Below are 72,089 nucleotides of genomic sequence, written 5' to 3'. Positions count from 1 at the left end.
GTAATATTAGCTACATTTGGAAGATCTAAAGCATCATATTTATCCTTGACCATCTATCTATAGTTATCCAACTCAATTCAAGTCTCTACAAATACTTCAAGCTTGGTGTCCAACTCTAACAATGCTTCTTCTGTCCTAAAGGCTTGTCGGATGTCTAATCATCAGCAACCTCCACAAAAATCTTCCTAAAATTCTCCTCCACTATCTCTATAGATAACAAGCTTTCTCTTTCTTCATCTTCAAAAATATCCGAGCATGCATCACCGTAGTGTCTTTCTACTTCCAAAACTCAATCTTGAGCTTGGTCCTTGAGCTGATGGATCTCCTCATATAATGTCTCCATTACTTTATTGCTATCTGCAATTTTCTCTATCCAATCATCAATCAAATCCAATTCTTCTCCAGTATATACATCAATCAAAACCTGATATCTTTGGCCCTTTATGGCTTGTAGAGTTTGCAAATCCTTACTCTAGGCACGTACCTCATCCATGATACTAAAGTCCTGCTTCAAAATTACTATGATCTTATTCACATTCTCCTACATAGCATGTAGTAGCTTCAAATTCCATGTGATGATGGTGACACCTCTCTCCTCAAAAATTCCTTGCCATTCCTAACAAGCTCTCAAAAATGGATCAAGTTGCAAACCTCCCCCTTCTCTAAGTATAGTGTTCAAAGTATGCTCTAGGTGTTTAGGATCAAGAGGACCAACAACTTTAGCTAGATACCCCTTTAGGATCTCAACTTGCCTTCAAAGTGCATGAAGTTAAATCTCCTCTTGTTCCATGTAGTTGAGGACCTCTTTGACTCCCATGGTCATCATTTATCAGGTTGAATCTCATGTAGGGATTCCCAACATAACATCCGTTAACACATAATCTTCAAGGCTAAGGCCTTCTACATCAGTGCCTTTAGGAGGGAGAGCAACTTGTGAAAATAAATCTTAATTCTATATAGTAGTGACAAATGCCAATGGTCTTGCCTCATGTAATGGAGACTCAGGTTTATTTAGGATCTCTATAATATCACAAATTTCCTCCTTTAAATCATGGAATTAAGGCTTAGTACTCCTCGTCATCTCCTTTGGGATCCATCTAGGGATGCATCCTATTGAGGATCAAGTTGTTGATGAAGGAGTATGCTCTACTACCTCCTTCCCTTTATCACTCTTGCTTGGAGTTGTCTCCTATTGTGAAGCCCCTTCTATAGCAACAATCTCCATACACCCCATTGCCTAAACCTCAGTGTCTTGGGAAAATGGCTGAGAATATTCTACCATTTTTCCTTCTAACACTTCACCAGTCAACCTTTGTTCCAATCTCTCCTCTGATATTAGTTCCTTTGGAACATGCTCTTCCTCTAAAATCTAAGTTGGGGGAGTGACTAAGCCCTATTCTACCATTGTAGCTCATGGTGATGGTGGATTAAGATCAAGACCCTATGTATTTGGTGGCATCTGTGTCTAGTCTTCCTATTGAGGTTCACCTGTAGGGGTGTCCCTGATCTTATCCCCAATCAACTCTATACCTATGGGCATGAAATCAAAATTTGACATTGAGAAAAAATCATCACTCCCTTTACTCTACTCATCCACCCATTATTGTACTTCATCTTCCAAATAAGAGAGCTCTAGTGGTTCTGCTTGAATGGATGGTGGGGTACCTGTGGCACTCTTTCTCCTTTGTAACTCGATGGCTCTTGCTAGCCAATTTATTCCCTATAGGAGCACTTGTTCCTCCTCCTCCTCTAATTCTTCTTCCTCTTCCTCTTCATCTCCCTCAAGAATGCTTTCAAGAATAGATGGATTAGGCACTAATCTTCTACTGATCCTTTTCCTTTTCTTCATCCGAATCTTAATTCTTTTCTTCTATTTCTTGGAGGTAGAAGGAGAAGCTAGCTCATCTTGCACAATAGGAATGAAGACTTGTGGAATCTCTCCCTCTTATGGTTGGCTAGACACAAAGGGAGGCAATTGTGGTTCATCCTAGACTTGGGTAGCTCCCATATCCTTGGACACTTGTGGGTGCTATTCTAGTTGCTAGGGAGACACCTATTCTATCTAAATCCTCTAAGGAGATGTCCTCTTTATTTATTTTCTTTCCCTTCCTTTCAGAAGGGTAATAATATCCAACTGGGTGATCAAGCTGGTACACTATTTCTGGCCTAATAGGAGACTGGAGTGCAAAGGTAGGAATTGTGAATTTCCTTCCTTTACCCCTTTCTAGGTGAACATGTGCATGGAAGATCACTGTGTCAAGAATTGGATCAAGTGGAAAATTCTTCTTGATCCAATCCTTTTTCATTCTAATAATATGCCTCCCTTGATCATTAAAGTCATCCCTTTCTTCCCTATCAACCTCTACATTTAGAATAGATCTTTCACCAATTTTGTCCACATTGAATAGGGGGTCCAGTAACTCCTTCGAATCCTGTTGCTTTATCTCCTTCGAGATGTTCAATTGGAGGGCCTTCTCTACAAGATACAAAGTCATCCTACAATAGTCCCTAATACTAACATCATACTCATTTGTGGCATTCATACAATGATCTTCAATAGCATCCTCATGATGGAAGTCCTTTCCTGCCAGACTCTCCACTTCCCAACATTGTCAAAGTATGGTTGAGGAGAATTGTATTCTTCAAGAGGATAGCTTTCCCACTCCCATTCAAAGGACAGAATATCCCATTTCCTTTTCACCTGATACAGTCCTATGATCAATGGCTATGCCCAACAGGGTCTCTATTGCCTCTTTATCTTCTCATGAGCTAACTCAATTTGCCAGGAAATCTCCAACAGTACCAACTTGTTACTAAGATATCTTGGGAGCTTCTTAGGATTGGTGGATGCATCAGCTACCCACAAATATGTGAACATTTTGAACTAAATAAAGTAGGCTCTGAGAGCTGTGACTTGTGCTTTGGCTTCATTAGATAACCTCTTTCCATAATCACCCTCAATGAATCAAATGATCGAAAAGATGAATGCATCATTCAAAATTTTGTATTCTTTGCTCTACTCTGAGAGCTTCTTCTTCATCAACTGAGGATAAACTATGTATGGCTAGGCATTGGGGTCATGTATACTACCTTTCTTGTACAAACTAGGATAGTTGGTTGCCCTCGTTGCAAGAAAGTACACCATGTAAGAGGTCATGAAAAACTTCTTCTTGTCCTTCACTATCCTCAACTATTCACACAAGTTTTCACTTAGTGTGATGGTCAAATCTAGTGGTATTTTTGCCTATCTAATGGTCATGATGAAGTTAACCATGAAAGTATTGAGGTGGCCTACTGCAGGTAAGCCCATGACTCTACTCTGGAGAATGATAGAGTACCTGATATCTTCCTTCATGCATCCTTGGGTCATATCCACTTTGCCTATTATCTTTCCCCTCGAAGGCTTCTCAATGAGATAAGAAGATTGTATGATATCAATGGCCTCTTGTTGATGCTCCTTGTACCATCTCTTAGCTGCTTCATAAGAAAGTTGGATGAACTGGTCTACTCTTGGTAGGTGGAAAACCCTCTTAATATTGTCAGGTCTCAGATCCAATACCACTTCCCCTATGACACTCTTGAACACCCTCTCATTGGGCACAAAGTGTTGTGACAGGGCATGATTAGTTCAACTGATTGCACCGACACAAAATGGGACACTACATTCACCAGTCTAGAATGGATCAATGGGGATACCAAGGCTGACCTTTCTAATGGCTTGTTGCAAATTCTCAAGAATTCATCTAGGTCTGTGTGTCCGAGGTCGGTATCTCTGATCTTAGTGTAGTCATCATGGAATCTTTATTTTGAAGGTATGCCTTAGAACTTGAAGACTACAGGTTTGGATGTTACTCTTGACATGGAGGCCATTTGGTTATAGTTACCTACACATTGTGAGAAAAGCATTATTAGTGTAGAGAGAATGTAAAAGCTTTTTTTTTAAAAAAAAATTGAGTAAAAAAAAGTCCCCTTTAGGGATTTATTTGCTTTTATTTTATTTTTATTTTTAAAAATTCTCTTTTTATTTTTAAATTTTTTTCTCTTTTTAAAACTTTTTTTAAAAATAAAATAAAAAATTTTATATTTCTTTATTATTATTATTTTTAAATATAGATTTAAAAAAATGAGTAAGTGGCATGTGGCTCGAAAGGGGCAGCACACGACTGAGGTGCATGACGTTAAGGCACACAGCCAAGGCATGCAGCATCGAGGCGCGTAGCACTAAGGCATGCAGCACCAATGCACGTAGCTGAGGTGCACGACATGAAGGCATGAGGTCGAGGTGCGCAACACCAAGGTACGTAGTGCCAAGGGCATGGTCCGCAGCCCGTGATGTGGGTTTGAAGGGCACCAAGCATAGAGGGGGTTTGTCTACCTTGTGTGGGCACAACAAAAATTATGTCAAAAAAACAAAAAAGGGAAAATGAATAAAATGTGGGGAAGGGAGGAGGGTTTTATAACGCCTCCCCCATGCATCGAGCAAAATGTGCAACGTGCCTCAATGTGTGCATCGATCCACGGTGCGCACTTCACTCGAACATGCAAATATGTGCTTGTAATTTTTTTTTAATTTTGTTTTAATATTTTCCCAATTTTTTGATTTTTTTGTATTTTTCAATTTTTCTATGTTTTTTGTGTTTTTTCAACTTTTCAAATTTTCAAATTTTTTTGCTTTTTGATTTTCTAATTTTTTTAAAAAAATTTCAAAAGACTAATGATTTAATCTTAATGAAATATCTTCTCTTGACTCTCGAACTGTGAGTCTAGGAGTTGAAAAAAATAGGGGGCCCCCATTCCTAGCGAGGAATGGGGTGTGTGTTGTGGACACCACAACAACTATGAATGAAGAAATTGAACATATAGATAGAAATAAGACTTGGACTCTTGTTCCTAGACCCAAGAATAAAAATGTAATTGGCACAAAGTGGGTTTTATGAAATAAGCTAAATGAAGATGGAGAAATTTTGAGAAACAAAGCAATATTAGTTTGTAAAGGTTATTCTCAAGAAGAAGATATTGATTATGGTGAAACTTTTTCTCTTGTTGCAAGATTAGCATATGCAGCACATGGAGGGTTTAAAGTTTATCAAATGGATGTGAAATCTACATTCTTGAATAGAATCCTTGAAGAGAAAGTCTACATAGAACAACCTGATCTTTTTAAGATCCTAAGAAAAGGGACATGGTCTATAAATTACACAAAGCATTGTATGGTCTCAAGCAAACTCTTAGAGCTTGGTATGAAAGACTTCAAATTACTTGATAAAGATTGATTTTCAAAAAATAAATGATAACAACAGTCTGTATATCAAAGAAGGACCAAACAAGAAGATTGTATTGGCAAAAAATCTTTGTGGATGATACTTTATTTATGGGAAATGATGACTTATGCAAGAAATTTTTAAAAGAGATGAGTAAAAAATTTGAGATGTCCATGTTTGGAGAGATAAAATTCTTTGTTAGATTGCAGATCCAATAGAAGAAAGATGGTATGTACATCACTCAATCCAAATATATCAAGGAGATATTAAAGAAGTTTGAAATGGAAGATTCAAGACCAATTGGAAACCTATGTCTACTAGATAAAATATTTCCAAAAATGATGATTCCAAAGAGGTAGATCAAACCACATATTGATCAATGATTGGAAAATTGCAATATGTAGCACACTAGGCTAGATATTGCATTAGCAGTTGATATGGTGGGAAGATTCTTTGAAAATACTAAATAAAATCACATGATGGCAATAAAGAGAATCATGAGGTATCTAAAAGGTACTAAAGAATATGGATTATGGTACAAAAAGGAAGGCAATTTTGATTTGAAAGAATTCACAGATGTTGATTGGGTAGGAAGTGTTGATGATAGAAAGAGCACTAGTGGTGGAGCATTCTTTCTTGGTAAAAGACTAGTGTCTTGGACAAGCAAGAAGGATAATTGTATTTCTCAGTCCATAACAGAGGCAAAATATGTGGCAACAACAGTTAATTGTTCAAATGTTGTTTGGTTCAAGCAACTGTTGGCAGGTATGAAGATAGAAATCAAGGATCCAGTGGTTATATTATGTTATAACACTAGTGCAATTAATATATCAAAGAATCCTATGATGCACACCAAAACCAACCACATTGCTATAAAGCATCATTTTCTAAGAGAACTGGTACATGATAAAGAGGTGAGATTGGGCTATGTGAATATTAAAGAATAAATTGAAGACATATTCACTAATCCATTACCTAAGGATGCATTTTTGTATCTAAGAGATAAGTTATGGGTCATTCCCCTATCTGAAGCTCACTAAAATGATGTTTAGTGATCCATCAACCAAAGCATGTTGAAGATCAGTCAGTTGATGCAACGTTGAAAATAACACATTGCATATGAATCAGTACATAAGGTACATTGATATGTACTGAATATTCTCCTTGGCATAAGATGCCAAAGAGGGAGAAGTTTTCTATCATATCTCACAGAAATTTTATCAAGAGGAAGATGATATATTTTTAGAGATGTCAAAGAAGGAGAACTTGGTTGATGTCAACGAAAGAAAGCTTACTATTAGAAGAAGATGTTGCAGATATAATTTTTCTAATAGAGGGAGAAACTAAAGGTAGAGAGAGTTGATACTAATAGAGAGAGTTCTGATGGATGAGAATCATAATGAAACAAAGGATATCTTTCTTACTTTGTTCTTCCTATAAAAGTTTCATTGTATTATGACATATTGTGTTGCAATCAATACCAAAGAAGGAGATTTTTTAAAATAATTAATTAATTTTGTATTGTCTTTGATGTTACACAAAATATCATATCATTTCTAGTCAGGGTGTGTTGAGCTCACTCGGGCATTGAAGATAGTTTCCTATGCCTGCCAAGCATTCCAAAGTTTGCCAAGTTTAGAAGACAATGTCTACCGAGTTCACTCAGGCAACAAAGAGAAGTTTATAGAAGTTGAGTGTTAACCAATCTCACTCAGTTAATGAAAAAAATGTTGGATGGAACCAATATTAACTAATCTCACTCGATTACCAAAGGAACTTTGTGAATATATAGTGTTAATTGAACTTACTTGGTTAACATAGGAAAATTGTTGTTGAGTTAGTGTCTACCGAGTAGGGTCAGCTAAAGAAGGATTTAATTAATTCGGCATATTGAGTTCAATTATTTTGTTGTTGGTTCTAGCTGAATGAGAAAATGAATATTAAGTATTCTAAGTAGTATTCAAGCTTACTTAACATTGTGTAAGATATAAATATAAGGTCAAGTTGAGGATTGAATGTGGTCGAACATAACAGAAGATTTGAAGATGTTTAGAGGAAGTGAATTGAAGGATAAGCATAATATCCTTATTGAGTTGCAAAGGAGGGATCAAGTATACAAGCTAGAATTGAGATCTATAATCAGCAATTCAATTGCATTAGAAATCAAGCCATCTCATTGTTACTTTCTAACCATTGTAGTAGTGGTGTAAAATCTCTTAACTGATTTGGCTTAACATATATTTGTAAATTGTTTAACAAGGTGACATTTCAAGATTAAATTGTCTAAAGACCTCTAACAAGGCCACTCCTAATAGGGTGATCAAATCCTCTAACAAGGTCACACCTAACAGTGTGTTTTGTAACCTTTTATAGGGTTAGCTCCTAATAGGGATCACTTTAGAAGAGTGAAAATTAGTAACTAGTTACAATTGGTGGTTTTTCTGAAATTTGGTTTCCACGTTAAAATCTTGGTGTCAATTGTGTTCAAGCTATTTCCTTTATGTGTTTGCAACTAAGTTAAAGTAAAATTAATCATAGATAATATCTTAAGTTTTTCATGTTAAGAATTTATCGAGCTATTTTAGTATCTTTTGAGTTACAACATTTGCTAGTCTAAACTGAGTACATGTGTGTTTGCCGAGTTACAACAGAACTTTGTTTAATTATAGTTTGATTTGTATTGGCATCTAAGGGATTTGGGATTCATTTTTGAAGTAACTAATTCACCCCTCCCCTCTTAGTTACTCCTCTTATATTTCTAACACTAAAAATGTGTATTGTAACCTTTAACAAGGTTGGATCCTCACAAAGCTCACTTTAGAAGAATGAAATATTGGTAGCATATTACTAGTGGGTTTTCCCAAATTGTGTATTTACGTTACATCCTAGTGTTACACTTGTGTGGATGTTATTTGAGTTGATTTTTTTATAATGTTTTAAATTTTGACATTTAATTACTATTGGGACAATGGACTACAAGTTTATGTTACTCATATATTGTTATAGAGACTAAGTGGATGAAAAAATAGCTCTAAGTTGTTTAAAGTGTTTAAAAGTTTAATTTGTATATCTGTACCAAAGGATAACTGATTCATCCCCCCCCCCCCCCTCTCTTTTATTCTAAATAATTCTAACAAATTCCTTCACAATTAATACTCACTACTAGTTCCAAGAATAATGACTCCTACCAGGGTCTTTTCTCAGATCTAGTTGTGGTTATTACTATGTTAGATGTTGTTTCTCTTGAAAGTCCCCCTACTTTCCCTAATATTATAGGCTAATATGGGTGGGGGGCTTGCAGCATTCTTGAAGTAGACTTGTCTAACTCTTTGTTGTTACATGCTATGTTCTATATGCTATATTGTTTATACATGTGCCCTCGTATAGTCTGCTTCGATTCTTGCAACATGTAGCATTGATTATTTTGTGTCTCTATGTTGCTAGCATAAAAATATTTTTCGTATCTCTTATATTATTTTCCTCCATTACATTTTATTTCATACATTATATAATATTACATAATATCATATGATCACACTAACCCCAAAGTTAGTAGATCCCTTTTTTATGTGTTTGATCTCCCTTGAAGTGTTCTCTCTTGGGAACATTTTGTATGGAATTTTTTCCTAGAGGATTAATATATGATTTTTTTAAAGAAATTAATCTCACTAATGTATCTTTAATTTCTTCAATGTGAGGGAATACACTCCACTCACTTTGCGCATGCATGCACACATGTGCACACACACACACACACACACACACACACACACACACACATTCTAATAGTTTGATTTACGCTATTAAATTGATATGAAAGAACCTAGGGTCTAGGTTAAGTTCCTAGCACATTTTGGCTTGTATATGGTTCTATCTAACCATCATTGAATAAAGGTTAAATATAAATCTTCAAGGGTGTGATTAGAGATAGGTAGATAGGGTGATGAATGAGGAGCCTTAGGTTTATTAGTATTGCCTATAGTGTCTTACATCATATTGAGAAATAATGTTAGAAATAAGTTTTGAACCACATAGGACTCATATGTAAGGTTTTTGGATCCATACAAGGTTAGAGGGAAAATTTTCAAAAGTTGCATTTTGACAACTTTGACAACTTTTGCCCAAACTGAATGAAATTACAAATTTCAGTTATTGGGTCTATATAGGAGGTTTCCACACATTCATAAATGCTATATAACACCATTAAACACCTAGGAGAAGGTTTTTTGTTTAAATTGTACAAACTGGGGTGAAAGCAATAATACAATTTGGAAGCATTTCCAATTACAATTCATTTGCATACCCTAACATCCAATGTTAATGGATTGATTGGGATTTCTTTGTTTCATGTGTAGTTAGAGGTTTTAATTTAGATATTTCTCATTTTGGTATCCTAAATTTTTTATTGATTAGGTGTTTCAAATTCATTTTACCATTGTATAGTTCACTATCCTATTTTAAGTTGTTGCAATAGAAATGACTCTTTCTTGAGTTTTAGCAGTCAAATCACCATGGCCCTCTAGAATAAAGAAGAGAAATATATAAATAATGTAAATATCCATTTTTAGGTGTTGAGGAGTTGGTTTTCTATGTTTTCAAGCATGCCCTAGGTGAGACTGGTGTACTTGGCTAGGAGTTACATGTTGTTGCAAAGCTAGCAATTGGGTGATTGGGATTGATTTGTGCCAATCCAATAAGTGAAGGTGGAGAACAAGGTGTGAAGATACCTTCAAACCAATTTTTGTGACCAAAAAATCCCATTTGATAAGGTCTTAAAGTCAGTATTGACTGTGTTTTATTTAAATCCCTAGAACCCTTAAAAATAGGGTATTATGCTAAGGTCATGTAAAGATAGGATGGGGGGCTACAACCTACATAATATTGAAGGTCTTTGAAAAGGGTACCAAGAACAGTAATAATTTTGAAGGGTTATTCCCAAGTTTTAATATTTATCACTTGTAAACCTTGATAGGAGACCTAATTGGGGGCTCTTAGGGCTACTAGGCATAAGGAGAGATATTTGGAGTTTGGTGAAGTGGGTTTGTGAGTCAAGACCCAAGATTTATATGGGAACTTATATCAACCTTGAGGAGTAAATTTGGATGTATTTTGGAAGCTACATTTGGATTGGTGCCTTAACTTGCATGCGATCAAGAAATGCCTTATTAGGAGCCTAGTTGAGTTAGGGGAGGAAAGAAGTGGAATACCAATTGGTGTAATAGATCTTGTAGAAGTGAAAAAGTGCGAGAGATCCTCTTAGGAATAGGGTTTGATAGTAACCCTATAGACTTAGGAGAAGCCTTAGAAATTCTAGGTAATTAATATCTAAACTAGGAACTTTGGATCTAATTACATCATGAACTATTGGCACTTCATGGAAACTTGATCTTTCTTTTTCTTTTTGGATCTCACTTTGTACTATAGATAGTTTGGGAGGCCTAATCCTTTAATTTTAATCCCTATTTGGATTACTGAAAGCCTAGGAGGCTTGATGTTGTTTGATCCTTCTTTTGACTACTAACAGTCTGGGAAGCCTGAACTTGTTTTTTAATACCTTAAGGACATATACATTCTTATGCACGGGTTACTTTTTAATTCTTATTTTGGGACATGGAATTCTCTTGAGAATGAATTTTTTCAATGGATTGACTAGCATACCAAACATACTTTCTAGACCATTCAATTCCTTTTTAGATGGTTGATAAAATAGCACACACACTTTCTATACCATTCAATTTCATATTTTATTTCATAAATCCTTTCTTTTTCATGTAGTTCATAATAAGGAACACAAACCTTATTGGGTGAGTTGACTAAAAAATTTCTCTTGTCAACAACATCACTCTTGTTTTGATTCTGGATATGATAAGGATTCAAGTGTCTTGGGGTCTTGATGATTTCTTTGTCTCCTTAGTCATGATGAGATCAAATTTTTATTTCGATCCACTTTACCATGAATTTTAGAAGACACATATCCTGCTAAAGTGGGGGATAAATGTACCATCTTAACATAGAAGCACTCATCATTTAACACCTTTTAGATGTTGTGCTTTAGTGACCTTATGGACCATAGATGGATTCATTCTCCATTATCTCTTTCTCCTACTCTATCCCACATCTTCCATTTCCATTAATATAACATTTGAGATATTAGGGTTATCTCCTTATGGGACAACCCTAGAATAGTCCAACCCAGGTTGACCAATCCCTTAGGAATTTTGAACCTTGGAATAGTTTTGTTTCAAGGTCATATATTAGAAAATCAGGTGACCGCATTGAATTACTTTTTTTTCATGCACCAAATCTAGTATAAATAAAATTCCAGGCACCTACTTTCAAATCCATCATCACTGGACATCAAGAGACATCAACCAATTGCAAGGCACAATTTCAAGCATTCAAGAAATCAAGAAACCATCATTCAAAGGTTAAAGGATCCTTTGTTACTATTTCCTCTTCAAGTTCTCACATTTTTTTGGTCATCAAGGGAGAATAGCTACATTGAGCCATTCATCATATTCTTCACTAATGTACATTTATATCTATGGCTTGATGATCTGGTTTTGGTATATCCATTGAATTTATAGATATTTCCTACATATTTCATTGCAAATTCAACATTGACAAAACGTAAGCATTGAAAATCCTTATTAACAAGGGTTTTTACAAGGAAGGTGAATAATTTCATTTGTCTTTCTTTTCTTACATGTTTTAAATTCCAATTTCAAGTTTAATTTCCTAATCTAGGGCTTGACCAAGGCAAGCCCTCATCAAACTTGTTGAGCTTTCATTTTGCATGATGTTCAACGAAAGGGATCCTTTCAAATCCCTCTCTTGAAATGTTGATCAAGGACAAACTCCAAGGCTCTAAGTGGGTTTTGCAAGCTAATGGGATTTCTCAATTGAAGATAAATGTGTTTGTTCATGAGGAGGAATTTACTAGTTTGAACCAATCTTGGACAATCTATTATTTTTTGAAAAGTAACCACAAAAGAGATATATCTTTGTATTTTCTATTTTATGATGAATGTAATTTATCGATGCAAATATATGAATTGCTATTTTAAAAAATATTTGAAAATAAAATAACAAATATAGATTAGAAATAAATTCAATCAAATAATTGAAAGGAAAATTCTTAACGAACATTAATCAAGGTAACAACACATCTAAAAATTAAATTATCAAAAGGATCAGGTAGGAAACCAATGAAATAAGGAGCAATGCTTCCTCAACTCCACTGATGCAATCATTGATGGGAACTCAATATAAACTGAAAGATGTTTCATGTTTAGTCAAATCTCAAGGCCACAAAAAGTGTACTTATGTGAGACAAGACTCTATGGAAGAACAAAGATTATCCTTTCTCCAATTCATCACAACAAAAAAAATTGTTAACACAAGGAAAAAACAAAAACTAAAAGATCACACAATCATAACAACAAAATAAAATCACTGGATCCATTATAATTCATAAATATGCATTCAAAAAAATGACACACTCCAAAAAGAATAAATACACTTAGAATGAAAGTACCAATAGCATATATTATTGCATCAAAATATTTGGCCTAGAATATATATTACATTCATGAATTTATAAGAAATCATATCTTCCCTTAGTGTTAGGAGTGAGAGCTCTTAACATACAAACTCATTTAAAATCTAATAAGACAAATCTAATTATATACAATTTTACTCTCTAAATGGTGCTAAGTAGGTCTCCACCCCTGTTTATATCCATTAATGGGTGCATTAGCCTTTACAGGACATAAAAAGAATGAAAGAATAAGAATATAACAAGAAGGAAGCTATAAGATGACCTAGAAGTCTTTGGGAGCTCTAAAAATGGGATCTTAGCCTTCTTTAGGCATTTCTTGGAGTTGAATTGCTATCATAATGTGTTTTTGGTGATTGGAATGCTCTAAATTAGGAACTGGCAGTTAACTGTTGGCACACTAATTCTTCTTCAAAAATATTAGCTCACTTCTATGAAAAGTGTTAGTTTGTGGTGACTAATCAAGAAAGTAATGTACATACTTCATAAATTCTTTGGGGTTTGAGGCATCACTCCAAACAAAAATTTTGGGTCATGGCCGATGTTGTGGCTAACATATGGTCGACATATGGCCAACATATTGTAAACCTAAAATGGCACAAAGTTACTTGTATAAAAGTGCTTAGGGTTAGGTAATTTCATTGAGTTGTGATGCAAAAAATACTTCTTGTGGTGGTATTGAGCTATAAGGAATTACAGATTGTAATCATTGGATCATCATAATATCAAACTTTCTATTTGGTGGATGTAGCCCACGTATTGCATGAACCACTTTAAATCTTGGTGTCTTGTGTTCTTTCCTATGTGATCTATTATTTTTTGTTATTGATTATAATTGCACACAATTATTATTTCTATCTATGGTTTAATCCTAAAAAGTGGTATCAGAGCGAGGTTGTCTTTCAATTATCCTTTGTAGGAAATTCTCATGATTGAATGGGAGTCTCACCGTCAAGTGGAAGTGAAGGAAAACAAGGGTAAGCTGAGGGTTGATAGGTTTAATGGGTAGAACTTTTAGTTATGGAAGATGCAAATGGAAGACTATCTTATTAGAAGGATTTATGGAAGCCATTGGAAGGCAAAACCAAGAATCAGGGATCTATGTCAAATGATGTTTGGGATCTTTTATATAGAAAGGCACTTTGAAGCATTTGATTATGCCTAGTACCATCGATGGCATTTAATATTACAAAAGCAAAGACAATATAAGAGTTGATGAAAACCCTAGAGACACTGTATGAAAAGCCCTCTGCTTCAAACAAAGTATTTCTCATGAAGCATTTATTTAATATGAAAATGGCAAAAGGTGGATTTGTTGCAAATCATTTAAATGAGTTTAATACTATTACTAGTTAGTTATCTTTTGTGGGTATCAATTTTGATGAAAAAATTAGGGCTCTTCTAATTTTGCATTCTTTGCATGAAAGCTGGAATGGCTTGGTAATGGTTGTAAGTAATTCTATTCCCAGATCTAGTGCCATAAAATATGATGATGTGATCGGTGTTATTTTGAGTGAGGAAACTCCAAGGAAATTCGTAGGTGGATCTACATCTAAAATTTCTTTGGATGCACAAAGTTGAGGTAAAATGACTGAGAGGGGAAGTAATTCTGGAAATCGTAGGAAATCAAGAGGAAAGTCAAAGGGGAGGAGGTCTCAAACAAGAGGATCAAACAATTGTTGGTACTATGGGAAACCAAGGCATAAAAAGAAATATTGTTGGAATCAAAATAAAAATGGAGATAAACCAAATGGAGACAAGGAGGAAAATTTGGTAAGTAACAAATCCAAAGAGGATGCTTTGCTTCTATCTTTAGAAAGTGTTGATGATTCATGAGTTTTTGATGCAGGAGCATCCAGAGGTATAAGGGCAATCCTGTGTCACCCAAAAAAATGTACTTAGACTTAGTTTTTGTTTCATGTGTTTTCATTTCTGGATACCCATTTGGGTCAAATAAAGGTTCCAACTCTCAAAGTTCCACTATCAGTGTTCTAGGATAGAGTATTTGAACACCTTGGGATACATGTAAATGCCAAAAAAATAGGACTATGTAATTGAGCCATAATTTTGTTGAATTAGAGGGTGTAAATTGGCTACATGATTTTTATTGTAATTTAGAGCATTCTAGAAAAAGAATCAGGTCAAAAGGCCCCACGGTTTGAAAGTTATCGCAGTTTTTCAATTTTTGAAGACATCCTAAGAATGCTTCAAAGTTAGGTTAGGAGAATTAAATGACCTCAAATAGGGAAAAAAATGGGGGACAAGTGAAGCTTTTCCATAGGGCTATAGAGCATTTTGAGAGCTTTTCAAAAATGTAAACGGTTCATCAATTGGAGCTACGGTTCAAAAGTTATGCCTCCCAGAAGTTCGGTTACCATTTATGGATTCTTCTAATTTTGTGCCGACTTCTAATGTGACTTCTAGAGCCTTCTATTTGGTCAGTGGATGCCAACTAGAACTTTCTAGAATGTATTCCTAATCTTTAACCCTCCGAGGTCTATTTAAGAATATTTTTGGCATTGTAAAAGGCAGTTCGGAGTGGAGTTTTATGCTATTGTAAGCCCATAGGGTTTGTTTTAAAGTCTATTTTATTTGTACTAAGTGTACTAGCATACTTTTACAGTTAATAAAATTTTCCCTTTCCTGTTGTGTCCATTCTATACTTAGGTTGTGTCCCCATCAAGTGGTATCAGAGTGGGTTTTCCTGAGTGTGTAGACAGAGCGCCAACTGTGAGGCGGTTTGCACCAGGACTATGTGGTTGTGGGTTCGAGTTAAGAAGATGCCTCCATAAATAGAGCATGGTGGAAGGGTCAGAGCTATTAATCTTGAGGAGGTTAGAGCCCTCCAAAGGTAGGTACAAGCATTGAAGGAGGAGCTCCGTAGAGAAAAAAATGTTGTCGCAGGTGACGAAAATGAGGACGATAATGAAGAAGAAGAATTGGGGAAGTTCTGAATTAGGTAGAAGAAAGACATTTTAGGGCCATTACAAAGTTTGGGAAAAGACCTACAATTGATGTGGGTGTATTTTAAGGAAATTTGAAACCAGATGAGTTGATCGACTAGATCAATAAACTAGAAGAGTACTTTGAGTATGAGGATATGAGGGATCTAGATGGGGTTAAGTTTGCAAAGGCCAAACTGAAAGGCCATGCCAAAATCTAGTGGCAAGAGGTTCAATTGGAAAGAAATAGAAGAGGAAAGGAGAAGATCACAAGGTGGGATCGTATGGTGGACAAATTGAAGAAGCAATTCATTCCTGTTGATTATGAGCTTGATTTCTTTAAGAAGATGCATGGGTTAAAGCAAGCAGGAAAATTAGTCCAAGAATATAAATAGGAGTTTTATCGACTTCTGATTAGAGTAGGGCATGCAAAAGCAAATTAAGGAGAAGGTTGCTTGTTATATCAGTGGGTTGTGACCTAGCATCCAAGAGTAATTAAGTCTGGTAAGAATGACCAGCATTGAAGAGGCATACCAATTTTCCCTATGAGTTGAAGAGAAGCTAAATAAGAGGTTTGAAGGGAGACAAAGAGGGCGCAGTCAAGGAGGAAGGGGTAGTGGTAGGTCATCTTGAGGCTGAAATGAAACCCAAAAGAAGAATGAAGATGTGGGTACTAGCAGGAACTAGAGGAATGAGGGTTTCAACTGCTCCCATGATCAAGACTTTGGAAATTAGAGAGGAAGAGGTAGAGGACATGGACAAGGAAGAGGAGGCTTCCGTGGTACCTATTTCCATTGTAATGAAGAAGGTCATCGTGCCTTTGAATGCTCTCAACAACAAGGAAGGATAGATAGGAGGGCTGAGGGTCAAGCTAGGGTTGCTCATGTGGATGAGGATGCACAATCATCACATTTAGAGGATGCAAAAAGAGGAGAGACTTTAGTAAAAGAAAGGGTCCTACTAAGTGGTGAGATTGAACTAGGACAAAGGAGGATTTTATTTCGTACTAGGTGCAAGTGTGAGGATAAATGTTGTGATGTGATCATTGATGGTGGTAGCACTGATAACTTGGTATCAGAGGAGATGGTCTCTAAGATGAAGCTCAAGAGGGAGAAACACCCCCAACCCTATCAGATTTCTTGGGTGAAAGATGATCATAAGGTCCTAGTAAGTGAACAATGTTTAGTAAAATTCAAAATTGGGAGTTACCATGATGAAGTTCTCTGTGATGTTATTCCAATGGATGTTTTCCATCTATTGTTGGGTAGACCATGGCAGTTTGATAGGCATGCAGTACATGATGGTCATGCAAACACATACTCTCTAACAAAGGATGGAGTTCACCACAAACTGAAGTCCATGAAAAAGGAAGGTGAAAAGATATGTAGCAGTGCTAGGATTTGTCTTGTTGATGGAAGGAAGTTTTTAGATGGCATGAAACATTAGCGTATGTGCTATGCTTTGATTCCTAGGAAAGATAAAGAAGGTAGTAGTGAAATACCACTTGAAGTTTTAGATTTAATAGGTGAGTTTGGAGATATCATCTCTGATAATGTTCCAGAAGGATTGCCACCGGTAAGGCAAATCAGTCATCAAATAGATTTAATTTCAGGAGCTAGTTTTCCTAACAAGGCTATTCATAGGATGACTCCTACTGAAACTGAGGAGCTAAATAGACAAGTTCAGGAGCTATTAAGGAAGGGCTTGATTCAGGAGAGCCTAAGTCCATGTGCAGTACCTATAGTACTGGCACCAAATAAGGATGGAGAGTGGAGGATGTGTACAGACTCTAGAGCTATAAATGGGATAACCATCAAGTATCGGTTTCCTTTGCCAAGAATGGATGATCTTATGGACTGCTTGAGTGGAGCTCAGTACTTCACAAAGATAGATCTTAAGAGTGGCTATCATCAGATATAGATATGAGAAGGAGATGAGTGGAAAATATCCTTCAAGACCAAGGAGGGTCTTTATGAGTGGTTAGTCATGCCCTTTGGATTGACAAACGCCCCAAGCACCTTCATGCAACTTATGAATGAGGTACTTAAGAAGTTCTTGGAAAAATTTGTTATTGTCTATTTGGATGATATTTTAATTTTCAGCAAGACTTTGGAAGAACATTTATTGCATATTCGTAGTGTCCTTGAAAGGTTAAGGGAAGAGAAACTGTTAATTAATCTGAAGAAGTGTATCTTTCCAAAAAGGGAGTTAGTCTACTTGGGGTTTGTTATATCACCTGAAGGTCTTAAAATGGATCCAGAGAAGGTAAAGGCCATCTTGGAATGGCCTACTCCAAGGTCTGCTACTAAGGTAAGATCATTTCATGGTTTGGTTAGTTTTTACAGGAAGTTCATTAAGAATTTCAGTGGCATACGTGCACCCCTGACTGAGACAATAAGAGGGGATAGAAAAGAGTTCAAATGGACTACGGCAATTACGAGAAGTTTTGAATTGCTGAAGAAGAAGGTGACAGAACAACCTATGTTGGCACTTCCAAATTTTAGAAAGGTGTTCTAGGTGGATTGTGATGCTAGTGGCAGTGCTATTGGGGCTGTATTAAGTCAAGAAGGTAAGCCTATTGCATATTTTAGTGAAAAATTGAATGATGCGAAAAGAAGTATTCTATTTATGATCAAGAGTTCTATGCAATAGTTCAGGCCTTAAAGAAATGGAGGCATTATTTATTGCCAAAGGAATTTGTTTTATATATTGATCACTAGGCATTACAATACCTAAATAGCCAAGGTAAATTGAATCAAAGGCATATGAAGTGGGTAGAGTTCTTGCAGAGCTATACATTTGTGTTGAAGCATAGAAGTGGAAAATCTAACAGGGTTGCAAATGCACTAAGTAGGAGACAGTTGTTAGTTACAGTAATGTAGGTTGAAGTAGTTGGGTTTTATGAACTCAAGAATCTATACCCTGAGGATCTTGATTTTGCTAAAGCATGGAAAGCTTGTAAAGAACCTGTTGATGTAGACAGAACCAAGTGGCTAGACTATTTGATTTAGGATGGTATGTTGTTCAAGGGCAGCCAATTGTGCATTCCAAGGAGTTCCATGAGGGAAAATCTGATTAATGACAAACACAGTGGAGGGATGGCAGGACATTTTGGTCAAGATAAGACCATTTCCATTCTCAAAGAACATTATTTTTGGCCTCAAATGTCACAGGATGTGAAGAAGTTTGTATAGAGCTATTAGATTTGTCAAGTGGCCAAGGGATTTAGTCACAATATTGGACTGTATCACCCATTGCCTATTCTATCAAAGCCATGGGAGGACATAAGTTTGGATTTTGTTCTTGGATTGCCGAGGACACAAAGGGGTAATGACTCAATATTTGTGGTGGTTGATAGGTTCTCCAAAATGGCACATTTCATTCCATGCCACAAAAATCATGATGTTGTCTATATTGCAGACTTTTTTTTCAGAGAGGTGGTAAGACTACAAGGTCTCCCAAGGAGTATGGCTTCTGACAAAGATACTAAATTTGTGGGGTGTTTTTGGAGAACATTATGGAAAAAGTTGAGAACGGACTTGAAATTTAGTTCCACACATCACCCGTAGACTAACGGCCAAACAGAAGTGGTAAATAGAAGTTTGGGCAATTTGTTGAGATGTTTAGTTGGGGATAAGCCCAAGGGGTGAGATTTGATTCTACCACAAGTAGAGTTTGCTTACAATAACTCTATAAATAGGAGTACTGGTAGATCACCATTCCAAATTGTATATGGAAGTAACCCAAGGACTGCACTAGAATTGAGGAAGATAGAACAAGGGGAGAGGACAAGTGTTGAATCTGAAGAATTTGCTAAACATATCAAGCGTCTACATGAGGAGGTCTAGGCACATATTACCAAGATGAATCAAGAGTATAAAGCTAGGGCTGATCAAAGGAGAAGACATAAGGAGTTCCAAGTAGGTGATCTAGTCATGGTCCACTTAAGAAAAGAAATATTTTCAGCCGGTACTTACAACAAGCTGAAAATGAAAAAATTTGGCCTCTGCAAAATTTTGAAGAAACATGACTCCGAAAATGCATATGAGGTGGAGTTGCCAGATAGAATTCACATTTCTCCTATTTTCAACATTGCATACTTAATAGAGTATCATGATGATGGTGCAGATGAGGAGCTGATGTTAGAGCCATGTCCAATTCCTACTTCTAAGAAGGAAGAGATAGAAGACATCCTAGATCATCGTGTGGGTAGGAGTACCAGAAAGAGGTAGTATGAAGAGTATTTGGTCAAGTGTAAAGGATGGGTGATAAAGGGCTCAACTTGGATTTCAACAGCTGAGGTTTTCCATTTGGGATTTCCTCTACCATTCATAAAGTGACAGGGTCACTTTTCAATCTACCCTGGGTGTCTGATGCAGGAGAATCCAGAGGTATAAGGGAAATTCTATGTCACCCAAAAAAATGTACTTAGACTTAGTTTATGTTTAATGTTTTTTCATTTCTATATACCCATTTGGGTCAAATAAAGGTTCCAACTCTCACAGTTCCACTATCAATGTTCTAGGATAGAGTATTTGAACACCTTGGGATACGTGTAAATGCTAAAAAAATAGGAGTATGTAATTGAGCCATAATTTTGGTGAATTAGAGGGTTTAAATTGGTTAAATGAATGTCATTTTAATTTAGAGCATTCCAAAAAAAGAATCAGGTCAAAAGGCCCCACGATTTGAAAGTTATTGCAGTTTTTCAGTTTTTGGAGACATCCTAAGAATGCTTCAAAATCAGGTTAGGGGCATTAAATGACCTCAAATAGGGCTGAAAAATGGGGGATGAGTAATTTTGTCCATAGGGCTATAGAGAACTTCGAGAGCTTTTCAAAAATGTGAATGGTTCGTCAATCGGAGCTATGGTTCAAAAGTTATGCCTCCCGAAAGTTCGATTATCATTTTTGGATTCTTCTAATTTTGTGCCAACTTCTAATGCGACTTCTAGAGCCTTCTATTTGGTCGATGGATGCCAACTAGAACTTTCTAGAATGTATTCCTAATCCTTAACCCTCCAGGGTCTATTTAAGAACATTTCTAGCATTGTAAAAGGCAGTTCGGAGTGGAGTTTGAGAGAACATACTGGGAGAAGAAATTATCTCCAGTTTTATGCTATTGTAAGCCCATAGGGTCTATTTTGAAGTCTATTTTCTCTGTACTAAGTGTACTAGCATACTTTTATAGTTAATAAAATTTTCCCTTTCCTGTTGTGTCCATTCTCTGCTTGGGTCATATCCCCATCAGTTTTAGATTCTAGTGCTTCATTTCATGCTACACCTCATAGAGGTTATTTCATTGATTATGTCCAAGGGGATTTTGGGCTTGTTTATTTGGGGGATAATGAAACTTGTCAAATTGTTGGAAAGGAAAAATTAACATTAAGTTGTAGAATGGGAATCATTAGCTACTACATGAGGTTAGACATGTTCCAAAGCTAAGTAGGAATTTAATTTTAGCAGGGCAACTTGGTGATGAGGGTTGTGTAGTTACTTGTAATGATAAAAATTGGAAGGTTACAAAAAGTTCATTTGTAGTAACAAAAGGTGTGAAAGTAGGCACCTTATATCTTTGTACAAGTCATATTGTTCCTTCTACTTTAACTGTTTCAGAGAAAAATGAATGTTCAAGAATAGTTCTGCAGTTAAGCAGGGAGAACAAATAGTTGTTGTAAATTCTAATACAACATTGTGGCACAATAAATGTGGGCACATGAGTGAGAAAGGTATTAAAGTACATCATTCAAAGAAAGTTCTACCAGGTCTAAAATGTCAGGGAGGGGAGGGGAGGAAGGAAGGGAAGAGAATGGTTAACATGGATTTTTGTGAAAGTTGTGTGTATGAAAAATAAAAGAGAGTGAGTTTTGTGAAGACTTGAAAGGAAAACAAAAAGAAGAAATTAGGGCTTGTGCATACCGATGTATGGGGACCAGCTTAGGTATCTTCCCTTGGAGGATCTCATTATTATGTTACATTTATTGATGATGCAACTAGAAAGGTATGGATTTATTTTCTTAGATAGAAATTTGATGTATTTCAAACATTTAAGAAATGGAAATGCTTGGTTGAAAATGAGACTGGTAAGAAATTAAAATGTCTCAGATCTAATAATGGTGGTGAGTATAACAGTCATGAATTTGAAGACTATTGCTCCACTAAGGGTATTTGTAGATAGAAAATTGTTCCAAGGACTCCATAGGAAAATGGAGTGGTTGAACGCATGAACAAGACTATAATGGAGCATGCAAAGAGCATGAGGTTGCATGCTAGGTTTCCCTTACACATGTGGGTAGAGGTTGTCAATAATATTGTATATTTGATTAATAGAGGTTCCTCTACTCCTTTTGGGTTGTGGTATTCTAGAGGAAGCATGGATTGGTAAGAAGGTGAGTTTTCTCAAGACCTTTGGTTGTGAAGCATTTTCTCACATAGATTCTAAAAATAGAACCAAGCTAGAAGCTAAGTTAAAGAAATGTGTATTTTTTGGATATAGCATTAATGAATTTGATTATAGGCTTTGGGATTTTTAAAATCATAAAATTGTAAGAAGCAGGGATGGCATATTCAATGAGAAAGTGTTGTACAAAGATTTGTTGCAACAACATGAGAAGAAAGAAGATGATTATGTAGTGTTGGATAATACTCCAAAAGATGATGTTCCAACCATTCCTCATGATGTGCAACAACTACAACAAAAAATATCAAACATACCAGTGAATGTTAGATAGTCAACAAGGCAAATTAGACCTCTAGAAAAATTTTCCTCCTCTTTGTATTCAATTTTACTTACTGATGCTGGTGAACCTGAATGTTATGATGAAGTAGTTCAAGTGGATACTAAGATTCAGTAGGTGTCTACAATGAAAGATGAAATGGACTCTTTGTTGAAGAATAAGACATGGGATTTATGCAAGTTACTTATAGGTAAAAGAGCTTTACAGAATAAGTGGGTTTACAAGTTGAAAGAAGAGGAAGGAGCTAAGAAAATATTTAAAGCTAAGTTAGTTGTAAAAAGATTTGCACAAAAAAAAGGAATCAATTTTGATAAGATATTTTCTCCTGTTGTTAAAATTATTTCTATCAGTACTGTTTTAAGTATTGTAGCTATTGAAGATTTGCATTTAGAGTAGCTTGATGTTAAAATAGTCTTCCTTTATAGTGATTTGGATGAAGATATATATATGGCTCAACCATAGGGATTTCATGTCAAAGGTAAGGAGAACTTAGTGTGCAAATTGAAGAAAAGTTTACATGGCTTGAAGCAAGCACCTTGGCAGTGGTATCTAAAATTTGACAATTTTATGCACGAGCATGGATGGAATAGGTGTCATTTAGATTATTATGTTTATTTTAAGAGGTTGGATGATGAAAACTACATTATTTTATGTTTATATGTTGATTATATGCTTGTAGCTGGGGGCTGAAATGCCAGTTAGCACATGCATTTGCTATGAAGGATTCGAGGGTAACAAAAAAAATCCTTGGTATGAAGATTTTTAGAGATAGGAAGAATAAGAAATTGATGCTATCTCAGGCTGATTATGTTGAGAAGGTTTTGCAACATTTCTCTATGGAGAATGCTAAAGTTGTCAGCACATCTTTACCTAGTCATTTGAAGTTGACCAACAAGATTTTTCCCAAGACACAAAAAGAGGAGGATAAGATGTCCAACGTACCCTATACTTTAGCTATAGGAAGCTTGATATATGCTATGGTATGTACAAGGCCAGATATTGAACATGCAATGGGAGTCATTAGCAAGTATATGAGTCATCTAGGAATTGAGCATTGGAATACAGTTAAATGGATTCTCAGATATTTGAGAGGAACATCCAATAAGTATTTACACTTTGGGGGCTCTACTACTAATTTACAAGGCTATGTTGACTTAGATTTGGCAGGGGATATTGATACCAAATGGAGTACTACAGGTTATGTCTTTAATGTTGGTGGGGCAGTTATGAGTTGGGTTTCTTGATTACAGAAAGTTAATGTTTTATCCACTATAGAGGCAGAGTATGTTTCTACTATAGAGGTAGCTAAGGAGATGATATGGCTTTAGTTTTTCTTGGAAGAATTTGGACACCCTTAGAAGGATAATTAATTATTTATAGATAGTCAGAGTACCATTCATCTTGCAAAGAATTCAGCTCTGCATTCAAAGACCAAGCACATACAATTGAGGTACCATTTCATTCGATCAATTTTGGAGGATGGATAGTTAAAGCTACAAAAGATACATACATATGACAATCCAGCATATATGTTTTCAAAGGTAGTAATAAGGAAGAAGTTGAACTCCTCTTTAGCTTTGGTTGGTCTTCTAGATTGAACATGAATAAAAGAATAGTAGAGCCCAAGGTGGTTTGATCTAGGGGAGCCTCATGTGGTAGCGATATTTCTACAGGATCAATCTCCAAGTGGGAGATTGTTGTCTAGTGTGGAGTTTGATTAGTCCCCAAGTGGGGGATTGTTAGTTTGTGGTGACTAATCAGGAAAGTATTGTACATAGTTGATAAATTCTTTTGGGTTATGGCTAACATTGTGGCCAACATCTAGCCGACATATGGCTGACATGTTGTAACCCTAAAGTGGCATAAAGTTACTTGTATAAAAGGGCTTAGGGTTAGGTATTTTCATTGATTTGTGATGCAAATATTGGTTCTTGCAGTGGTATTGAGGTGTAAGTGATTACAGATTGTAATTAGGTTGTAATCACTAGATTATAATAATATCAAACTTGTTATTTGGTGGACGTAGCCCAGGGATTGGGTGAACCATGTTAAATATTGGTGTCTTTTGTTCTTTTCTATGTGATATATTATTTTCTATTATTTTTTATAATTGTATATAATTATTATTTATGTTTGTGGTTTGATCCTAACAAAAAGTGCACTTGCGCACTTGTGCACCTTGGTGACAAGTTCCAAAAATCTTCTGACTATCAAAACCAAATTTCTAGCAGTTGGGTTTTCTTCCCCTTTATACCAAAATGATGTCTATGTGTTTATTATAAAATTTCTCAATCATTTATACTACTCAGATAGCTTCTATTAAATATAAATCCTCATACTTATTCTTCACTATTTTATAGTGAATACTAACTTCTATCTGAGTCTTTGCAAAATCCTCAAGCTTGGTGTCTAGTTCCAATAGTGCTTCTTCAGTTTTAAATGCTTTTCTAATGTCATATTCTATTAAAGCTTCTTCAAATGTTCCTCTAAACTATTGGACTACTAATTTCACCACAAAAATCTTGGTCTTAGACTCATCTTCAAAAATCTCAAGGCATACAATTTTTCAGTACCTCTCTATTGGATTTCCTCATGCAATCCCTCCATTACTTTATTTCCCGTGATATCTTTTCAATCCAATCATCAAGCTTCTCAAGCTCCTCTACAACATATACCTCCATAAGCATCTAGTACCTCTTATCCCTTATTGATCTTAATGCTTGCAATTCCTTGGTATAGGTACATACTTTATCCATCAACCCAAAATCTTGGTTCACTATGGAAACCAACTTTTCAGCATTTTATTAGATGTTGCCCCATATTATTTGCACTCCTCTCTCTTCAAAATTATACTACCATTACTAAAAAGCCTCCAATAAAGAATCCAACTATGTTCCTTCACTTTTTCTTCCTATTGTTGCTCTAAGAGTGACCTATGGATTCTCTAAGTCAATAGGTCCCACTACTTTGTTTAAGTAGCCTCTAAGTAGCTCACTCTTCTTACACAATGTTATCAATTCAATCTCATTTTGATCCATATGCTAGAATACCTCTTTTAGGCTCATAGTGATTGGTACTTTGGCTGTGTCCTATTAGATTGTGGTGACTGATCAGGAAAGTACTGTAAATACTGTACTGTACATATTATGGCTGACATGATATAACCCTAAAGCGGTTTAATACTTGTATAAAAGGGCTTAGGGTTGGGTATTTTTCATAATGTCATGATACGAAATTGGTTCTTGCGGCGGTATTGAGCTGTAAGGGATTACGGATTGTAATCAGGTTGTAATCACTGGATTGTAATAAGATCGGACGTGCTATTTGGTGGACGTAGCCCAGGGATTGGGTGAACCATGTTAAATCTTGGTGCCTTGTGTTCATTTCTATGTGTTCTATTATTTTCTGTTATTGGTTATATTTGCATGTAGTTTTTATTTATGTCTGTGATTTATCCTAACAAGTGGTATCAGAGCAAGGTTGTCTTTCAGTTATCCTCTATAGGAAAGTCTCACGGTTAAGTGGGAGTCTCACAGTTGAGTGGGAGCGATGGCAGATGAGGGTAAGTTGAGGGTTGACAGGTTTAATGGGCAGAACTTCTAGTTATGGAAGATGCAAATGGAAGACTATTTATATCAGAAGGATTTATGGTAGTTGTTGGAAGGAAAAGCCAAGAATCAGGGAACTATGCCAGAGGCTAAATGGGATCTTTTGGATAGAAAGGCACTTGACAGCATTCGATTATGCTTGGCACCATCGATGGCATTTAATATTACAAAAGCAAAGACAACAAAAGATTTGATGAAAACCCTAGCGACACTGTATGAAAAGCCCTCTGCTTCAAATAAGGTATTTCTCATGAAGCGTTTATTTAATATGAAAATGGCAGAAGGTGGATCTGTTGTAGATCATTTAAATGAGTTTAATACTATTACTAGTCAATTATCTTCTATGGGTATCAATTTTGATGAAGAAATTAGGGCTCTCTTGATTTTGCATTCTTTGCTTGAAAGCTGGAATGGCTTGGTAATGGCGGTGAGTAATTTTGTTCCTGGATCTAGTACCCTAAAATATGATGATGTGATCGGTGTTATTTTAAGTGAGGAAACTCATAGAAAATCCTCAGGTGGATCTGCATCAGGAAGTGCTTTAAATGCACAAAGCAGGGGCAGAACGACTGAAAGAGGAAGTAACTCTGGAAATCGTGGGAAATCAAGAGGAAAGTCAAAGGTGAGGAGGTCTCAATCGAGAGGACCAAATGATTGCTGGTATTGTGGAAAACCAGGGCACAAAAAGAAAGATTGCTGGAATCGAAAGAAAAATGAAGGAGATAAATCAGATGGAGACAAGGAGGAAAATGTGGTAAGTAACAAATCCAAAGAGGATGCTTTGCTTCTGTCTTTAGAGAGTGTTGATGATTCATGGGTTTTAGATTCTGGTGCTTCATTTCATGCTACACCTCATAGAGGTTATTTCATTGATTATGTCCAAGGGGATTTCGGGCTTGTTTATTTGGGGGATAATGAACCCTATCAGATTGTTGGAAAGGGAAAAATTAAGATTAAGTTGCAGAATGGGAATCATTGGCTACTACATGAGGTAAGAAATGTTCCAAAACTAAGTAGAAATTTAATTTCAGCAGGGCAACTCGGTGATGAGGGTTGTGTAGTTACTTTTAATGATAAAAATTGGAAGGTTTCAAAAGGTTCCCTTGTAGTAGAAAAAGGTGTGAAAGTAGGCACCTTATATCTTTGTATAGGTCATATTGTTCCTTCTACTTTGATTGTTTCAGAGAAAAATGAATATTCAGGAACAATTACTACAGTTGAGCAGGGAGAACAAATAGCTATTGTAGATTCTGATACAGCGTTGTGGCACAGTAGACTTGGGCACATGAGTGAGAAAGGCATGAAAGTACTTCATTCAAAGAAAGTTTTACCAGGTCTAAAATGTGTGAATATGGATTTCTATGAAAGTTGTGTGTATGAAAAACAAAAGAGAGTGAGTTTTGTAAAGACAGGGAAGGAAAACAAAAAGGAGAATTTAGAGCTTGTGCATACAGATGTATGGGGACCAGCTCAGGTATCTTCCCTTGGTGGCTCTCATTATTATGTTAAATTTATTGATGATGCAACTAGAAAAGTATGGGTTTATTTCCTTAGACAGAAATCTGATGTATTTCAAACTTTTAAGAAATGGAAATGCTTGGTTGAAAATGAGACTGGTAAGAAATTAAAATGTCTCAGATCTGATAATGGTGGTTAGTATTGCAGTCATGAATTTGAAGATTATTGCTCCACTAATGGTATTTATAGACAAAAAACTATTCCAAGGACTCCATAAGAAAATGGAGTGGCTGAACACATGAATAGGACTATAATGGAGCGCGCAAGGAGCATGAGGTTGCATGCTGGGTTGCCCTTACACATGTGGGCGAAGGCTATCAATACTGTCGTATATTTGATTAATAGAGGTCCCTCTACTCCTTTGGGTTGTGGTATTCTAGAGGAAGCATGGACTGGTAAGAAGGTGAGTTATTCTTTTCTCAGGACCTTCAGTTGTGAAGCTTTTGCTCATATAGACTCTGAAAATAGAACCAAGCTAGAAGCTAAATCAAAGAAATGTGTCTTTGTTGGATATGGCATTAATGAATTTTGTTATAGGCTTTGGGATTTTGAAAATCTTAAAATTATTAGAAGTCGGGATGTCATATTCAATGAGAAAGTGTTGTACAAAGATCTATTGCAGCAACATGAGAAGAAAGAAGATGATTATGTAGTGTTGGATGATACTCCAAAAGCTGATGTTCCAGCCATTCCTCATGATGTGCAACAACTGCAACAACAAATACCACACACACCAGTGAATTTTAGACGGTCAACAAGCCAAATTAGACCTCCACAAAGGTTTTCTCCCTCTTTGTATTCTATTTTACTTACTGATGCTAGTGAACCTGAAAGTTATGATGAAGCTGTGCAGGTGGATACTAAGATTCAGTGTGAGTCTGCAATGAAAGATGAAATGGACTCTTTGCTGAAAAATAAGACATGGGATTTGTGCAAGTTGCCTACAAGTAAAAAGGCTTTATAGAATAAATGGGTTTATAGGTTGAAAGAAGAGGAAGGAGGTAAGAAAAGATTTAAGGCTAGGTTAGTTGTAAAAGGATTTGCACAGAAAAAGGGAATTGATTTTGATGAGATATTTTCTCCTGTTGTTAAAATGACTTCTATTCATACTATTTTAAGTCTTGTGGCTACTGAAGATTTGCATTTAGAGCAGATGGATGTTAAAACGGCCTTTCTTCATGGTGATTTGGATGAAGAAGTATATATGGCTTAGCCACAGGGTTTTGAGGTCAAAGGTAAGGAGAACTTAGTGTGCAAATTGAAGAAAAGTTTATATGGCTTGAAGCAAGCACCTCGGCAATGGTATCTGAAATTTGACAGTTTTATGCATGAGCATGGATATAATAGGTGTCATTTAGATTAATGTGTTTATTTTAAGAGGTTGGATGATGATAGCTACATTATTTTATGTTTATATGTTGATGATATGCTTGTAGCTGGGTCTAACATGGATCATATTAAGGGGCTGAAATGCCAATTAGCACATGCATTTGCTATGAAGGATTTGGGGGCAGTAAAACAAATCCTTGGTATGAAGATTTGCAAAGATAGGAAGAACAGAACATTGACGCTATCTCAAGCTGATTATGTTGAGAAGGTGTTGCAACATTTCTCTATGGAGAATGCTAAAGCTATCAGCACACCTTTACCTGGTCATTTGAAATTGACTAAGGAGATGTGTCCCAAGACATAGGAAGAGGAGGATAAGATGTCCAAGGTACCCTATGCTTCAGCTGTAGGAAGTTTGATGTATGCTATGGTATGCACTAGGCCAGATATTGCACATGCAGTGGGAGTCGTTAGCAGGTATATGAGTCATCCAGGATTTGAGCATTGGAATGTTGTCAAGTGGATTCTCAGATATTTGAGAGGAACATCCAATAAGTGTTTACACTTTGGGGGCTCTACTACTGATTTATAGGGCTATGTTGAATCAGATTTGGCTAGGGATATTGATACCAAGCAGAGTACTATAGGTTATGTCTTTACTGTTGGTGGGGCAGCCGTGAGCTAGGTTTCTAGGTTACAGAAGATTAATGCTCTCTCCACTACAGAGGCAAAGTATGTTGCTACTACAGAGGCAACCAAAGAGATGATATGGCTTCAGTTCTTCTTGGAAGAATTGGGACATCCTTAGAAGGATAATTATTTGTTCACAGATAGTCAGAGTTCCATTCATCTTGCTAAGAATTCAGCTCTACATTCTAAGACCAAACACATACAGTTGCGGTACCATTTCATTCAGTCAGTTTTGGAGGATGGACAGTTAAAGCTAGAGAAGATACATACCAATGACAATCCAGCAGATATGTTGACAAAGGTTGTAACAAGGGAGAAGCTGAACTCCTCTTCAGCTTCAGTTGGTCTTTTAGACTGAACATGAATAAAAGAATAGTAAAGTCTAGGATGGTTTGATCCAGTGGGAGCCCCATGTGGTAGTGGTATTGCTACAGGATCAGTCTCCAAGTGGGAGATTGTTGTTTAGTGTGGAGCCTGATCAGTCCCAAGTGGGAGATTATTAGATTGTGGTGACTGATCAGGAAAGTACTGTACATACTTCATAAATAGTGTAGCTGACATATTATGGCTAACATATGGCTGACATGATATAACCCTAAAGTGGTTTAATACTTGTATAAAAGGGCTTAGGGTTGGGTATTTTTCATAATGTTGTGATACGAAATTGGTTCTTGCGGTAGTATTGAGCTATAAGGGATTATGGATTGTAATCAGGTCGTAATCACTGGATTGTAATAAGATCGGACTTGCTGTTTGGTGGATGTAGCCTAGGAATTGGGTGAACCATGTTAAATCTTGGTGCCTTGTGTTCATTCTTGCGGTGGTATTGAGCTGTAAGGGATTACGGATTGTAATCAGGTTGTAATCACTGGATTGTAATAAGATTGAACTTTTTGTTTGGTGGACATAGCCCAGGGATTGGGTGAACCGTGTTAAATCTTGGTGCCTTGTGTTCATTTATGTGTGTTCTATTATTTTCTGTTATTGGTTATATTTGCATGTAGTTTTTATTTCTATCCATGATTTATCCTAACATGTCCACCATGGGCTTTCCCAACATGACCTCCTTAATTTAGTAATCATTTGTAGTTAGTTCTTCAGTATTAGTGTGAGGAGGAATGGAAATATGCATGAGCAAGTCTTGGTCTTGGTTCTTCATTATGAATTTTATTGTTCTAGAATCACCCTTATGTGGCTAAGGCCTCCTTAGTGCTTTAATCAATTCCTTCTTTTGCTATCAGCTTGAGCTACCTCTTCTATCAAAACATACCTCCCTCTTCAACCATTATGGTGTGGTCCCCTTAGCTAACATATACTTAGCTGAAGAGGTTGGTTCTATACAAGGTTCCTTTCCCTTATCACTTCTTTCCAAAGTCTTCTCGTGTCAAGGAAGATTTTTAGAGTCATTTTCTATTCTCTATTGGTCCAAGGATCTATCCTTTGTATCTTGAGGATGTTTATGAGTTTCTTCCAATAATTATCCCTCCTCGAATACTTCATCAGCATGAATTTTTTGTAATTCTCCTTCCTCATTTTTTTGTTCTTATACTTCTACTTGAATAATCAAAGGAGGTGGAGTTACAGACCCTTTGTCCAAAATAGCCAATCATGTGATGGTTGTGGTGGAATTCTCAGAGGTCCTTGAGGTAGAGGAGATAATTGATTCCAATCCTCTCCTAAAGGCTCACTCATGGGAGTATCTCTAATATTCTCTCCAACCATTTTAGTGCCCACTACAATAAAAGCTAAGTTTGAGAGGTTGAAGACACTAGTTCCTTCATTCTCCATCTCTAATATCCACTTTTTTTGTTCATCTTCTAAAGTTGATACTTGCATAGGCTCTCTTGGAGAAGATGGAGGTGTCTGTGTATATCTTATTGTCCTCTTTTCCTATGTAGCTTTGGCTAAGAAATTTCTCTAGCTTAAGGGGATAAACTCTATTTTCTCCCCTTCTTCTTTACCCTCAACTTCTGGGATGGTTTTTGGAACTTGTGGGGACAGATTATTTTTCTTCTTCAATCTCCTCCTTTGAGTACTGACCACATTTTTTTTATCCTTTCTCTCTTCAAAGCTAAGGAGGAGGCTTCTTCCTCTAAAGTTATTGGTGGTGGGACATTTTGTTCCTTTTTTTGTTCCTCCTCCTATTGTTCTAGTTGTGCCTACTCTGGAGGTTGATCTGTTGGCTTTGCTTGAGGTTCAACTTGCCCTTTCTCAAGTTGTTCCTATTTTGGAGGTGATTGGGCCTCAACCACTTGTCTCTCTATCCTAGGGGATATTATATTCCTCTTCTTGCCTTTATCATCCTCAAAGTACTCAATCTCTCACTCCTGTTCATGTACCATCTCTAGCCTTACTAGGAATTGAGTGGGATATGTTGGTATAGTGACCTTTGCACCTTTAACTTTGATCGGCCTAGTTTTCACTTGTAGAGGTATGGACTAACGAGCTAGATAAATTTGAAATGTCTTCTAGATCTATTTCCTTGTCATTTAAATTACATGTCTAGCTTGATGCTCTATGTCATTATTTTCCTCTCACCTTATCTCAGTATTCATGATAGGCCTATCATAGATTTTGTCTCAATTGTAAAAAGGATCCATGACTTTAGTGGCATCCTTCTCTATGACCTTAAGAGGAATCTTCATTTTGAGAACATTCTCTACTAGGTATAGACTCATCCTACAATAACCCATTATATAGACATCATATTCATCTATTGCATTCATCCAGTGATCTTTGAGGCCCTCAACATGAACAAACTCTTTCCCTACCAAATGTTGAACCATCCTAATGTTGTTGAAGAATGGGTAAGAGGAGTTGTATTCTACCAAGGGATACTAATCTCATTAAGATTCAACGTTAGCAATATCTTTGTTTTTCTTCACCTCAAATGTGCTAATTGTAGTTGGCCAGACCCATGTCTTCTTGTATTGTTTCCTCACTCGGTAATAAGAAGAAGTGAGTTGGTGGGCTATCTCTAGGAGTATGAGCCTATCTGAAGGGTATCTTGTAGTGCCTCTCATGTTTGTAGTCTATACCTTGTTATATTTTGATCTTAGAGATACTTGTTACTCATGTTATTTTTACATTTGAGATGACTTGATGGTCAGAGGTTATACTTTGATTTCCAATACCATAGATGTTAGAATACTATGTTGTTCAGTTGATCATATATGCATGATGATGCATTTTTGAGATAACAGTATGTTTTATGATGATAGTTGGTTATCTGGTATTTGGGAATATCCTCTATTTACATTATATGTTGGAATTAATGTTATGGTTATTTACCTCATTCTTGCTTTGTCATGCTTTATGCGAAAGTGAGTGTTGTAAATGGATTATTTTAGTATGATTAAATAAATGGTTAAATTAGATTATTTAATGCATCTATTGCTTTGGCTATGTTGTTATATGCAATTACACTTGATCATGGCTTTTAGTGTGTTGGATTTGTATCCCTAGCAGTGGCACATGGAGCTAGTGATTCAACTATTCATATTTAACTAATATCATCCCTGTATGATCGATGTATCCTATTTAAATTATTTAAATTAAACCCTCTGGTGATTTAGTAAATCCATAATCATTTCAATTATGTGATTAGACCTGTGAGCATGTCTATGCATTTAGGGGCTCACATTTTTCATGAAAGTTAGTAAGAAATTATGTATTTTTGGTTTAAGGGAATTTCAGACTTTTTTATTCAATTTAATTCCCTACAACTTTGTCACAATTAAATTTCAATTACTTGGATTAATCTATTTTCATTTGTGTTTATTTAGGGTTTAACTAGGTTACCTAGTTATTTACCCTAATCCATTATTCACTCAAAAAGTGAATGAGTATCCAAAAAGGAATTTTATTCCTCACTCCTCACTTTTGGAAAATAGAATTTGAGAGCAAATTTCCAAATCCTCCTGTGTAGGATTGTGCTTTTGTTTGCTGTAGGAGCTACAGGCATGGGATTGTTATGAGATTAGGCTCATTAGATCCAGGATAGGGAGACCTTGGTTTGCCATGGTTTTTGGTAGCTTCCTTAGGATATTTATTTTACTATCCTTATTCCTATTTTGACCTTTTTCCTATCAGGCAAGGCTCTCTTGTTTTGTCATTTTAGCTCTATTTATGCTTTTGTTTCTAGTAGCAATATGTTAGGAGGTTGAGAACTAGTGTTCCCCTTCATTTCTAATTTCTAGTTTTGGTCAGTTGGTCGAGTATGAACATTAAATTTTGGGATGAGGGTTTGGGGTTTCACACTATTATGGTGGCCATTTCTTCATACGGTGTTCAAACCTAATTTTTATTGGATTTTTGTGGATTATTCATCCTTGGGGTGAATAGTTTTTACTTTCATTGATTTTTGCCAACGTTGGATTTTTTAAGGTTTTTGCCTTGATTTGTGCGCCACCTTGTTTTCACAAGTTTTCTTAACATGATGTTGGTCATGGACTTGGATGATCCGTAGGATGTTAGTCTAACCATAGTTGAACTACTATGTTGCATTGTGATACATGCCACATCTATACTCGTAAGCTTGTATTTGGTTGAGAGTTATTTTTATTGTGGACTCATCTAGCCTTTGTTTTTATGTTCTTCATGATATTGGTGCACCCACCACACAAGAATGTGCATGTGCATTGTTAGGTGCTTGTGAGACCCAACCTCCCAGATGTATCAGTTGAGTTATGTTCATTGGGGTTGGGTTGGGAATGCACATTGCCTACAAGCACTCATCATGTGATGAGCACAGGTAGGGTAGGTTAGCACCATGGAGGGGCTTCTCTCACAACCTTGGTGACTATTTCCCAGGTTAGCATGAAGGTTCTAAATAAGTGATAAATAAATAAATTATTGGGTAATAAATCTAAGATAATAAAAGGATATGTGAGCACCCAGTTTAGTCTGAGGACATAGTCTGTGTACCTCCCCGGGGAGTTAATGTTGCATGATACTAGCTGTGGCTACCTAATGCCAACTAACTTACCCTCCAGTGAGTCCCTACATAGTTGACCCATAGAGTGTCTGACTAGGACCTGATCCACTTGCATTGTCTCATGATCTTGATTTCAATACTCTTTACTTTTTGGCATGAGTGTTAGGCATGGACATTTTCTTTATGTGTGTTTGTGGTTGGATCATTGTCTTCATCAGTACAGTGGGAGAAAACCTATAGGTTTCACATGTTTGGGAGGCATAGGTACCTATACCATTGTTGGGGACTGGTATCTATTTCCAGTTGCAACCAATGCTTGATTTCACTTGGTTTATTTGGGTTTCTAAAGTATGTTTCCTTGTGATTTATGCTTTAATTGGAATGCTTGGATATCATGCGTAGATGATGTTAGTTGGTTTGATGTATTACTTTATTACAATGGTAGCATATGGTTAGCTAATTCAATTCACTCTTGGTTGGAATATCTATTGCTTTATTAGATTAGGATGTTAGATCTTCTTTTTCTTATGATGTTATTATGTTATAGTAGTGATGCCCTCATAAGACAACTCTGACTATCTATTTGGTAGTGTGGGATGTTATGCATGAGTGATAGCTAGGGCCTTTGAGGTTTCATGATGCTATTATGGTTGGGAGGAACTACGCACAAGTTTAGTTTTTTTTTTACATTGCGATGTCGTTTTCCATATATTTTTCATTATTGTTATGGTTTAGATGGTTTGTTGTGTTTTTTTCATGCTATTCTTGTGTTTGAGTGTCCAAGGCTCAATTTATGGATCTATTATTCCCTAGTGTGGAGGTTTTATCTCTTTTCTTTACTTTTGAATGTTGGCCAAAATGTTTCTTGCATTCTTGGGTGACAGTGCTTTAACATTAGGCGATACTAGTGAAGTATCACACACCCAAAGGATCTTTTTTGTATGATACTAGAAATTATCACACAGCCATAGGAGTTCTATCATATGATACTAGAATAGTATCACATAACCATAGTAAACTCTATCACACATACCCTTAAAGTATCTCATGACAATGTGAGAAATGTCATATGATACTAGTGAAGTATCGCATGGCTATTTGGAAATGTTGCATGGGTTTGTGAGAAAACTTGGTTGGGAAACCAATGGGAACTTTTTGACTTAACCAAAAGGTTTCAAGAGGTGAATTGGACACCCTCTAAAAATTTCTTAAACCCTAATATATGAACTTTTAAATTTGAGATGTTTTGGATTTGAATACATCTTTTACCTCCATAGTTTTATCATTTTTGGTCAGTAGTGGCACTCGGAGATCATTGGTTTTTGGATGGTTGTTTAGTCTTCCATTGTGATGATCCTTGTATTTTTATTTTCATTTGAATTCATACTTTATTTTTTATTAAAAAAATATATTGGCTTTTATTTGTCCTTGTTTCAAGGATCTCCAAGTAGGGTATTACATCTGGTATCAGAGCCCATGTTGCAACATTGGGATCTTTGTGTTATGCTTCCACTATGTTGTTTTTATGTTTGTTTGTTTTGATATATTGTTTTGTTTCATTCTTGTGACTCTTATGATCACCATGTATGATTCTAAACCTTATCTTGTTGCTTCTATAGTGATGCCTCCTGCACGTAGACCTAGTGGTTGAGGTAGCAATCGACAGAATAACCATGAAGAAGAACACCATAGGGAGGAAAAACAAGATGGTGGAGGAGAATAGTCTAATAAAAATCAAGGTATAATTGGGGCATTTATGCCTTTTCTACAAGAGATTATAGCCTAGTTGGGACCTTACATGGAGGAACACCAACATGATCATGGCCAGGAAGAGGAATCTCATCATGGAGATTACCATATATCAGATCATAGAGAGGAGCATGAACATGAATGTTCTTGAACACCACCTAGTGGCAGAAGGCACCATCGAGGAGGTCAAGACCACAATGGTGAGGATTCCATCTGTTTGGACATTATGAAATCCCTTCAACAGTCTAAATCACCATATTATGATGGTAAGGAAGGTGACCTCAAGGTTGAGACTTGGTTACTAGATATGGAACATTTCTTTTCCATTTATTTGTATGCAATCAACTTGAGAGCTCATTATGTTGTCATGCAATTGAGAGACCGCACATCTATTTGGTGGAATATAGAGGGGCAAAAGCTTTAGATCAGTATAGAAAATCTCACCTAGGAGATTTTTGAGAAGAGATTCAGGGAGAGGTTCTTATCCCCTCAATTCCAGGAGGCTCAAGTTAATGAGTTCCATGAGATTAAACAAGGGAACATGTCAATGGATTAGTACAAGATTAGATTCTTTGAGCTTAGGCAGTACTCATGCTCAAATCATGATGAGATACTCCTTACTCAGTATTTTATCTAAAGTCTAAAGGACTCCATCATTGGAGAGGTTTGGATGCATCAACTTAGGACACTTATACTTGCTGTGAAGAAGGCATAGATCAAAGAGAGTAATTTGGCTAAGGGGGTCAATGGTAGATTAGGTTCTTAGAACCATAGTGCATAGACTTTAGGGTAGGATGCATAGGTTCCTTATTCCTAAGGAAAGGGCCAAACCCTCACTAGATAGATATCATCATAGAATTTGACAAAGAGGGAATTGGTCAAAGGGTGGATAGAATCTAGGTCCCTTAGGGAATAAAGGAGATGACTAGAGCCATGGCTAGAATTCCTAGTAGAATTGTCACTCTCAAAGTAGTCAATAAAAATCTAGCAAGTGAAGTGCACCATTTTCTAGTGCTACCTAGGGTGGACATGGACCTAGTTCTAGCTTTGTAGGAGAATGTTATTCTTATGGCCATCTCAGCCATAAATTAGTGAGATGTCCTTCAAAGACTTCCGTAGGACCTACTAGAGGTGTAGCTAGGTCAAAGCCTACTATGGAAGGTGCAGGTAGAAACCTTCAAGTATTTGTGATAGTTGGTAATCATCAAGTTGAGCATCAAGGTACCATAGTCAAGGCTATAGGTATGTTACATGGTATTTTATATTTAGTATTTTTTGACTTAGGAGCTTCAAAATTCTTTTATTTGACCATCTCTTATTCAACAATGTGGGCTAGTGGAAATACATTAGGTTGATAGGTGACAAGTTGAGTTAGCCACGAGATCCAAAGTGGTTGTGGACTCCTTGGTTAGTGGATGTGTTTTGGAATAGGTTACCTTCACTACCACAATGGATCTTCGTATCCTATCTCTAGGATCATATGATATTGTGTTGGCCATGGATTGGTTATCCACCCATCAAGTGAACATAAATTGTCAACATAAGTCAGTGCTTTGTGTTGATGACACAGGTGCGTAGGTGAAAATTTTAGGAGTCCAAAGACTAGTCTCACTTTGGATGATCTTTGCTAACTAGCTAAAGTGGAGTGTCTGAAAGGAATGTCAGATGTTTGTAGTCTCTATCAATGATCTTTAGGAGGTTGAGAGCCATATGGTGACACTTGATGATCACCCACTCCTTTTTGAGTAGCAGATTTTTTTCTTGATGAGATACCAAGTATGCCACCATAGTGTGACAATGATTTTCATATCGATCTCATACTAGGAGCAGAGCTGATTTCATGAGCTCCTTGCCACATGAATACTTAGGAGTTAAGTGAGCTCAGATTGTAGTTGGAGGAATTATTGTCTAAGGGACATATTCATCCTAGTGTATCCCCATGGGGTGCACTAGTCATCTTTGAGAAGAAGAAAGATGGATCATTGTGTTGATGCATTGATTACCAACAGTTGAATAAGGTGATGGTGAAGAACCAATATCCTTTGTCAAGGATAGATGACTTGTTAGATCAAATGAAGGTAGCGTGAGTATTCTTGAAGATTAATCTTAAGTTAAGATACCATTAGCTTCATATTCATGAGGTGAACATTCATCAAACATCTTTTTTTATACTTTATGGGCATTATGAGTTCACGGTTATACCCTTTAGATTAACCAATGCACCATTAGTGTTCATGATTCTGATGAATGGAGTATTTTTTAAGTACCTTATTCGGTGTGTCATTGTATTCTTGGATGACATATTGATCTATTCTAAGACTGTAGAGGTACAAAAGGTCCATTTACAAAAAGTGTTAGAGTGCTTGCAAGATCATCAATTAAATGGAAAATTGGGTAATGTGGAATCTTCCAGTCAGAGGTGAAGTGTTTGGGGAATATCATCATTGTTGAGGATATGCCAGTGGATTCAAAGAAAATATGAGCTATCATGGATTGGTTGGTACCCACTAATATTTCTGAGGTTTGGAGTTTCATTGGATTGGCAGGTTATTATCGTCACTTTGTAAAGGATTTTTCATGTGTGGCTCATCCTATCACTTCTCTTCAATGGAAAGAGAAGAAGTATGTTTGGTTAGACAAGTGTGATGCATCATTTGATGCTATTAAGGAGTGTTTCACTAGTGCAGGTCATTCCTTACAGTACCTAATCCTGTAAGCAATTTTATGGTTTGCATGGATGCTTCATTGGAAGATGTGGGTGCAGTGTTGATGCAGGATGGTCTTGTGATTACATATGAGTCTAGAAAACTCAAGGACCATGAGCTTAACTACCCCACTCATGATTTATAACTTGTGGTTGTGGACCATGCTCTTGTTCATTAGAGGCATTTCCTTTTGGGGCATAGGTTTGAGATGCATAGCAATCATTGTAGCTTGTAGTATATCTTTACTCAACCAAACTTGAATGCATGGTAGCATCACTGGCTGGAGTTCTTGTGTGAGTATGACTTTGATGTTTACTACATTAAAGGGAAAGAAAATGTCATCATAGATGCTTTGAGTAGGAGACAACATGAGATATTAGTTTTATCATTAGGAGTGGATTTGTGAAGCCATATCTTGGAGGCTTTGCCTAGTGACATATGGTAACAAGAGGTGAGGAATGAAATTGAGTCCAAACATACCCTTGAGGGGATGAATTTAAGGTATTTTCTTGAGTCTGATGGACTACTATGACACTTGGGGAGTATCTATGTACCAGTGTCTAGTGATCTTTGTACCTTGATTTTGTTGAAAGCATATCATACACTATATTATGCACATGCTAACATCAAGAAGATGCATGCCAATCTTAAATAGTTGTACTTTTGGGTAGGGATGAGGCATGATGTTGCTGATCTTTTTGATCGATGTCTCAAGTGCCATATCATTCCAAAATAAAAATGGGATGCCATATCTATTCATTTCATCACAGGGTTTCCTATGTCATCATGATGACATGATTTTATCATGGTGACAGTGGACAAGTTGTCTAAGCTAGCACATTTTTCACCTATGACAACATCCTACATGGCTTCTTCTATAGTGCATGTTTTCTTGGAAGATATTTTTCGACTGCATGGGAACCCTCATCACATTATTTCAGATAGAGATCTAGTGTTTACTTCAACACTATGAACATCTCTCCAACATACTTTGGGTGTGCAACTCAATTTTAGTTCGGCTTACCACCTAGAGACCAATGGTCAAATAAAGAGAGTGAACCAAGTTCTCAAAAACATTTTTTGCATGTATGCGATGGACAGGCAGGTGAAGTGGGAGGATTATTTATACCTTTTTGAGTTTAGTTATAATAATGGGTATCATAGTTTTCTTGTCATGACATCTTTTCAGGCCTTATATGTTATACCGTGTTGTACCCCTTTTAGTGTAGATCATTTGGAGGACCGAGTACTTTTAGGTCTAGAGATGCTTCAAAATATGGAGTAGAAGGTTTTTCATATTAGAGATCATTTGGTTACTACTCAGGATAGGTAGAAGAAGTATGCAGACACCCATATGTTGGATTGTTGCTTTTCTATTGGTGAAAGGTTATTTTTGAGAGTGTGTCTGAGGAAGAGCACCATTTGTTATGGGAAAGGCTCTAAGTTGGCACCACATTTTGTCAAACTATTTGAGATCCTTGAGAGGATTGGTCCTTTTTCTTATTGACTAGCGTTACCACCTAGCCTATCAAGCATCCATTATGTTTTCCATGTTTCTATTTTGAGGTAGTATATTCCTGATGTGACCCGTGTTCTTGATTGGGATGCCTTGTAGGTGGAGGATGGGAAGATTTTTTTGGAGCCCATTCATATCCTTCAACATTAGAGAATAATTTTGAGAGCTTAGGACATAGAGTAGGTAAGGGTCCAGTGGGACCCGAGCGATGAGACTTATGCTACTTGGGAAGATGCTACACGATTGAGAGATTTGTACCCCTATCTTTTTGCAAGCTTCTAAGAGTTAGCCTATGCCTAGTGAGGCAGATGTAGTGCCTCTCATATGTGCATTTTGTAACTTATTATATTTTGATCAAAGAGATACTTGTTACTTGTGTTATTTTTACATTTGAGATGACTTGACGGTCAGAGGTTATACTTTGATTTCTAGTATCATAAATGCTAGATTACTATGTTGTTCAATTTATCATATCTACATGATGATGCCTTTTTGAGATGACAATATGTTTTATGATGATATCTATTTATCTGATATTTGGACATATCCTCTGATTATGTTATATTTTAGAATTTATCCTATGGTTATTTATTTCATGCTTTCTTTGTTATGCTTTATGCAAAAGTGATTGTTGTAAATGGATTATTTTAGCATGATTAAATAAATGGTTAAATTAGGTTATTTAATGCATCCATTTCTTTGACCATGTTATCATATGCAATTGAACTTGATCATGTGTTTTAGTGTGCAAGATTTGTATCCCTTGTAGTGGCACATGGAGTTAGTGATTCAATTGTTCATATTTAACCAATGTCATCCATGTATGGTCAATGTATCATATTTAAATTGATTAAATTAAACTTTCTAGTGACTTAATAAATTTGAACTTATTTTCATTATGTGATTAGACCTATGAGAGTGTCTATGCATTTAGGGATTCACATGTCTCATGAAAGTTATTAAGAAATCTGTAATTTTGGTTTAAGGGAAATTTGGGCTTTATTTTATTCAATTTGATTCCTAACAACTTTTTTGTAGATGAATTTCAATTACATGGTGTAGACACCTAAAAACCTTTAGAAAATAAAGTATTTTTATTTTCTGAAAAAAATTTGATGACATCATCATTTATTAATTAATTATTTATTTAATTTATTTATTTATTTTTATGCCATTAAATCCCTTTATCTTAATTAAAAATATTTAATTAGTGAATCCCTCCCAAAAATGTTTAAATCTTATTTAAACATTATTTCCTTATTTATTAATTATTTAATTAATAAATTGACCAAAAAACCCAAAATAAATAAAAAATTTATTTTTTGCCCAAAACTTGGCCAATTTCCTTAAGACCACTAACTTCTTCCAAAATCTTCTAATCCTTCTTCAATTTTGATTAAAGGCTAATCCCATCTTTTCCTACCCCTAATCCCAACTCAAAATATTTAATTAAGATTAAATATTAGTCCTCATGTTTATTAAAAAAGTTTTGATAAATATCTCCTCAACCCAAACCCTTGAAATAAATAAAACTTTATTTATTTCCTAAAAATCTAATTTATCCTCATCCTAAGAAGTTCTAGACTCTTCTAGAAAGTCTTCATCCTCATCCTAGGAAATTCTAGACTATTCTAGAAAGTCTTTATCCTCATCCAAATTCTAGACTCTTCTAGAAGATGTCTTTAAACCTAATCCTAATCCCCTCCTAACCTTGTCACATTCCCTAAACATGGGTTAAGACTTACTAACCCAAGCCAAAGTTAACAAATATCTCCTCCTTCACCCACCCTCATTAAATGCCATCCACTTGCCTATCCCTAAGCTAATCCTAAACCATCCTAATCCATCCTCTAATCATTTGCACAATCCTAAGAAAGCTTAAAACCTTCCTAATCAATCCCAAGTCAAAATTGATCTCATCTCCCTCAAAATATCTCAACCATAAAACTTTATGAAGCCCACTAGGCCATAAATGACTCTTCCAAGCCCTTGTATTGCTCTTACAAGCCATTATGAGGGTCTTTATGAAGATTTTATCCCATTGAGCCTCCTTTGTTGACTCATCCTTCCCCTTTTCTCCATCCTCTCACCCTATGACATGTGTCACTCCCTAATTGGTTGTAAGGAAGCACAATCCATGTGCTCTCCTCTCATGCAATCTGGGCCTTCCATAAGCTTTTTCCCATCCTTTCATCTTAGCCCTCAATCCCTCAAGCCTCTTGCCTATAAATTGGATCCTTCCCCTTTTCAAAATAACACAATCCATGAAGTAAAGTCATAATGCCATTTTAAGAAGCCATTTTACATCAAAACCATACACTCACACCCAAATTAAAACTCCATTTGAAGCCCTTTTTGAAGCATAAAGCTTGAGCATACATACTATCTATTTAGACAAAGCTACTCAACAAGAGAGCTTCTCATTGAGAGAGCCCATTAATGGCTCATATTATCAATTGAGAGCCCATCTTAGTCTATCTTGAAGTTTATGAATTTTGTTTAGTTTGTAGAAGCTTTATTTAAATTTGGTTTCTATTAGCATACTAACATTGCTCATATACACATGGAATATCTTGTTTTTGTTTGGTTTGATTTAGATTTTAATTAGGTTACTTGGTTATTTACCCTAGTCCATTATTCACTCAAAAAGTGAATAAGTATCTAAAAAGGAAGTGTATTCCTCACTTCTCACTTTTGAAAAATAGAATTTGAGATCAAATTTCCAAATCCTCTTCTGTAGGATTTTGTTTCTAGTTGTTGTAGGAGCTATGGCCATGGGATCATCGTGAGATCAGTCTCATTAGATCTAGCTCAGGGAGACCGTGGTTTGCCAAAAAATTTGGTAGCTTTCACAGGATATTTATTTTATTGTCGTGATTCCTATTTTGACTATTTTGGCTATCAAGTAGGGCTCTCCTATTTTGTCATTTCAACTTTTGTTTCTAGTAGCTATATGTTAAGAGGTTGAGAAATAGTGTTCCCCTCTATTTCTAATTGCTAGTTCTACCTAGTTGGTCGTGTATGAACATTTACCTAATTTTTGGGATGAGGATTTAGGGTTTTGCATTGTTATGTTGGTCATTTTTGCATATGATGTTTGAACCCAATTTTTATTGGATTTTTGTAGCTTATTCATCCTTGGGGTGAATGGGTTTTATTTTTGTTTATTTTCATCAACGTTGGGTTTTTTGAGGTTTTTGCATCGATTTGTGTACCACCTAGTTTTCTCAGGTTTTCTTGCCATGATGTTGGTCCTAGAATTGGATTATTTGTAGGATGTCAATCTGACCACAATTTCACTTTTATGTTGTATTAGGATGTGTGTTCCATCTGTACTCCCAAGTTTCTCTTTGGTTGAGATTTATTTTGCTTGTGTTGTCATCCAGTCCTTGTTTTATGATCTTCATGATGTTGGTGCACCCACACATGAGCATGTGCACATGTATTGTTGGGTGCTTGTGAGACTTGACCTCATTGTTATTAGTGGAGTTATGTTCATTAGGGTTGGGTTGGGAATGTGCATTGCCTATGGGCACTCATCATGTGATGAGCATGTGTAGGGTAGGGTAACACCATGGAGGGGATTCTCTCACAACCTTTGTGACTATTTCCTAGGTTAGTGTGAATAAGGTTCTAAATAAGTGATAACTAAATATACTAATGGATAATAAATCTAAAATAATAAAAGGATATGCTCACATGGTTTAGTCTAAGGACACAATGTGTGTGCCTCGCTAGGTGAGTTGATGCCACATGATACTAGCTAGGGCTACCCAATGCCAAGCGACTTACCCTCCAACAGGTCCCTACATAGTTGACCCATAGAGTGTTTGGCCAGGTCCTGATCCACTTGCAAGGTCTCTTGATCTTGGTTTTAGTCATCTTTACTATCTAGCATGAGTGTTAGCCATGGATGTTTTCTTTATGTGTGTTTGTAGTTGGATCATTATCTCCATCAGTGTGGTGGGAGTGGACCTATAGGTTTCACATGACTGGGAGTCATAGCTACCTATACTAGTACTAGAGACCAGCATATACATATGGTCTATTTCCAATTATGACCGATGCTTGAGTTCACTTGGTTTATTTTGGTTTTCAGAATATGTTTCCTTGTGATTTATGCTTTAATTAGAATGCTTGGATATCATGCTTAGATGATGTTAGTTTATTTCATGCATTCCTTTATTATGATGTTAGCATATGGTTAGATGATGTGATTCACTCTTAGTTGGAATATATATTGCTTTATTGGATTAGCATGTTAGATCTTCTTGTTCTTATGATTTAATTACGTTGTAGTAGTGACACCCTCGTAAGACAGCTTCGACTATCTTGTTGGTAGCTTGAAATGTTACACATGGGGGATGGCTAGGGCCTTTGAGGTCTCATGATGTATTATGGTTGGGAGGAAACACACACAAGTTTAGTTATTTTTGTACATTGTGATGTTGTTTTTCACATGTTTTCCATTACTGCTATGGTTTAGATGGTTTATTGTGTTTCCATCATGCTATCCTTGTGTTTGAGTGTCTATGCCTTGGTTTGTAGATCCAATACTCTGTAATGTGGAGGTTTTATCTCTTTTATTTTCTTTTGAATATTGGCTAGAATGCTTCTTGCATTCCTAGGTGATAGTGCTTCAAAATTGGGCAATACTAGTGAAGTATCACACACCCAAAGATCTCTATCATATGATACTAGAAAGTGTTCCATGCCCATAGGAGTTCTATCATATGAAATTGGAAGAGTATCGCATAACCATAGTTAAATCTATCACCTGGACCCTAAAAGTATCCCACAACAATGTACGAAATGTCATATGATACTGGTGAAGTATCACATGACTATTTGGAATGTCACATGACTAGCGGGCACTTTTTGACTTGATCAAAAGGTTTTGAGAGGTGAATTGGACACCCTCTATGGATTTATTGAACCCTAGTGTATGATCTTTTGAATCTAAGATATTCCATATTTGAATTTTTTTTTGACCTTCATAGTTTTGTCATTTTTGGTTAGTAGTGGTGCTTGGAGATCGTTGGTGTTTGGATGGTTTTCTAGTATTTTGTTGCAATCTTTATGATCCTTGCATGTTGATTTTCATGTCCATCCATACTTTTTTTTTTAAATCATTATGTTGGCTTTAATTTATCCTTGTTCCAAGGACCTTCAAGTGAGGCATTACATATCTTGAAAGATTTTTGGGTCACAAAAGAGTACCAAGTACTCAAAGATACATAAAATTCTTGAGTTGAATGTAGTAAGCTTTCATCTCTATGATTTTGGTTGTCACCTCTACTAACATTTTCTTTGCATAATCTCCTTTAATGAATCTAATGATGACAAAGATGAACTCATCATTGACCAATATATATTCCAATCTCTGTAGTGGGAGCTTATTTTTCTCCAATTGTGGGTATACCACATAGGTCAAAGCATTTTCATCTTGCATGCTTCCCTTTCTGTACAGCCCTAGATAGTCATTGGTTCTGGCTACTAGGAAGTATACCATGTATGATGTCATGTAGAAATGAGGATCAATTTTAATAACTGCTAGATGCTCATCCAAGTTATCACTTAGGATGGTGGACCAATAAATGGTCATCTTGGTTGTCCTTATGGTTTCAATGAAATGAATCATCCATGTTTGAAGGTGACCCACTACAGGAAGGCCCATTACTCTACTAACAAGGACGATCAGGTATCCAATGTCATCTTTCATATACCCTCTTTTCATATCCACCTTGCCTACTCTATAGCCCAAAGGTATCTTGTTGATCATAAATCAGGTCTACACTACTTTGTTTGCCTCTTTCTCATTATACCTATACTACCATTCTAATCCATCATATGATATCTGGAGGTATTAGTCTACCCTCAAAAGGTGAAAGACTTTCTCTATGTTTTAGGTTGAAGGTCTAGGACTATCTCTTCTATGAAACTTTTTACTACTATCTCCTCAAACACATAATGCTTCACCAATGTCGTTATCAATTTAGAAGATTGAATTGAAGTGGGATGTGATGTCGTGTTCACTAGCCTAGAGTAGATCAATGCAAAGGTCATTGCTGACCTCTCCTTGGGTTTGTTACAGATTGTTAGAAAGGCATTCTAGTCAATGTGGCCTAGTTCTGTATCTCTAATCTCTACATGTCCATCTTGGAATCTTGATTTCTTTAGTGCTCCATGGTACTTGAAAGCATCAATTTTTAGTGTCATTTTGCCAGCCATGGAGGATGATGTCATTTTATTTGCACAAAAGAGGTAAACATTAGTCTCATGGATATCAAAAGGTAAAAAGGAGACCTAAAAAGAACCTATACTAAATTGAAAATAAGTTAAAATCAGTTAGTATAGACCAAAATGTAGTTATTTTCCCCAAAGTAGCTTTTTGATCCATTTAACCCACCTAGCACACCCTTATAAGTGCACTAGTGTGCTTAATAAGCCTAAGAAAATAGCTTGGTGCACAGTTGTACACCAGTAAACATTCACACCCAAGCAAGGTGTGTATGTGCACATGTGTGCAATAGGCTAAGTGTATAGAGGGGGATCTACCTTAGTTTGTTTTAGTTTCTATATCTTGAGAAGCACACATGTGCACCTAATGGGGTTGCCTATGTGCCCACCTTCATGAAGGCCTAAGTCTTTTTTAGTTTTCTTTATCTTTTTCTTTTCTAGGTTTCAAGGTTGTGTGAAAGTGCTCACATGAGCATCTCTAAGGGGTATGCATGTGCACAACTCATGAGATGTTTAACCTTTGTTTTTTTGCTTGTGGTGGGGCCAAAGTAGCAAAGTGCTAGAGAGTGCAGAGCTATGGAGGTGTGGTTCAATGAGGAGATGAGAGAAAAGTGAGAGATGGGAGGAGAGGGGGTTGGGGTCTCTTATAGGTCCCAAGGAGATGCGCACCTAAGTGGAGTGTGCATGTGCATACCTCTAGGGGTGTGCAAGCTTGCACTTCAAAAGGTGTGCATATGTGCACCTCCAAAGGGTGCACATTTGTGTACCTCTTAAAGGTGTGTAGGTGTGCACTTTATTTAAAGATGAACATTTGCCCCTTCCTTTTTCTAATTTTTAGCTTCTGACTCCTATCTTACTACACCTGATTGAAGACTAGGTTTAACCTAGACCTAGGGGAGGGTCCAAAATGACTAGGGCTTTGGACTAAGATCCTTGTAGGGAAATTTGAAACTAGGGGGTTCCCATTTTGAGTCACAAAATGGGGTGTGCATTATGAAACCACAATAAATAGTCCCAACAAAAAGGGAATAAATGACAAAGGCATTTCTTCATCAGCAAGCATTCTTCTGATATGTCTCAAGTGACAACTAAATTTTGAATATTTCAAGTAGTTTTCAAGTCCATTAGAAGTCAAAAATTTAGAATTTCAAATATTCAAGTTCAATGTGTGCTTAGTGTATCTATTTCCTTTAACATCTTAAGGTGTAGTCATCATGAGTATCTAGCAACTTGGAGAAAATATTTGGCTCCACTAGTCCATTCATCAAGAATCCTCATAAAACCTATTTGTAAATCACTATATGACCAAATGAGAGAATTATTTCTAAGGGCTCCTAGTGAGTTATTAATTCTTTCATTTTGAGTCTTTGGTAATCCCTTTTAATTTGGTTCACAGAGCTCACTTGTTTCCATTTGATTCTTCCTTGAAGCATTTTTTATAGAATAGGATAACCATTTTGGAGTGCATATCCCTTTATTTGATTACCTTTTAGAATCATCTGGAATTCTTAGATTGAAGACCTCTTGTGATTATTATTTTCTTTCTTTTCTACCCTGATCATGCTTAGAGTGTGTGGCCAAGGCATTGGTGTTATTTTCTAGATTTGTTCTTTAGTTTGATAACTCTTGTGTTCCTCTTTTAATGAACTTTTGGGAAACTCTCATGTTAAACAATGATATTAGTAGTTCATTAAAGAGACCCTTTGTCTAAACTGGAAAGTTTTGAATTATTCCTTTCTACTGTCAATCTAGATTCAAAAATAACCAAGATAATCAATTCTTAAATTTATAAAGTGTTGAGATCTATCAATCTATGATTATAATTTTAAGATTGGAAGTCCTCTACAAATACAAGTAACACCTATTTTTAGTCAGTATAAGAAAAACCATTATTTGAATTCTTTGACAAAGAAATACCTCTTCCTTAAAGTTAGACCCAAATGCGGTTATTTATTGAATGCATCAAGAAAGAGTCTTAATTGCACCTAACCCCCAGAATGACAAAAGAATATAGACACAACTTTAAAGTAAACACACAACTGAAAGTAAACATATGACTAAATTTAAATACATGTGTAGAAAGTTTTAAAAAATTATTTTTATTTTTGGCCTCAAAATAATGTTTCATAAACTGGCCATTGACTGGAAATGGGACTAATTCTCCTTATAAATAACTTAGCCTAAAATTATTTTCTCCCAAAATCTATGCAATCTAATAAGGGCCAATCCACAAGCATTAAAACTTGGTGTGACTAGCTGATTTTTCTTTTGCCTTATCACACAAGAGAGCAAGGTTAGAGATTTTGAAATATTTGATCGTGGGTCACTTGTCAAACCAACATTTTATGATTGCTTGTTGTTTTGACATGTGCTCTAAAGTTATTGTCCTTTTCTCATCCAATTCAAAGAGATTCATCAATATGACCTAGACTCTATCAGTATACTCAGCATGCCCTCTCATGAATTTCAACACTACTGTCTTGAGATTGAGTAGGAATATTGGCTCCTATCTATAGATGAGTGGATATGGAGATGTTCTTGAAGCATTTTTAATCCTGACTCTATTTTTCCATATTGCATATTTCAATTGAGTGTGTCAATCTTTTGGGTTCTCCTATAACAAATGTGTTATCATTGTGATCAAGTTCTTATTGGTACACTCAACCACATTGTTCCCTTTGGGATAGTAATTAGATGAAAACTTGACTATAACCTAATTTTTTGATGCCCATTGAGTAAGGAAAATTGAAGCAAAATATGACCCATTATCGCATACAAGAAAGAACAACATTCCAAACCTAGTGACAATGTGCTCTTCCAAGAAATTAGTAACCACTTTTACTATGCAGTTTTAGAAAGTTTCAACTTATGTCCAATGTGTGCAATAGTCTATATTTGTGAGGACATACATATGTCTTGTTGATGATGGTGGGTTTATTGGTCCAATAAATTCTAGCCCCCACTTGGGAAAAGGGTGTACTTCAAATACTAGTTGTAGTGGCATAGCTGGATGTCTCTCACTGTTGGCACTTGTTTGACAAGTGTGCCAAGAGTGTACATGTTCAAATGTGTCCCTTAAAAGATTAGACCAAAAGTAACCTGATCTCAAAATTACATGGGTCATAGCCTTTTTTGATCTATGTCATGTGCCACACTTATCGTGATATTATTCCAATGACTCTTTTGCTTCACATCCCAAACACTTCTTATAAATCTCCTTATAGTTTCTTTTATAAAGTTTCCTATCTTGAAGCATATAGGATTCACATTTCATCTTGAGTCCTCTATGTTAAGAACTATTCATCCAGTTAGGGTATTGATTCTATAAGAGGTAGTACACAATATATTGATACCAAACATAAATGATTATTCCTTCATCAAAGTCCACTTGAGACACTATGATCCTTTGTTCATTGTTAGTCTTGATTTCATCATCAAATCTGATCTCATTGTCAGTATTGATCTCATTGTTATCTATCATCTCGGTTAGCCTTTGTCCTCTCACTAGCTTCATTGGTTAAATTTCCAAATCGATCTCTTGTAATATGGCCATTCATTTTCCTTTTCTTTCACCTAATTCATTCTACATCAGCAATGATTTGGTGCTAAGATCTAGCACAATAGAATATACCTTACTCCTAAGTATGTAATGATGAAATTTATTGACTGCCTTTATCAAGGAAAAATATTGTTTGTCAAGATTGGAATAGTTCAACTCAACATTCTTTAGCAAACAACTCATGAATGTGATAGGTCTCTCATCTTATTTGACTTTCTTTTGAGTGAGAATCTTGACACATGAGTTTTCTAAAGAAAACAAATAGATTTTGAAAAGTAACTCATAATCAGGACTTACAAGTTTTGGAGTTGTGGAGATAGCTACTTTTATGTCTTCAAAATATTTCTTAATTTTAGGAACACATTTAGTTTTTTCTCACTTTTTTATCAAGTCATTGAGGGGATGTTCTATCTCAACAAACCCACTAATGAACTTACACATGAAGTTAATCTTCCCAAAGAAAGATTAAATTCTTTGTGACTATAAGGAGGTGACAATTTGAGAATTTCTTCTATCCTCTCAAGATCAATAGATATCCCAACTTCAAAAATAATATGACCCAAAAGATTTCCTTTGGTAACCCTGAATGAACATTTCTTAGGATTAAGAGATATGCCATATCTCCAGCATCAATTGAAAACTTGTCTCAAATGAGAAATATGAGTACTCTATTCTTTTGAAAAGATAGTTAGGTCATCCATATAAATAACTATACATTTATTTATCAACCCCTTGAATGTTTCATCCATTTCTCTTTGGAATGTAGCTCTTGTGTTGATTAATGCAAAGGGTATTCTTCTATATGCAAAGGTTCCCCATTTTGTTGTAAATGCAATCTTTAACCTATCTTCCTCATTTAGCATCACCTGATTATATCCCAAATATCCATCTAGGAAAGACATCATTTTAGATCTATTCATAATCTTCAATACTTCATCAAGTGAGGCAAAGGGTAATTATACTTCTGGCATGCTTGGTTTAAATTGCAAAAATCCATGCAAAGGTTAATTACTCTAGTCTTTTTCCTTACTAGAACCAAGTTAACAACCCATGTATAATGTCAAATTGGAAAGATAATCTTGGAATCAAGCAGCTTCTAAACCTCCTTCATTATTAAAATTTTGATAATATGGTTCACTGGTCTTTGCCTTTGATGAAAAGGCTTAGCATCAAGCTTGAATAGAATGTCATGAGTAATGGTTTGAGGATCATATGTCTTGAGTTCTTCATAACTTCTTGCAATAACATCTTTGTATTTTGTAAGCAATTTAAGCATACTTTATCATTCTTGAGGATTACATGCCTTTCCAATTCTCACCATCTTAGGATCTTTTTTTGTGCCCAGATTATATGAATCACATTCTTCAATCCCTTTTTCTTCAAAAGTCATTTTACTACATGTTTAGTTGTCATGGTCAAAAATACATTCCAACTCCACCATCCCCTTAGGAATAGTATTAGTTTTCAAATTTATAATCCCATCGTCATCTTCTAGTTCATCGTCCTCAGGTTTATCATCAGGAGTATCATCAATCTCTTGTCCTTTCAAAATACCATTGCACATAATGAACTCAACTAAAATATGTTGGTCATCTTGGAAGACTTGGAAGTTAGTAATGTTATCCAGAATAGATGGGGTAGTAACCAATTCAACTAAAAACCTATTTAGTTTTGTTTATTCAATGAGTCATAATGCACTGCCTAAAATCACAAGGGCATCAGATACCATGTTTCTCATTCTTGGAATAGATCTTATGTTCAGGGCCTCAAAATCATCCATCAAGTCCCAAACTCTTTTTTGGTATGGAAGTATTCTTCTATCATTGCAAGATTAGATTTATTTAACCTATCTAATCACCAATTGAGAATCTCTTTCTATTATGAGAGCTTTGACATATTCCTCTAATGTAAAGAGAAGTCCATGAGTTTAGACTTCATATTATGCAACATTGTTAATACATCTAAACTATAAATGATATGCACCATAAAAAGACATACCTTTTGTATTAATTATTTTTATACTTACACCAGCTCCTAATTTTCATTTAGAATCATCAAACTTGAGTGTCCAAATTGGTTATTCTTTGGGCTTTTTGGACTTGTATTTATTTATTCAAAGCTTTTCTTTCACTTGAACTTTGAAGGATTGTTTCTTCAGGATCCATTGTAATTTTTCATTTAGTGGACTTGGTGAGCTCCATTGTTTACCTTTGATATGGGGGTTGTTCATTTCTCTTGTTGATCTTGAATCTCACCAATCAATTCTGCGATTTTATGAATTCATGGCTTAGGATGAACAACTACCGAGGTCCAGCCTTGACCTTTTACAAAGCATCTCCTCCTTAAGACTTTAATCATCCCTAGTGTAGGACATGAAAAATATCCATCATATGAAGAGGTGTCACTATATGACACATTTAGATTTTCTTTTTCCTCTTCATCATTTTCTATGACTTCAAATATGCATGTGTGATTTGAATTTTCCTTTTGTATCTTACTTGGATTTTGACCATTTTTTAAATGCATCATATTAGTTAGAACTTGAGCAATCACTTCTTGGAAATGTGAGAATTTAAATTTTAAGTGACTTACTTTGTGCAACCTACAAACTCCTAGAAGGAGCAAAACATTTGGGTCCACTTCTTTGCCTAAGTATTGCAAATTCACAACCATGTTGTCTATGAACTGATTCACAATCTCTTTACTTGGGGTAGGGTTCATGGATTCTCTATCCAAATTGTCAAGTTTCTTGGCTAAAGTTATGTCAAGAGCCATCACCTTGCAAGAGCCATAATCAGATTGGAAAAATACCACCTCGTTTGAGGCATTATATTTTGTGAGCATTGTTTTTTAGTTTTGGTTCAACATCTATCTTGATCTCATTATCCATTTCTTTCCAAGGTAACCATAGTTGAGTAAAATTAGTTGCAAACCATCCTCTTAGGAATCTTTTACATTATCTACTTAGTAGAAATCTGTATGCTTCCTGTATTTCCACCACATGTAATTATGGGATCTGTAATCAACTATATTTGAACATCTTTCAATACCTCACTATATTTTAATTATGATTTATATAGTTGAATCACTATTTGATATGAGAGTTATAGAGTGACTTCCAACCTTTGAGCTATTGAAAGTGGCATGACATTACAAGAATCTCTTGAATCTATGACACAATTTTGAAGGTTTCTTCCAAAAATTCTAATACTGAGTAAGAAAGGAGGCACTTCGGCCTTGTCTTTATACATAGTTGGCATAGCCTCAGTATTCTTAACCTGTTGTGATACTGTCTTTTGAAAGCCTATGTTAGGAATTTCCTTTGTATGATAAAGAGTCTTTAGCAATGCTTCCCTTTGATTATGATAATTTTCAACATATCGAACAAGGATATATTGGCCTTCATTCTTTTTAAATCTTCAAATGCACTATACTTTCCAGTTGACCATGTAGGGTTCTTCAGTGTCATAGGTATGTTTCCCTAGTTTTGATTTTGTTGTCTAACATAGGGTGCCCATGTATGCACTAGATTGTTATTATCCCTTAGATCTAGAGGCATTGGTTGCAACATAAGAGGAATTCCATCAATCACGGGTCCTTCAATTCCACAAATTGTAAGTATTCATATTGTCATTCTGAAAAGAAAACATCTCTTCTGGTTGAGGATTTGATTCCTAGCTGAATGGAAAAGTAAATTCTTTATTGACTTGTTCTTCCATTTCAAGATTTTGTGAAGAATCATAAGATTCTAATAGCATAGTGTTGAACTTCATAGGGGGCTCATTGTTATTGCCATGTGAATTATGGTTCACTTCTAGATTTCTATTGAAATATGAGCTGCAATCATTGGGTATATTTTGACTAGTGTCAAGTTGATTGATATCCATAAATTGAGCATTATTATATTTTTTGTAGGGATTCTTTCATTGTTTCGATGAGTGTTCCATTGTCGATTCTATCTTTGGAAAACATTGTAGTGATTTGGAGGATTCAAATTATTCCTTGCATTGTTATTTCCCTTCAAATTCTTGTTATAGTTCTGACCATAGTTGTTGTTGTAAGGGTATGTGTTAATTCTTTGAAATTTTTTGTTCTGCTTTTGTGACAACCTCAAATGGGTTAGCTCATTGGTAATATGAGACATGGTCTTCTTCATTTTTCCAATCTCAGTTGTAACATTATTTTCTACTTCAATGGATGTTGCTACCTTTTGCTCAAAGAAAGTAGCTTTTCAAGGGCAATATCCTAGGTAGGTTATGTTAGGAACTTGTATGGTTGGTGCATGTTGTAGTGGAATTGGAGTCTTTGGAATGAATTGACTAGGTATTACTTGTGCTTCAGCAAGATATGCCAGTATTGTTGTAATAGCTTGAGTTGGGACCATCAACCACCCTCAATTAGGATTGACTTATTTAGTAAAGGTAATTGCTTCTTCAAAGACTTTGTCCAATGTATCAATATTGTTAGCAAGCAGTCTCTTTAGCAAGATAGCAGTAAGGTGGTCCATAGCATTAAGATAAATCTAGATTGTAGCTTCATCTGGAATGGTGTAGGATGTTTCCAACTTGCACTGTGCCATGAAAAAGTTGTTAGCCCTATTTTTTGTGCCTCGTCATTACATAAAAAATCTGCAATATTCTTGAAAAAGATAGCAGTCATATCCTTTTTCAGGGTAGGATTTTGAATTCAAGCCTAAATGCTAAATGAAATATTTTGAAGAACCCTAGTACTACTTTAAGAATTTATTTGGTAGGATTTTTTCTTTGTTAATTTTGAATTTGCGTAGAATATGGTTATTTTTCTAAAAGAAAAAAATGTCTCTACTCAATCCAAGGTTTTATCATGGTTATCCCACCTTCCACATAAATTTCTTGTTCTTAACCCTCATGATGAGTTATTATTGTGACCATTAATCTTCCTAAAGATCTATGGAGGTCGCATTCTTGCAATTTGAAGATGTAGTATTTCAAACCAAAGTGGACCAAAGAAATGTAGAAATTAGTAGTTTAACAATAACCCTCTGATCTTTCCAAGATCAACAATTCATGTGTTCTCTCAAAATTAAGGTGTTCAAGCTTTACCCAATGTAATATAGTGAGGATTTGATATGTGTACACTATGGTCCCATAAAGGATTTATTCAAAGTTCTCTGATATCATTTTCCAACTATCATGCTACGATCGATTCTTAAGTTAGACTGCACTTTTCTCCTAGTTTTTTCTAGATTGTGGATTCAAATTGAGATCAAGGGCTATCACATTCTCCCGAGATAGAAATGATCGATGCTTAAGCAAAGTGAAAATATGAGGGATCACCACATGTCCATGTGGATCCCCAAAAGAAGAAGTAATATGTGATGATCTCAACCATTGATTAGAAACAAGATCAATGATCCTCATGTTGTTGTATAATGAAGATGCAAATTATTTTAGTCCTACTCACAAATAATTTTAACACTCATCATAGGATTTTATATACTTTCTTGAACTTAGCCTTCAACTCAAGAAAGTTATTTTTATCTTTTGTAGCTACCTCTACACCAAAATCAGCTACCTCTTTATTCATTTGGGCAACTTTCTCACTATCCAGTTCTCCAACTCTATATACTACCAGGCTTCCTATGTGCTCAAAATATGTTTAAAGAAGACTAAAATAGAGCCTGGATTTTATCCTCCATACAGTGAGTTGTTGTGAACAAATTTTCTACCTCAAATTAGAAGATTTGTGAGTAAATTCCTTGACATTGCTGTGAAGATTTTTCATTTTAAAATATTATCTAGATTGATAAAATGCCTTCCCGAAGAGACTTTTTTCTAGAAATATGGATTACCAAAAAATAAATGTACATGATGATTTCCTTGAACAAATGCCTCTTTCCACCAATGAAGCAACAAAAGGAAAGGAATAGGTTCCCAAGAACCCTAGACTGATAACTGATGAGGGTTTCTATGATAAGGGAAACTAACTGAGAGATGCAAAGATATCAATGGATGGTTTAGAATTTTTCAAAAAGTGGTTTTCATAGAGGAATCATGATACACCATTCAGACATGTCTAGGAGTTCAATATTGGGAAATTGGTTGTCCCTAGTGTTTTCATGGACGATGATTCCTAACAAAAAGGTATGATCCTGTGTTATGGGTCATAAAGAACCATGCTAGAGACAACCTTTTGGGGTAACTGCTGAGGTAATCAAAGAATTTTTTATTCTAAACCCTAACCTTTCCCTACATGAAAAAAGATCAATTTCGATGATCTACAGTCAAGGTATGATGCTCAAAGAATATATCTTCAAGGAGGACCACTACAAGAGAATTTTGCAAAGGTAGGATATTTTACACTTATAACATCTCACACCCTAGAGCCCTTATTTAAAAAGTATTTCAACCCTATGGCATAGGCCCTTTATATTCCCCTTTGCAAAAATTTTGACATGGATGAACAAGAGCACATCCCAAGATCTTTATTTTTTATGATTTCTCAAACTTAGTAGTATGGTATGAGCTCCATTTTTTATTTTAAATCTCAGTATGATGAAGAGATAGATAATGGGCTAATTTCCATCAGCAAGGGTAAGGTTGATAAGAATAGGATTTTATATACATTCTGACACTCATCATAGGCTTTTACATACTTTCTCAAACTTAGCATTCAACTCAAGAAAGATATTTTTATCTTTTGCAACTACCTCTACACCAAAATCAATTACCTCTTTATTCATTCATGCAACTTTCTCACTATCGACTTCCCCAACTCTATATACCACCAAGCTTCCTGTGTGCTCTACATTTCAAGCTTCCTAGAGTGTTGATTTTTCTTTCTTTTGGATGGACCATATCACCCAGGCCTTATGATCATTATTTTATTTGACCCCTTTATGGGCTTCTTTGACCTCTTCTTTAGTGTTAAACTTTTTTTCCTTTTCCCTCCTTATTGCATCAAAAACCATTTCATTAGCAATGTTCCATTCTGGGAGTATGCGTACCTAAATCTTTCAGCAATTTCCTTCCCCCTAAAGGGGTTATTTGACTGAAATCCTACATCAAACTAGCCTTTATTTCCTCTTGTATCTCAGAGTCATGTATACTGGGTTGCTCTGCCTTTGCTTTCTTACATTTTGCCTCAAAATTAGCTATATTTCTCCTCCACAAAAATTAGATAAAGGCTCTGGATTTCACAAAATCATCATCACCCAAACATCTCTTGGTAGCCTATTCTACAATGGGATCCATCTCTTTCCCTTTAAAGTCTTCAACTACAAGGGCTAAGAGTGGCATTGGAGGTTCTTTAGGCATCCCCTCCTCTACTTTTGATGTTGTTATTAAAACATTATTTTGACCCCCTATCTATTTCAATTGCTCCATCAAGGAATCCTCACTATGAAAATGGATAGGGGTTCAGGATGGAGAATATTCTTCTACCCTTGATGAGGATCCTTCCTCCCATTTTTTCCTTTTTGTAGTTGGTGTTGAGGGTGGGCTCTGTGAATGTTTCCTTTTATAAATTGGTATAGAATGTGCCTGCACATTCTTGACAACTACATATCCTACCATGCTCTTGAGGGAATATTACCCTAGACTAAGTAAAACCCTATTTTCCATTCTCCTCTCTAACTCCTTGGCCTAATCTGGGTATTCTTTTATCAATACTTCCTTCTTTTCATTTAAAGTTTGCATAATCAAAGAAAAATGTTCCATGAGTTTATATATTTTATCTCCCCAAAAAAGGCATTGAAAAATTCTAGAACCCTATTATAAACCTACCATTTTTCTTTCTTTACTTTATGTTCTTGTAGATAAAACTCATTTCTAATTATATCTTTAGGAAAGTAAGCTATTAGTTCATAGGATTTAGCTCTAGTTCTTTCTTTAAACATTTCATAGAACCCTTATGAATCAATGATGTGAGAATGAGATTGGGCCATTTGATATTTGTCAAGAAACTTACCCAAATGTCTCCATCCTCCTTTGGTGAGCACAAAATTGTGAATGACTGCAAAATTTGGAAAGATGGTTCCCCTAGATCTTCCCTCCAATTCCCTCTCTTCAAGTCTTCCAACCTACCACAATAACTAAAAAATTTCTACTTTTAAAGGCACTTGGTATGGTAGGACATGAGGTTTCCCTTGGAAACCATACACTCTGAACATAGTTGAAACTAAATAAGGGATAATGTCTCCCTAGTTGTAACTAACCTTCAGACCCTTAGCATGACCTATAGGCTTGATCAGATCTAGTAAGGGTTGAGAAATTTGAGGTTTGTCTCTACTTAACAACATCCTCATCTTTAATGCAAAATACTTGTCAAAATAGACAAAATTGGCATCAATGACTTCCCAAGTCATATCTACACTCTAGAGTTGAACTAGTAACTTTACTCCATCTTTTTCTAGCTTTGGTTTTATGTCTTTAGCAAAGATAGAAACACCCTTGTATAAGCATATATACATCAAAAATTAATACTAACAAAAAGGCTTATCAACCTTACCATTCTTGATGCCAATTAGCCCATTATCCATCTCCTCAGCTTAATAAGATTCAAAATCAAAAATGAAGCTCATACCATACTACAAAGTTTGAGCAAGCATAAAAAATAAAGACCGTAGTACGTGGTCTTGCTCATCCATGCTAAAATGTTTGCAAAAGGGAAATATAAAGGGCCTATGTCCTAGGGTTGAAATACTTTTTTAACAAGGGCTCTCAGGTGTGAGATGTCACAAGTTAAGATGTCCTACCTTTGCAAAATCCTCTTGTAGTGGTCCTCCTTAAAGATATATTCTTAGAGAGTTAAAGATATATTCTCATGTAGGGAAATGTTAGGGTTTAGCATAAAAATTTCTCTGATCACCTCAACAGTTACCCTGAAAAGGTTGTCTCCAACATGGTTCTTTACAACCCACAACATAGTACCATACCTTTTTGTTAGCAAATCATCATCCATGAAAACACTAGGGACAAACAACTTCCTAATGTTGAACTCCCAAACATTTATCAGTAGTGTATCATGATTCCTCTATGAAAACCACTTTTTGAACAATTCCAAACCACCCATTGATGTCTCTACATCTCTTAGCTAGTTTCCCTTATCATAGAAACCCTCATCAATTATCATTCTAGGGTTCTTGGGAACCAATTCCTTTCTTTTTTTGCTCCATTGGTAGAAAGGGGCATTTGTTCAAGGAAATTATCATGTACATTTCTTTGTTGGTAATCCATCTTTCCAAAAAAAGTCTCTTTGGGAAGGCATTTTATCAATCCAGACAATATTTGAAAATGAAAAATCTTCACAACAATGTTAGGTCACTTACTCACAAATCTTCTAATCTGAGGAAGATAGTTTGTTCACAACAACTCGTTGCATGGAGGATAAAATCTAGGCTCTATTTTAGTCTACTTCAAACCTATTTTGCTTTGTAATAGATCATGAAATGAATTACAAACTTTATGTAGAATTTGTCTATATGAGGTTGCCTTGAAACACCATTAATTCTCCAATAGTCAAATTGTACATGTTACACTAAGAATTTGAAAATTGGTCATTAATCTGGGAAAAATCTGATGGCTATGATTCAAACTTGATACTGCATTACTTTTTACTTAGTGTGACACGTGTTAAGTTCTTGTATTATCATTTTGGTTAAAACTTGGACATTTTCATTTTTCAAGATCATGACAACCCTTGATCCTTTTGTATTTGATGATCAAAAAACATCCTTGTTTTCTTAACATTATGTTAAGGAAATAGGTCCATAATTCCACATGTCCCTTCCTCTCATTCTCGCTTTAGTTAAAAACCTTGCACTTTGATTTCATGAGAATGCAAGCATCATAGATCCTCTGATACTAGATTGTTAAGATATTTGCATGATGTTGTATTACAAAACTATCCCAGAAGGACACATCACAAGTCCTTGCATTCTCGCATTAGTTAAAACTCAAACATCTTTATTTTGTGAGGATAACAGAATTAGTGATCTTCGCTTGATCTAACGACTGGGAAAAGTTATTAACCTTTGTTATACTTAATGTTCAAAGTGAATCAAAACATGTCATCTAGTAATTTAAGCTGACATTTTCACTTTTGCAACTCATAGCATAGGCTAATCCTACAATTCCATCTGTCACTTCCTCGCATTCTCACTTTAGTTAGAAACCTTGCACTTTGATTTTGTGGTAATTTGACTACTATGGATCTTCATCTAAATTTGTGACTGAGAAAGGTGCTCATTCTTGAAGATGTTGAATGTAATGTGGGCCCACATAAACACTTGTTAGCTTCTCATATTATTGCATTTTTTAAACAACTTGCATCTTTATTATGCAGCAACACGAGGATCATTGATCTTCCTTCTGATCAATAGTTGAGAACATCACATATTACTCTTTTTGGGGACCCACATAGACACGTGGTGATCCCTCACTTTTGTACTTTACATAAACATTGATCATTTCTATCTTACAAGAATGTGATAGCCCTTGATCTCAATTCGAATTCACAATCCAAAAATAACCAAGAGAAAAGTGTAGTTTGACTTAAGAGCCAATTGTAGCATGACAACTAGCACATGATATCAAAGAATTTTGAAAAAAATCCCTTATGGGCCCATATTGTACATGCATCAAATACTTGGTATGTTGCATTGGGTAAAGCTTGAACATCTTTATTTTGTGAGAAAATGAAAATTGTCGATCTTGCCAAGATTAGAGGGTTTTTGTTAAATTGCTAATTTATGCATTTCTTTGGTCCCACGAGACAGGTATCAGCTCCTCACTTTCTTTCTTTGGTTAAAAATAATGCACCTTCAAATTGCAAGAATGTGACCTCCATAGATCTTCAAGGAGATCAATGGTCACAATAATAACTCACCATGAGGGTTAAGAACAATAAATTTATGTGGAAGGCATGCTAATCATGATAAAACCTTGGATTGAGCAAAGACATTTTTTCCTTTTAGAGTAATAACCCTATTCTGTTCAAATTCAATATTAACAAAGAAAAAACCCTACCAAATAAATTCTTAAAGTAGTACTAGGGTTCTTCAAAGTATTTCACATTAGCATTTAGGGTTTAATTCAAAATCCCACCCTCACAAAGGACATGACCATTAAATTTTTCAAGAATATTGGATTTTTTTTGAAATGCTGGGGCACAAAAACTAGGGTTAACAATGGCTCCATCTAGGGATGGTGAATAATGCATATTCATGCAAGGGCTTAGAATCTCTGGCAAAAGCAGACCACTTAGCAAAAATTGACAATTTTTTAGAGAGCAACAAAAATACACAAGAAAATACAACAAATATATACAAAGAAACATATATGGACAAGAATTTACAAAAAAAAAAGGCCTAAACTACTATTCATGGAAATAAAAGTACCTTCAACAAAATTACTTCTTCAAGAATTGTCCATGAACTAGAAATTCAAGGATATTTCTTGATAGTTCCTTCAAAATATATGAATCTTCACCCCATGTGGATTCTATCAAGTATGGACCAAGCCATATCAGATCAAACTTTCCATGCTTTTCTTTATCTTCAATCCTTGCATTCATCATAAGGATCAACTATTCAAGCTCAAACTTTATGGCCCCTACCTTCTTATCATATAGGTGTTTTTCTTGTAACCACAATTTTTCATTCTTGGCAGAGGCCTCCTTCCTGATTTCAATCAACCCTACCAATTCATCTATTCTTTCCTGCATGCCATCTATGATACCATCATCATACATCTAGATATAATTTTATAGGCCTATTAGGTTATTTTGAGGCATTACTACTTAGATTCCATACATCAAATTAAAAGGTGAAACACCTATTGCTTTCTTAACTATTACTCTATCAACCCAAATTGCTAAATGAAGCTTGGAATCCCATGTCTTCTTATTATCATCCAATGTCCTCTTCATAATCTTCAACATAATCTTATTGGTAGATTCACCTTACCCATCCCCTTTTGGATGATAGGGGGATGATGTTGACCTTGTAATGCCATACTATGAATTCTTTTGATCTAAAACACATGGCATTATCTATTACCATTCTTTAAAGACACCCAAATTTGGTTATTATTGTATCATCTTAAAATGGAAGCACTTCCATGTTAAGAGTGTTTAGCCCTCTGAGTAAGTGCTTTGGGGTCCTGTCAAGCTCCTTGAATGGGTCTTTGCATGGATATGGCTATTTTGCCCCTATTCTGCTTCTCTCTCTTTATTTCCAATGTATTTCTAACAACCTGCTCTATAAAATTGAGGACTTTGACTTCTAGGTCAAGGATGACCTAGTGGGTCAAGGTCTAACCTAGGTCACAGATGACCTAAAGCTTGACCTAGAGTAGGGTTGACCTCATCCCTGACCCCAAGTTCATTTTTCTATTTTTTAAAGTTTTAGGATCTCAGGCTTCAAAAAGTTTCTTTTGCGACTTCTAGGTTGGCTATTTTAGGTTTTGAAATGGTAGGTTAAATGGAATTTAATGCTCCTATGTCAGCCTTCTCTAGGAGTTAGTGCCCTAGATCTCTATATAAGAAAGCCTTCTTCCCTCATTTTGACATCTACGATCTATCTATTATCCACTATCTATGAGAAAATTTATTATCTACAATTGATCTACCTACCATGAAGTGAAGATCTACTATCTATCAAGCATTCAATCATTCAAGTGTTCAAGCATCCAATTCATCAAGGAGATCCATTTTTAGCCATTGAAGGATTCAATCTCTATGTAGCCCTCTTGTTGAAGATTTCTCCATCCATATTCATCCAAGCCTTTTCCTATGCAAAAATATATTCAATATTGGTGTTGAAGATCTAAAATCATTGATTTGACACATCCTACATACATTTCTATATTCATTTGGAGCATCTATATTAGTGGATTCAAGGATTCGAATCCTCAACAAGGATTTCAATATAAGCAAGGTGAATTGTTTCATTTACTTTCTTTATTTATATTTCAATTCAATTTCAAGGTTAATTCCAAACTGGGGTTTGACTAAGAAAAACCCCCCATCCAAACAAATAAACTAATTTTCTTGCAAATACAGGAGTGGAATAGCGAATTGAAGAGAAGATTCAGATACCCTTTTCATCAAACTTGTGAGATCTGTAAACATAAATTTTGTCAATATAGTGCAAATCAAGGTTGACTTTTCAGGATACAATTTTTCCCCAAGGTAAGATTTTGCCCCACTATCAAGGTCAAGGTTGACCTCCCTTAAAAAAGATAAAAGATTTTTGGGTTTTCTCTGTATTGACATTTCAGTTTGGAACAAGTTGCAAAGATCCTTGAAACTATATATAGACATCAAAAATCAACATTCTCTAGATTCAAGGTTAGTAAATGTCTTTCATCTATTTTAGGATTTAAGCACATACCCCTCAAAATAGAAAGACAATTGAACCCCCTTTCTCCCTATTCTCCATCACATGATCTATTTCTACATTGATCACTTTCTTGTGCTTAATTAATTTGGATCATTCAATTTGGATCATTCCTTTTGGAATTAGGGTTAAGAAAGGGGAAAATTTTATTACCTATTTTGGTGAACCCGACACACTTACCCTCTTTTCTTTTGTGGAATTAGATGCCCTATTGTGATTTGTGGTGTTATATATCATTTCATGTTTGTTAGGTCTTTTCTTGCATTAAGATTGGATTTAGTTTATGCTCTTGCATTTTAATTCAAAAATATTATAAAATAAATTGCAAAATCTCTTTCAAAATAAAAGATATTCATGCTTTATGTTTTCTTATCTTAGTTCATTTGCATTGCATTGGCTTATGAGCTTTATTGCTTCAAGTACTACTTTTAATCTTAGGGTTAGACAAAATAGTAGACTTATGGGTACCTTTGAGCCTGAGTCTTCTTCTCCTTTCCTTAGGATTCTAGATGAGCCTTTGATTCTTCCTAATTCTAATCCTCTTATGTAGAAAAACTCTTCTCACTCATCTCATGATGAGGATGATTCTTTAAGAGTTCCTCCTTAACAAGTCCAAAAAATTTCAAATAAACTTGATAAAATGGATAATTGGCTTCTTCAAGAAAACCATAATCAAGATTCTATTCAAGCTATTGAGTCTCTTAAAAAATTTCTTTGTGATAGTGACCAAGGTGTTAATCTCTTGCATGGTATTACTCACCTCGTGCATTCCAATGTTAAACCTTGAGCTCAAGAAGCTCAAGATTTAGGGTTGTTTCCTCCTATTACTAGTGTAAAACCTTCTTTTGTTCCTCCTCCTAGTGTACCTATTTATACTCCTTCTTTGGTGACTATGATGGTTCCCTCTATCCCTATGAGTGTTCCTCATGTGTCTCTTCCTACATCACAACCTTCTTATCACACTGTTCCTTTTTCATATTCTACTATTATGCCAATTGTAGTTCCTAGTGTTCCTCCAGTTGTGTCTTCCATTCTTGCATCTTCTTGCACTTTACCTAGTGTTTGTAATGTTGCTATTCCTCCTATTTCTTCTCATGATTCTAAAATTATTAGTTTGGTTCAAACTATATCATCTTAACAACAACAGCATGCATCCTTGACTTAAAACAAGTTTAGTATTCCTACTTGTGACATGGGAATTCCTTTGTCTTAGGATATTATTCATACTCTCATTCCTCAGCAAGCTGACATGCCTCATCTTGAGAATTATAATGGTAAGGGAGATCCTATTCATCATGTTAAAACATTTAAAATCATTTGTAGTGATTATGCTCATTATCATAGGATTTTAGCTAAGTTGTTTGCTAGAACTTTTCATGACAAGGCATTACAATGTTTTTTTTCTTTGACTTCTTATTCTATTCATTCATTTACTCAACTTTCTAATTCTTTTATTCAACAATTTCAAAACAACATTGGCCTGCAAGTGTCTTTGATTGATTTGATGCATTGTAAGCAAAATTCTAAAGAAAATTTAACTCAATTTATTGGTAGATTTAAGCATTTGCATGCTCAGATTTTCTATCATGTTCCTAATATTGATATTCAATGTATGTTTATTTGAAATTTGCAAAAGGATATTAGAGGTAAGATTTTTCCTACTAAATTTACTAATTTTCAATAACTTTGTGTAGTGCTTCATCATTATTAAGTACAAGTGAGTCAATTTGAGAGCACCACTCTAATGGCTCATGTCCTTGTTGCTAAAAGTGATGCTGCTCCTAATCCAAATAAAGTTCAAAAATTCAAAAACTATGTCAAAATAAATAAACAAGCAAATGCAATTGTTGATCAAGTTGTTGTTCCATCTCATAATGCTACTTCTGCATCCACTTCTTTTTGATTGAATCGTACATTTACTCCTCTCTTTGAAACTTTACATTCTATTATTAATACGTTGTTAACTGTTAATATGATTACTTTACCTCCTATTCAACCTCTTTTACCTACTACAATGGCAACTAAATCTTTTGATCCAAAAGCTTTTTGTCAATATCATCACTAGAATGGTCATGATACTGAGAAATGTTATTCTTTAAAACATAAGATTGGCGACTTAATTGATTCTAATGCTTTGTCTATTCATAATTTTGATGGTAGTGGGAATAAATCTATTTCTTCTCCTTATCAAAATCTACAAATCTTTACAAATCCTTTACCGTCACATGATACTAATACTATTGCTCAGCCATCTTCTATGGCTATTGTGTATGATTCAAAGATGGATGATCTCAATCATGTTGTTAATCAAGTGGAGCATGTGGTTCAATCTATATCTCCACCTCAACCTCAACCTCTACTTCAATCTCAAGTTTTAGCTCCACCTCAATTGAAGTATAATCCTAAATTTAAGCCTCAATCTAAACCTTGACAACAACCTAAGAAAAAATTACCTCAAGAACTTTTGATTACCTTTGATGATTCTAAGACTATTAAAGCTCCTAATGGTCCCCTATATATTTATGCTAAGATTCCTAAGACACCCACTCGTGGTTGTCTTATTGATCCTACCTCCTTAGTTAATGTTATTATAGGAGAAAATATTTTTATGAAAAGTTTTCAATGTGATTTTTATGATAAATTAGATGTATGGATCCAAACTTGTAATAGTTTTCTTTATCCATCATTTAGTTCTATTGATTTAATGATTGAACTTTGTCAAAAGATTTTGAACACCACCTTTTTGGTTGTTCCTACTTCTGATCAATTTCAAGTTAAGCTTGGTTTACCATGGTTAAATGTCATGCATGTTGTTGCTTCATCTATTTATAAATTTCTTAAGTTTATTTATGATGATGAAGTGAAGATGGTTAATCATATTTTATGTCATACCTCTAGGCCTAAGGATTCTACTATCATTGACTTATTTTGGCCTTCATTACCTAATTCATGTCCTTTTCGACCTGATCATCATTTTTTGCTCATATAAAGTCTAGAAGCATCATAAGATTATTGAGTTAATTTTACCTCATAGGGATCTTAACCATGGTCTTTTGCCTAATCCTTCCATACCTTGTTTATCTATGACTTCTACATCTATTAATCAAGCTCCTCCTATTGCTTGTCAGCCTATTGATAATCCTCCTAAAGGACCTATGAAGGATCCTATAATTGTTCCTCCTAGTTCTCAACAAATTTCAAGTAAGGAAAAATGTAATCAATATGCTAAAAAATGTCGTAAAAAGCTTCATGCTCAAGCTAAAGCTTGTAATTCTATTTTTCAAAAATATTTACCTTCTTTGGATACAACTATGCATGGTGCGTTAGAAGAAGTTGTTGTTACTAATGATGTTAAGTGGCATGATTCTAATGATTCTATTTGTATCTTAGATGCTATTTTGATTAATCTAGATGAAGAAGATACTCTTGATGATACTGATGATGTTAATGATGAATATGAAACTATTGGCATTGATATTGATTTAACTAATATACTTTCCTTGATACTTACACCTAGTATTGAACATTATGATTCTCAAGAGGATCCTTGTTTGGACCTGGCTATCATTCCTACTATGTTGGATATAGTCCCTCTTTTGAGTTACCCACCTTCCCTTAATGATATAAAATGAGATGGGAAGAGTAGGTGGCACACTTGATTGGCTTGTTCTTCATGTTAGCCTTTGTTGTGTGTTTGTCTTTTATTGTAATTCTCCCATAATTTATTTGCTAAATGTTGTTAGATTCTTTTATATGATCTTTGTTGCTCTATTAGTGCAAGGTGATAAAAGAATCAAACCTATTATGTTATTCCTCTATATGTAATTTTATTCTTCCATGTGTTATTTCATGTTATGTTGTATTTTTATTATTGTGCGTACATGTTTCCTAGTGTAATCTTCTTAGATTTGCAACTTTGTAGCACTAATTCTTTTTGGTCTCTAGGTCATGGTCTAAAAAGATTCTCCTTTGTATCTCTTATGTGATCTTTCCTCCTTTTTTATTATAGTTTTACTTTCTTTTGGGAATGATTTTAATTCATTTACAATAATATCATATATATTATCTTATGATCATACTGACCCCACAGTAGGTAGATGCCTTATGTGTTCTCTTTATGTTTATGTACTATTTCCCTTCAGTTGTCTTTGCCTAGGGGCATCTCATAGTGAAAACATAATCAGTGAGGTTGTTTATGTTTCTATCAAAGCCATTGCTCTTGTTAAAGTGTTAGGAATTTAACATGGAGGCATGTGCTTTGCTCACTTATTGCACACACACACTTCTTAAAAACACATATTATTTTTCAAGATATTTTTTTCTCCCTTTTTGGATTAGTGACTAATCCTTAAAGCATGGATTAATATTTTAGGATCTCTTGATCCCTCCATTTTCAAATATATATATTTTTTATCCCTTTAGATCAAAGGTTTCCTTAAGATTAGATCTCTTTTTTGGTTTTACTCTTATAGAATAGAATATTTTTAGGAGTGAATCCTTGATGGGTTGACTAGTGAGTAGCCACATTCACTGGGTGGTTCAATTCCATGTTTCCAGTTGCACAGTTTCCTTTTGTGGTTCACAATGGGACATAAGTTCTCATTGGGTGAGATTATCACACTCTTTTTCTCTTTTTAGAGATGTCTCTGTTATTGTGATCTTTGGGTTGATGAAGACTTAAGTCTCTGGGGGCTTGAGGATCTCTTTGTCCCTTTGATTTTAATAAGATTATATTTTCATTATGATCTACTTTACCAAGAGTTTGCATCAAGTCCTTACTCTTGCTAAAGTGGGGGCTAAATGTATCATCTTAAAATAGAAGCACTTTCATGTTAAGAGTGTTTATCTCTCCAAGTAAGTGGATTGGGGTCATTTCAAGTCCTTGAATGGGTCTTTACATGGATCTAGCTATTTTTCCCCTATTCTACTTCTCTCTCTCTATTTCCAACCTATTTCTAACAACCTACTCTGTGAAACTAAGGACTTTGACTTCTAGGTCAAGGACAACCTAGTGGTTCAAGGTTGATGTTGACCCTAACCTAGGTCAAGGAAAACCTCAACCCTGACCTAGGGTAGGGTCAACCTCATCCCTGACCCCATACTCATTTTTCAATTTCAAAAGTTTTAATATCTCAAGCTTCAGAAAGTTTCTTTTCCTGCTTCCAAGTCAGCTATTTTGGGTTTTGAAATGGTAGATTCTTAAATTACATTTAATCTAGATCTATTCCTAGGGTTTAAGGTTAAATGGGATTTAATGCTCCTATGTTGGCCTTCTCTAGGAGTTAGTGCCCTAGATCTCTATATAAGGAAGCCTTCTTCCCTCATTTTGACATCTACAATCTATCCATTATCTACTATCTATGAGCGAAGTTATGATCTACAATTCATCTACCTACCATGAAGTGAATATCTACTACCTATCAAGCATTCAAGCACTCAAGTGTTCAAGCATCTAATTCATCAAGGAGATCTATTGTTAGCCATTGAAGGATTCAATCTCTATGGAGCCCTCTTGTTGAATATTTCTCCATCCATATTCGTTGAAGCATTTTCCTATGCAAAGATACATTCAAGATTGGTGTCGAAGATCTAATGCCATTGATTTGAGACATCCTACATACATTTCTACATTTATCTGGAGCATTCATATTTGTGGATTCAAGGATTTGAATCCTCCACAAGGATTTAAATATAAGCAAGGTGAATTGTTTCATTTACTTTGTTTATTTATAATTCAATTCAATTTCAAGGTTAATTCCAAACTTATCAAAACAAAGAAACCATTTTTCTTGAAGATACAAGTGTGGCAAAAAGAATTGAAGAGAAGATTTAGATACCCTTTTCATCAAACTTGTGAGATCTATGAACATAAATTTTGTTAGAGTAGTGCAGGTCAAGGTTGACTTTTTGAGGTACAATTGTGCCCCAAGGTAAGATTGTGCCCTGCTATTAGGGTCAAGGTCAACCTCCCTTCAAAAAGATAAAAAAAATCTAGGTTTTCTCTGTCTTGACATTTCTAGTCCAAAACAAGTTGCAAAGATCCTTGAAACTATATACAGAAATTAGAAATCAGCATTTTCCATATTTAAGGTTAGTATATGTCTTTCATCTATTTCAGGATTTAAGCACATGCCCCTCAAAATAGAAAGACAATTGAACCCCCTTCTGCCTATTCTCCATCACATGATCTATTTATGCATTGATCACTTTCTTGTGCTTAATCAATTTGGATCATTCCTTTTGGAAATTAGGGTTAAGAAAGGGGAAAACTATTATCTCTATTTTCTTTCTATTCAATTATATTATTTACCAAAAAATTGTTCACCACTTTACTAGTAGCTTTCCTGGTAGGAATTACCTCTACCTATTTTTTGAAGTAATCTATTGCTACTAGTATTCATGAACAACCTATGCTAGACTTAGTTGATATTTCACCTATGAAGTCCATTTCCAATTGTTGGAAATGTTCTTTCACTTCCTGCACTGAATTCAAAGGGGTGTTTCAAGAGACATTTAACTTCCCAACAAACCTTTGGCAAGGATTACATTTCCTGACTAGAGAATGTGTATCCTTAAATAAACTTGGCCACCAGAAACCAAATCTCATTACCTTATGGGTAGTAGTTTTGGCTATGTAATGACCTCTGCATACTCCTAAATGTATTTCAATGAGTATTTTTTCTAACTCCTTATGATTAATTCAATTCCACAGTATTCCCTCAAAATTTCTCCACCATAGACTCCCATTGACAATAATATATCTAATTGTGTACAACTTCATAGACCTTCTTTCATTATCAATTAAATGAGAGGGAACTTCCATATGTTACAAATAATATATAATATCTCTATACCAATCACAATTATCCATATCATATAATTTTTGTGGTCCTTATTTAGAACACTATCTGGTTAGCATCCAGATTTGACTACACTAACTTCAAAGGGGTGTTTCAAGAGATGTTTAACTTCCTAACAAACCTTTGGCAAGGATCACATTTCCTTACTAGAGAATGTGCATCTTGAAATAAACTTGGCCACCAGAGACCAACTCTCATTACCTTATGGGCAGTAGTTTTGGCCATGTAATGACCTCCACATGCCCCTAAATGCATTTCAATGAGTATGTTTTCTAACTCCTTATGATTAATTCACTTCCATAATATTCCCTCAAAATTTCTCCACCACTGACTCCCACTGACAATAATATGTCTAATTTTTTGCAACTCCATAGACTTTCTTTCATTATCAATTAAATGAGAGGGAACTTCCATATGTTGCAAATAATATATAATATCTCTATACCAATCACAATTATCCATATCACATAATTTTATGTGGTCCTTATTTACAACATTATCAAGTTAGCATCCAAATTTGACTGAGCCGTCAATTTTGCTAACTCTTGGCCTCTCACCAGTTTTGTAATCCAAATTTCAATGTTAAACTCTTGGATTTTATTAATCCACCTACACCTCCTACTAAAAACCTCTTTTTGGGAAAATATATCTTTTATAGCTGCACTAGGAAAAAAATCTATAACAATAGCACCTACCAAGTAACACCTAAAAGCCTTGACAACTTTTATAAGAGCATATGCATGTTTTTCATTAATCTCATATTTTAGCTCTGCAGGCTAGAGTTACTTATTGAAAAAGGAAATAGGCTATTCAAAACCTTCTTCATTCTTCTAAAGTATGACTATTGGAATGGTGCGAAAGGAAGAAAAATAAAATATATGCATTGGCTTTCCATAATCTAGTATCCTCAACATTGGTGCATTCTTTATTACATCTTTGATTTCCTCAAATGCTACTGATGGTTCACCTTCCCAATTTATCACTACCCCTTTCTTAAGCATTTTTGAAATAGGCCTACTAATCTTAGAAAAATATGTCACAAACCTTCTTAAGGAGTTGACCAATGAAATATTTTATACCTTTTACATTTTTTGGCTTAGGGACCTTGTCTATTGTTGCCACCCTCTCTGGATCAATCTTAACTCTATCCTTGGATAATATATGACCAAGAAATTTCCCTTCTATTACACCAAAGGTACACTTCTTTGGGTTTAGTGAGACCCCATATTCTAAACCTTGTTTAAAGATCTTCTCTAGATGCCTTTAGTAATATTTAGCCTTCTTGGAATAAGTTGTTAGATCATCCTAGTAGACAACCATGAATTTATCTATATATTCTTTGAAATAAATGTTCGTGGATCTTTGGAATGTATCTCTTGCATTGATCAATCCAAAAGGCATCTGAACATATACATATTTTCCCCAAGGATTTCTAAAGGTTGTCTTGAGCTGCTCCTTTTCATCAACAAGCACTTGGTTGTATCCAGAAAAATCATCCATCATG

The sequence above is a fragment of the Cupressus sempervirens genome, chromosome 4 (assembly GCF_028749045.1).
Source record: "Cupressus sempervirens isolate cs-2001-9-10 chromosome 4, ASM2874904v1, whole genome shotgun sequence".
Lineage (NCBI taxonomy): Eukaryota > Viridiplantae > Streptophyta > Pinopsida > Cupressales > Cupressaceae > Cupressus > Cupressus sempervirens.
This window is presented reverse-complemented; position numbering follows the sequence as displayed.